Below are 63708 nucleotides of genomic sequence, written 5' to 3'. Positions count from 1 at the left end.
CCCGAATATTTATCAACATCATAGATTTCGTAAACTAAATAAGTTTTAAATTTAATTAAATTTGGCTTGAAGGAAAAAGCGGATAACCAAATACAATTGTGTCTCTGTGCCGTATAATAAAATGTTTTTGACTCTTTGACTTTGACATCTTCAATTAATACGCACTTTTTTTTTTACCTGACCTTTGAAGAAAAGTGTGACGACTTTCTCTCTACCTTATAACAAAACAAAGAACAGATTGATGCTAAGCAATTGTATCTAGCATGACGATCGAATATAACTATAATAAAGGTAAATGAAAATTAGTTAATTTGTACCGACTTACAAATCACTCTTCAGTTCTTACGGCGGTTTTTCGAGAGCAGCAGTGGGGCCCTCTGCTTTTTTTTGTACCGATGCACTTGTTGGTACTAGTTAACATTGAAGTACATACGCATGCAAGATCTCAGTCATTCAACCATTATGACCAGTGCGATACAACAGTAACTAGCTACAAATTCAGTAAATCAGATGACACCTGAACAGCAGTCATGCAGGTAGCCATTGAGGATAAATGACTTCAGAAGATTGATAGACGACTAATCATATAAAGAAATAGTAGAGAAGGAAGAGTACAGACACTCAACAGAGATACATTAAATAGTCTAAGTGGGTATCGCGTTTGTGATAACTCTCAGCAAGAATTTCATTTGCTTGCCTATGGCCAATGTTCCTGGAGAGCTAGGATTTGTGGAACTTACTTCATTTACACTGATGACGTTCGTCACTCACCATACTGTGTCGATGACAATTGATGATGAGTACAGAGGCAGAGACTTCGCAAACGTTTTTTTTTTTTGTTATAGAAACTTCAACGCTCGTCGATCTCCGTTGGAGAACTTGTGATATCCGTGACTGTTATGCTGCTTTTATGTATCTCGCAGGAAGGATCGTTGCCTCTCGCCACCGTTGGCTATCGTATGGAAAGTTTCTGAGCTGAACAACAATAAAAAAAAAATGAAGTTTGTGATGAAAATTTGAAGCATTGCCTCACCCATTCTCCCCATGTACCCGGCTCGCTATATGGTATTGTCAGATCCTAAGTAAGCCTCCCCCAACGACTTCATGATGGCGCATTAGCTAAACGCCGCTGGGACAAGCAAGTTTCAGTGACATTGAAATAAATTACACCTGTAAGCGTTGCAGTGCGTTGTGTATGCTCTAGTACTTTGATAAATTTCATCAGAGAAAACCTATTCTGACTCGTTTAACAGTATCTGTTTCTAATTGGATATTATTTTAATGGGTTCAGAGTGTGTAATTAAGGATCTCTTATACATGACTTGCCCTCGTTTACTCCCATAACAGATTAATCAAATATAAAATTTTTTCAACCGCGTTTGCTAACATATGCTCAGACTCGATTCAGCCTACAAAATAACTAGGCGAACGCTTTATCATTCTTTTTTTTAATGAAAACGTAGATGTAGACCAGTATGATTCAGGCTGACATCAAGGCTACTTTGAATCATAAATCCATATAATAGCTTTAGCAAATGCACAGACATCCTACATGTATCAGTTATATACTACTTTGGGGCAAATTAAATCATATTTTGTTTTGTTATATTGCATTTTTTATGATGGCGGATAGTATAAATATTGGAACTGGACTTGAGCGGTAACAGCTGTGGTTCAACTTCGAAAATCAGGGTACAAAACGAAACTGAACGTGTCAGGCTTCTTCTGAAGAATACAACAGCTATCATGGTCACCTACCAGGCGGACTTTGCCACACAAAAAGGACGCACCTGCTTCTCTCAATGCGGCATTTTCCTTCTTAACCTAATTAAAATGTGCGTAACTACCTGTTAGAATATATAATCGATATTGCCTGTCTCTATCAAATTTGTACGTTCTAACTGCGCTAATTCGTTCATTCGGAACCTCGAATGAAAAAAACCGGCACAGACGACGTTGCAATACAATGGAGGTGGACACTTTTGTCGATGGGTTAAAAGTAACTTGAAAAAGCCCCTAGTTCTCAGGGTAAGTGAAATATCCAGAATTTATTTATATCTATTTATTTTATTATCAATAGATGGTAATAGTTCAGCTATCAAGTTAGTTTAACTAATATTTAACTTAATGTTAAAAGGCAATGAAAAACTTTTAGATATGTAAGACAGTAATTGCTTATATTAACATACTACATCGGACTGATTGGTGCCGGAAGGACAGTAAACTATAGACCCAAGTCGCAGTTTAATTTGAGTAGACATGTATCAAATGAAATCATTGTGACGTTAGAATAATAGCCATGACTATTATCTAACTAGTAAAGCGGTGCGCTGATGTGAAACGATGTTCGGCCTTTCCGCAAAGGTCAAGAAACCAGCTAGGGTTTTTAATTGTAATCTCACAAAGTTTAGCTTTCCATTAACAGGAAATCGTCCGCCGATGGCCCGTAGAGGGCTCTACTCCTGAGAAAACTGATAGCTAATTAAAAATTCCTCTTTTTTTTGCGTTTCCAGTATTAGAGGAAGGGAACGGAACTTGAATCATATTAATGATGCTTCGTACTTTTGAAAATAAAAAGTTTAGATTCAGTTGGAACGGAGATGGAAGCTTATGAATACAGACTCAATTAGTTCCGATTGGAACTTGCGTTTTAGTTTAGTCGATATTGTCCTGAATAAGGATAAAAATAGAAAGAACAAAGTCTAAACTATATTGTTTACTAAATAATCGCCCCTCAATTTGGAATCAGTGAATACCGTACTGATACAACCCGTAAGCTATGCCTTAAGAACTAGCAGACTCTGCGATTCCTATAACGGTAGATATGAAAGTTCTTGTACGACCCTTGATCCGTATATTATTGGTAATGCTTTCATCATGGCAAAACTAAGTTCCCTTGCCGTGACCGTGTGTTAACAGCTATGCGATAGCGGGGGTATCGTCATATATCCTGTAAAGCAACATCGCTAAAGCAGAAGCTCATTTAGGTAAATTATAGATAACACAACTATTGATTGCCGTAGTAGAAGGTAGAAAGCCGTATGAATGAATAAAAAATCGACTTAGAGCACCCATTCAGTCCAAGCCGGCTTTATAACCAACTCCGAAGAATTATATTTTTGGCCGTTTTAACTGCCATATATTTAGTACGTTAGGGTATCACGATGTGAACGGGTTTAAAGAAAGCATTTTAAAAAGACATATTCGGACGCTTCTATTTGGACCATAGTTGAAGGAAATATCGACGTAACTAGCAGTTACATGAAATAGTTTTTAAGCAAATATACAATAGTACCTGATCGTGAATACTGCTGCAGACTAGTGGAAAAGACAGTTACTCGCCCGAGAAGCCTGATGCAGACTGGATGAGAAATTGGATCAAACAAATCAGATTATGATTATAATTACTAATTACCAATTTATTTCATCGGTATTTTTTTTCTGTTTTACTGTAATTCTTCTTCTGACAGAAGAAAGAAAGTTGAGTGTCCATTAAACATTGAATCATTAACGTGCCTTTGATTAAATCTGCCGACAAAAAACATCTCCAGCGCCTCATCAAACGTTCCAATATGATCGAAATCAATGGGGAAGCCTTGTCACAGGATATTTAATAGAAGCTAGGACTACTTTGCTGGGATACAACAGTTGAAATACGTTAAAGTTGTTTTCTGTGAATTAACTGTGCGATTGGATGAGCACCAAAGCAACGAGAGGACGAGCTTCTTACTCCAAATGGCTTTGTTTTTTTCACTATAATCTCCTTAATAACTTCGGTCTGAACAAAACCCCTCAGACTTTCGTAAATCACCTCGTACGATGCTTAATAAATTTGGTATTATGGAATATTATTTAAAAACTGATTCACTGAGAAATATACTCAACCGCTATGCGTTCCGAATTGAATTCGTTACCAAACAATAATATTAAACAAGGAGTTAATATATTAATGTCGTACTTGCCAGCGGTAGGCGATGGATGTTTAAATGTTGCCTGAAGTTTTTAACGTTGATACTCTTTTCTATGTTTTTCCAACTTGAAGCTAGGGGAGTAGACCTTCCGGTGCCTCGTTATATCCATCCATTTCGTTCTACTTTTACTCGGACTCTGCAGTGTTTATGCAGCTCTCTGACCTTTTTTGTTTGGCCTTTTTTGTTGAGAATTTTGGACGTCTTATACAAGCGACAAAAAAACAAACGGAAGACATTTTATCGGAGCTGTTTTCTTTTGGAAATTATCTACCAATTCACAAAGCAACCTTACAAGACAATGGGAGTCTACATTGTTTTTATATTTCAATATAAAATAATACGCTACATTGCACGTAACATATCCATTTTTAAATAACATTGTTTTGTAAGTATTCTATCTCAGCGTTCTAATTTCTATTTAACGATAGTCCTCTCGATATTGTTTAAGCTGGGTTTGTTAGAATCCTATAGATTCGTTAGCATAAAAAATTATTCCAGAATCGGCCATGTTTCTGACACCAAAGGGGATTAGCATTGTTTTTCATACTTTTCTGCGTGGAAAAATGCTTGTGCTTCATTGTACTGTTTATCAAGATAGTTGTGCTCCTAACTGCCATATTCCACCCTTGAACTTGACATCATCGCTATCTTCTTGACGTTATTGAACATGAGGATGATCTATAAGTCTATCGTTAGTGTCGTCACTAAACGCTTGATGAAAGCTGAATGATACTATCGACTAACAACACATGTATACAAGTTCTTAAACATGATTCATTGTATGAACTCTCAACTAAACAAAAGAAAATTTGCTATATTAAGAAACTATGTGGAGGTCACATTGCCGTTCAGTCATTGCACACAAATCGGTTGAAACGCTCTTAAAGATTCAAGTCTGTTTCAGAAACGTTTGCGCCTAATTAAACAAACATTCGATAGTATCTGTCTATAGATGCTACACTCATAGAACGTGTAAACAAACAATGTATCTCTGTCGGACATCTTTTCTGTAATTTGTTCAGCTGTGAAATACATAGGCGCAGAATTTTTTCTATTCTTCTTAATGACAAACTGCCTGTAGGCGCGATCACTTTTTCCCGCCTTCTTTACTGTAGTCAATGTACAAGAGCCCCTTTTGAGAACCAGACGCCCCTTTCGGGTTTAGACAGTGCCTGGATAAAACGCAAAGTTTTATCCAAGCACTGTCTATTAAAAGTTGTGGATCCGTATGTTAGTGGCAGGTCTAAAACAGTTACAATAGCGAAACCCGTTTCCCTCCCTGCTTTTCTCGTAAAGCGTTTGCAGTGTCATTTCCGACAAGATTCGCGAATGCCAGGAGCAGTTGTTAGGCTCATCGTATTTGTCGAATTTTAGGCCCGAACTATTTATCGTTCGGCGCATGCTTGCATAGGTCCTAGAATAAAAAAAAAAAAGCTGGCAACATGTATGTTTCAAATATCGTTTCACTGGTCCATGTCGTCTAACAGTGAATATACTCTTCTAGCCGCGCATGCGAACCGCTGAACATCACATGAGTAAGGTTCACCTAGCTAACATCCACATGATTAGAAACAAAAGACATGGATAGTCTCGAAGGCAGTGGTCGGTGCTCTAAAATAAAAGGAACGTTTGAAAGGATGTGCTGGTTAGAAGAACCGGGGGGCAGTAGCAGTGGGTACTGAAAATTTCGATCCTGCCAAACGCTAAGAACATTCTTGCATGACATATAATTTATTGGAACGTTAGAGTTAATAGTTTATGCTTATTAACTCGATTATTTATATCAATTTTAGATAAGTAAAGAAAATTTGCTATATTAAGAAACTATGTGGAGATCACGTTAAAGTTGCGGTTTCTCAAATCTCTTAACGATTCAAATCAGGTCGAACATTCTGCTGTGTTTGCGACTAATGGCCCTTTAAAGCGTATGTATGATAGATATACAGGACCTTAGTCTTATTTAAATAAAATCTTTTCTGTATAAGAAAAATATACACCGATTCGAGTAGTGCTCTTATATATATATATATATATATATATAATTTAGAAACAAGGACATCAGTTTTAACAGAAAATAAGGTCCATTTCAGGGGACCGCTTTGCGTATATCTAAATGTGTTTCAAACGAGAAAATTTCCTACCTAGATCAAAGGCAAATTTCATATGATCCTAAATCGAGGTAACTTATTATTCATAGGATATATTCCATGTTTTGTTTAAATACCTAAATATGTTTTTCAATTTACTGATCACCGCGCTCTAGCTAGTTTTCTTTTGTTCTCGAACAAAAGGTGGATTGAAAGTTTTTTGGCGTTTCAGTACAGACTCACGGATAAACAATCATTGTATACTTTACAGGTAGAAGTAAAAGTTACGTATAGATAAAAGAGACAAGGAAATCGTATTAATCTCTATATTCCGGACCAGATTAGAGCCCGCAATGTTTCGGAGCTGAACAGGTGGTGGGGTGACTGGCGCGTACTCCAGCCCGATAGGGTAGTGCACACAAATTATCTATACGATCTGTATGTACTTTGCATAGACAAAGTAGCGTTCGCGAGATTTTTCTCTAAATACACCTATCTATAACGGCAATATATCTAAATAAATTTAGATATACTGCCGTTAACAAATAACGATCACACAATAGATAGAAATGATAGAGCGTCCACGATCTCCCGCTGTGGCGTATTCGAATAACTAAGCAGATAAAGCTATTTCCAATCAGGCTATCGCTTTGGTCCGTATCTCCTTCGTCCAAAAAATCCAATAAGGTAGATAAGCTTTGCTAGAAACGATAGTCCGTAGTAGAAAAAAAGGTTTTCGAACTAATTATTTGGAATGTACCGAGCAAATGAATGCTCCGAATGTTTACATTTGCTTTAATATAATAATAATAATAAAAATAAAGCATTTCATGTTGCTGAGGGCATAAATGTGGGCGTTTTCTTGAGCCGAAAAAAACTGGGATTGTGATTACCTTATCTCACTGATCGGAATCGTAGCCGCTGAATGCAATCCGATAAAACGACTTGGCGTAATCGTGAATTTTTTTTCGGCTTAATTTCTTTGGGTATATGATATTATAATCATGACGATGTTGAAATACTCACCCGTATGGTTCTCACTCGTCAGATGATCCGCTGGCGACTTATTCATTTCAGGTAGACCAGCAAAGATACGAGTACGCTCAAGTAACAACCTTTACCGACAGAACATACAGTTCACTTATGTATAAAATACATCTATATAAATATGAGGTAGAAATTTGATTAATGAGTCAGTGGGTAAAATTGAATTTGCGTTGTAAGCGGCAAAAGATACGGGATGAAGTTGCAGCCGTGGGATGCAATTTGTGAACAGATAGATCACTATAGTGAACAAAGGCAAACAGACTTAGCGAGAAAAACGTTACGGTGACTCAAGTGGCGAATTTGTTGCTTATTAGGATTACTTCGTCGATTAGGATAGCTTTGAAATGCTTTTGACAAAAAATACACAGCCATAAATAGATCATCTATACTAACCATTAGAGATAAACAGAAACAAGCTCAAATACGGATACAGGTATTTCATACAATTAACAGTTGAGCTCATAGTGAGAATTTGTGAACGGCTACTTGTGACAAAAATAAGATTGATATCTCTAGAATAAGATACTTCGGTGATTTGTTGTTTTTATACAGAACTTCCTGTTGCTACTGTAAAGTTCTCATGACCCGAATCGCAAGTTATATTCTTTGATCCTTGTATCTTTAGTTGGTCGCGCCATCTTCATTGCAGGGTCCGGGAGAACTCTTAACGGCATTAGCAGTTGGCGATGATGGCAAGCGGACATCTTGTCTATTCTCTCGCTAACAATCTATAAAAGTCCGAGGAAACGCCGTGCATTATTGTCGACTGACGGATACATCAGCTATCGCAATTTATATTTCCACTCTTCATTCTCTGTGAGACGGTGCTTATTGCGTATAGGGAATTCTGAGTTTTACTCTGTTTAGTACAGTCGTTGTCGTCATCGTCCGTTAATATATTGGAGCCTATCTTTCCAAATGGTAAGTTAGTGGCCTGTGTCAATGTTGTGCCGCGTGACAAAACAAACCGATATGTAACTATGCTGATGTTCGGTAAACGGGCAGTAAGGCGTTGCCCACCTCTGTAGGGATATGAAAAAACATATGTTTCTATGCAGTGTACCAATGTAGCTTCATGTATTCTTGCCAACGGTGTTTCGACAATCCCAGAATTAACCTCGCACACTCGGTCCGCAAATGGGACCTGCATTAATTGATTGAAGCTTCGCCTTTTCTGTTCGTCTCCAAAATGCTTCTAAGCTGAGACTTAAAAGACTCGGTAGAAGCCAGGAGTAGTTTGCCACATTGTGCTCGGCTCGATGTATGCAACGTTATTCTGGTGCTATGCATTGCATACTTACGTAAAACTATCTATTGTTTCCAATAACGTTTAAAGCTTTAATTATTTTTCGAGAGATACGAAATGGGGGAATTACTTCGCATCTTTATAGTCATCTCAACCGTTTCACTCTACCTAATTCCTTCAGTAATGTTAAATATCTGTTTTATCTCATTTATGGTCATATATCGAAAGTATATCGTCAACCGTATAGGCCATAAATCGTATGGATATTTTACTTCGCAGATAACGGCGTTTGCTTGTGTACCAAACGCATATATGTTGTTTAAAGCAAGCCCCATTAAAAAACATAAAGCAGAATGTTTGATGATACTAACATGGCGCTACGCGTACCGCTCCACGACTATAAAGGCGATTGCATCTTATAGCCAAACAGAACAGGATATTCGTCCAAGGACGCTAAGGCGAACTTCAGAATCTGCATCAGCCCTAATTAATGCACGCATTAATTATGATTATCCATGTTCGTATAGTTACGAATTTTTTTAAGTGCCCTTTTTATGCCCTTGTGGGCGGGGAAGCAGGGAAATTGTATCCTTTCTATGAAATTAACCTAGTTCTTACCTTAATAAACATTGTTAAGAAAGCTGCTATATAATACAGTATGTAATCATTCTGCGCACAAGTGCACATGCTGTTTTTAGCTTTATGTTGAGCTTTCGCCATGAAGCGTTTCGTGATATGTTGTTGGAAGCAAAACTTTATTATAGGAAAATGTGTTTACCGCATTGAACTTTCTGCCATGATACTGAGTACGCGGGCATTTTGACCTTGTCAAGAAATCAGCCGCTATGACGAGAGCATTTACGGTCCTCAGGGACGTTAGCCCGTGTCTAGTTTCGTTAGCAGATACTTAAGCTCAGAGAAAACTCACTGGAAATTTCACAATCGCGTAGGATACAAAATTGGTAAGGTTATCTAGTATACTACGATATAATAGGATCAATTAATTAAACGCTTATTGAGTGCGTAGTTATCCTGTAGCTAAACATATTTCACGACATCTCCAGAATTAAAGTTATCACATTTTTCAGATCAATCACTGCTAGCTTAATGTTGTTTCAACCAAGCACGCTGCGATTATATAAGTAGCCATTTAGACGAATATATACCTCGTCCAAAACGTGAAGAAAATTCCGAACCGATGATCAAGTCTCGGATTGCTGATACTAAAATGCATCGGATGATTGCCATGTCCACAGAATCCGTCGTTCGCCGCCGTCTTTATTGCTACGTATTGCCTTATGTTGACGAGGGTGACATGGGGCCAACGTCGCCAATCCCCATTCAACCGTTTCGGAGCTCGCCTCCAAGGCGACAGTAGCAGGGGCCGGCACGAAAATTTTTCTCCGATTCCAGTTCGAAAAGACTACGACTCGCTGGAGCCGTTTGATTTTGCCTATGCGTCCAATGACGACGAAGGTTCACATTCACACAACCAACACGGAGACACCAATGGACGCGTCAATGGTGAATATGAAATTCAACTAGAGGATGGACGCTCCCGGGTAGTCAGGTGAGCATTTGCCACTATTTATTTAGTACGAATTTCAAACATGAAGGACTCTGAATACGATAAATGAATAACTTCACAGGTATATCTGTTGCTTCTATCTGAAGAAGATATGTTACAGTTGACTATCTAGTTTGTATGTTCCTAAATCTAAACATTAAGACTTATCTTAAGCTATACAATAGTGCGGTCGGGGGACGAAGGCACTGTTTTCTTACCGCTGGCTTGACAGACGTCCAGTTACTTTAAGGTCTTGGCTTTGACTTCCAGGTAATCATGGTCATTGCGTTTAGCTTTTTACTAGTTTTACAGTTGGATGAAATCCATGATTTATTTCTAGTGCCGCGCACTGAAAGCTGTTAAAGGTGATGAAAAGCTCTAACTAACTATACGACATGCAGTAATAGTACATAGGTCATAGGTCACGAATAGCTGATCGTAGGAATCGTATATGCTTTTGAAGTACTGAATACAAGCATCGCTAACAAGGACCCCTCTGTCATTTTCTGCGTACTCCAGTACGCAGACCATGTAATGCGGTATTCAATAACGGGATCGAAACATTTTTTAAGTATTTGCTCGACGTCACAATCTCAAACTGACTAAAAACTAAAGGTGACCAAGCTTTCCATGTCGCTTTTCTCTACAGATGTTGAAAATTTCCTTGAACAAGCTTCGTCACTGATTGCCGAAATTACATAACTCCGCAATGTCTTCAGCAGAATATTAAAAAGCTGCAAATCACTTATTTGTTTATGTACGTGTCGTATCCTAGTAATCAGTCTGTTCGTTCTAATATCTAATACGAGAATCAAACGTCGTGAACGTACTGCGCTTTCAATGTTGTCGTCTATCCTCTATCGCAACAGGTACTATGCCGATAATTCGGGCTTTTACGCAGACGTTGTAACTAATGAATTAGGCACTGAAAGTCAAGATCCCGCGGACGTGACGATTCGGTCATCGGCGCCTACCGGGCCCGAAGCCGCCGTAGCCACAAGGCGGAGTTCTCGGCCGCGCAGACCACATTTCCAAGGAGGATTCAGACAGAACCACAGACGTTTCCCATAGAATTCGTCGTGTAGAATATTAACGAAAACCCATCACTTGAATTGAATTGAAAAAATAACGTACATATTTCGTTTATGTTTGAATAAAAAAAAAAATACAAGAAATCTGTAGTCGATCCTTTAATATTTGTTCGATAAAATAAACAGATGTATTTTTACCAATACTACATTTCATAGGCCTGCAGCGTAAATGTGGTACTGGCGGGTGCCAGTGTTCATTGAAGCAGTGAATTTTCAAGCTGCGCTAATGGATGCTATTAAGAGTCTTCGTACAGAAAATCCTAAGATTATATTTCGCCATTTTTGAAGTTTATATAATTTTTCATCCCTTCTGATGTCTCTAACAAACTGACAAGTTGTCTGAAGAAAATTGATCAAAGAGAAATCGATACAAAGCTAGGATTCTCCGGGAAAAAAGTGCCTAGATCATGTTTTCCCATTTTTTGTTTTATATTGTAACGATGCCTTACCACGATGATTTAAACGATGCGGCATTTTTTAAAGTCGACCTTGACCTATAATATAGGTCTCTTGCTAGTTCTAACCTAAAGGACGCTAAGTAACTCCATTTTTAATTTTTCGCATAAACAACCAATGAGAAGTATTAAGATCGATCGTAGCTAAAATCTACTTTGACAATGAAAACTCGAATAGCTTGAGGCTTGATGAACTTGAGACTCACCTATTTGTGATGCAATATGCAGCACAACGTTTGGATAAGTTAGTGCCATGTCACAAGATATCACCACTGTAAATGATTGCCAAACACGTGCCTACATATTCACGTAGGAACCCACGGCACGCCTTATAAACAGCTGAAAATCTCGATAACGTAACAGTCTCGTAAAACGCTAATGTGTACAACATGAGCTATGCGAGGGGTACAGTGGCGCCTGTAATACTATTATACCACAAGCTCTGAGAAACAGGTTGTTTCCAACTGCCGGGGGAGCTTCAATTGGTTTTTGCCTATTTCCAATCACAGACCTTCAGATACTAATGTGGTCAAACTACGCGGCAGCTGAAATTACTTATTAGCTAATGTCACACGACTTTATAGACTGAATAATAGTAACCTAAATAACTCATTATCTTTTGCTATCTTAATTAGGCAAGCATGGGAAACCTTTATACTGTAATCTGACCTGTATAGTGATCTGACCTGTGCCATATTGTATGAAAATATTTCGTCATAGTTATTTTGCAATAGCGGACACCATGTGGAAAACCTTTTAGCGAACTCGTGTTCGATAAAAGCAGCCGCAGGCGACTTACGTGTCAGTAGATCCTGACAAGATTCCTAAAACCCATACGACCCACCCCAAGAAAGATCATATGGAAAGTAATAATATTCGGTGAAATTTGCTCCGCGACTATAATAATAAAGCGACTAATCAAAATGATTCCAAGTCAATTTCTCGGAGGAAAATGTTCATAATCTCGCCCCTATAGGCCCTATAAAAGGCTATAAAAGCCCCTATAGGCCCTAATGTAAAGCAGCGATATCGGAGAGGAGACTTTCACTCTGGCCGTTCTTTTTGTTCCAGGACGTGCCACAATATACACTAACCAAAACGCACAAACTTACTTCCTCTGATTTCGCTAAGTGCTTAAACCTAGTATTATGACGACTGAGCTAAGTAGTAAAGAAAAGTGCTGGTACTATTCACGACATGTTTACAAAAGACGTATCTAGATAAAATGCGTCGGTCCATTACACACAGACTTTAACTATCGCAAACATCTGTTGTGTACAGTGAGAAATCGAATAGAAAAAGTCTGCGCGACTACTAGCATAGTTGAACGAAGCATAGATCGGAGTATCGCTAGTTTTACAGTCCTCGGTTTCTAGCTGACTAGGCTTAATCCACTAATAGGAGTCAGACTATCCAAATAGCTTTTGCTTGGTAATTGCCGTGAAGAATAGTGATCGCAGCCACAGTTCCTAGAGAAGGTAAAATAAAGGCAAGCGTTGGCGAAGCGAGAATCACAACTGTCTACAAGTAGGATTTTTCTGGGCCGCGTATGTGCCTTTAAAGGACGTGTGGGTTAAGCTGCTCGCGACATAGCTGATTTGCTTTGGGCTTCTACATATGGTCATATTAAACATGATGTTCTGGCTGAAGTATAAACCATTCATTCAGTAATAGACTCTTCGGACAAAGAAAATAGTCACAGAAAGCATAAGAATTATACCTAAATCCATAACGACAAAGTTTATCATAAAGCAAAAAGGGCTGAAAACGTAAGAATATGGCTCATATCGACGTTAAGTGAATGTGCATGCCAAATTATCTTCGGTTATTACTTCGATAAATGCTAATGGGAGCCTGAAATAAGTGACAGTATCCGAAAAAATCCTTGCACAAAAGGACACAATTCACCTGCGCTTCTACCTGAATGCAATACACCTTATCAATGTTATAGGAACTGGTAATCAAACCTATTTGTTACGACAACTTTAGTGAAATTAATGAATATCAATATTATGATATATATGCGTACATTTACGCAATGTTGCACTAAATAGTTTTCCTTATATATCATATCTTACATCTGGTCGCTTTCACTACATTATTCCCATTTGAAAGATAGTATGAACAAACACCATCCGATTTACGTATTCGAAGCGAAACAAGAGTTAGTATATCTGAATATTATCGATAATATTAGGCGATGGAATATAGCACTTTGAGAGAATGGTTAAGTTATATTGTTGCCTTGTAGACTGACATCACCAGGGCAAGCTTATTCCGCCGAGTGTGGAACTTACGGCGTTTAGATTCGTTTCCGCCAAAATCGCTACCTACAAATCTTAAATATCATTATGTATTTCCGAACGAAATTTAGACATAGACCTCCTGACATTACTTCAACCAGACGTCTCGATAGAATCAAGTTAACCTGTCGTGAACAAAATGAACTCGATTGGCAGATCTGGCATCACACATGTTACGCGGCATTAAAGAGAATCTACTAGATTGACCGATAAAAGATTTAATATGAAGGCCTGTGATTAACTGCATTCAAAGCCTATAAATTAATTAATAGCTGTAATTTAAGGCTATGTTTATTAAGTCACAAGGAGAACAAACTTCTTCTAAGTTGTTTCACAGTTCTGTCAGGTCTTCACCTGCTATCTCCAGGTTCCTTCTCAATTCCCTTTAAGTACCAGTTTGGATGATGCCGACGACGACGTCTATATTTTCCATTGTCCAGATCGTTCCTGAGTTTTAATGTGAAAAAAATACATTCGGCTAGGGCCAACTTCTCTGTTCTTTAAGGGACCTTCTCTAGATAGAATTCTAGGCAGCCCTAGGTCCCACAACATTACCTAAATCAGTCGACGTTTAATTTAATACAACAGCCCTAGAGAACAACAACCTATGCTAAACGGTTAGTTACAGATACAGGTTAAACCTAGCGTTTACCCGCACCGATTTTAGGCGCTGTCCGCCCTCTTAACCATGCTAGTCTTATAATATACAGAGGTTGCGGAAGTATCCCGATTTGCTTGTCACCAACTAAATCGCTAAATGTCATTGACAACGCGGTGATAGTAAGAAAGCTCAAAGCACCAGTTGGAATCGATCTGACGCGTCGTCTCCATTCGGTAGCCCTGCCAGTATCTCTTATGGCCGGGATAATTCAAAATCAGCCATCGATACCAATTACCTGTCCAACTTGTGCGTTCTTCGCCAGTCTCGCCGGTACTGCTCTTATCGTTGCAGACAAAGCAGCTGATACAGGTCTCGCGCTGTCTACGCTTCCTCGAGTGCAACCAAAATTAGTCGCAGACAATGTGGTTTACAAAGTAGACGCTGCTACTGCTGTCAAAGAACTTACTGTGAAAAAGCAACCCATACAAGGGTCAGTGCAAATACCTAAGGAAGTAAACGCCAACACGGTTGAAAGCCTACCGTTAAGACTCGAAGCAGGAACGGCACCATCCGTCGAAGTTCCTGGTTTATCACGGAACACTGTTACTACTTCCGACGAACGGACAAAGGCCAAGCAAGCGTCATCAAGTAAACCGTCGTATGTTATTTCAGCGCATGGCCTTGTGTACTATTACTATTACATATTTTTATAATAGCGCAATAGTCATTAGACTTATTGGTTTTTGTACCTAGCAGCCTTTTCAGTATTGAGGACCGTGGACATTTGTTATTTCTGTAAGGCTAAAGCAGAGGATAACACCCCTTCTGTTATTTACTTCCCTCTGATAGGGAGGTAGTCTGGGAATAATGACATGTCAAGTTACACCTAATCTTCTCGATTAAGGTTGATGAAGAGCGAAAAGTAGTGAAGATATGCGCACGAGTTCTCGTTTAATCGTAGTAAAACATAAATTCCGCAGAACACCTCTTACATACTCCCAAACGAAATAAGTTTATTTGGTCAAAATATATGTCACTATGTAAAATAGTATATTTGTACCAGATAAACTGAGGGCACGTATGTTTATACATATATACTCTGTCTATGTATTTTTTTCTCTCTCGTTTCAAGTTCTCTAGAAAAGACACCGCAAGCAGCTAAGGCGATTCCTACGCCAACGGCAGCCCCCAAGTCTAATACTGAAGAATGGGCAGACTTCAGGGAAAGCGCCCAATCGAACTACCTACCTGAAGTCGAAGAGATTTGTGGTATAACGAAGGAATTTATGAAGCGCCTCGACGATTTCGATCTGTCGAGTGAAATTTTAATTCCCGAAGGCCTCACGGATTTTATCACCCGGGAAGACGATGACCTAGCAATCTAAGGCAAATGTTTATACAGGAAGTCCCACTACAGAGTGGGAGCTTTCGTTCGGCGGGGACCCGCTACTTTGTCCATGTCCAGAGTGCTACGCCAGCCACGAAGAAGTCTTCACTTGCTGCTGCCTTCGATGAATTTTAGTTCAGCGCCTTACCGGAAGCTGATGGCATCAAAATGAATACCCAAATAGCGAAAACAACTTTCGAATCCGTGAAGTACGGCTCGAACAATCCTGCGTCGAAGCAGTTCTGTTTCAAAGCGTATCATTTCGATCGATATTAGCCTATTATTTTTCTATAAGTTATATGAGACAGCCGGTCAATAAACTAAATAAACTCTTTCAAAATGTCGTTTGAATGTTTTATACATATATACTCTGATTTGACAATTTGCCTAGTTAACGATTGCTGGGCAACAAGTGCAGAAAACTTAACCCGAAAAACTTGCCACTGACAGGCCTCATTGAACAGCTAGAGCAGCTATAATAAGGATAGTGTATGGTGCAGTAACAGAGTTGTTTTATCAAATTCGAACAATACATAGAGTACAGAAAAATGCAGCAATTCATAGTTTTTGTTCTACTACGGATAAACGGTGATTTTATCTCAACTATAAACACGCTGTCTTCTACAAAAAATAGCGAAACAATTAACGTCGAATAGCAGTAAGGGCTCGTAGTCCTTCAAATCGCTAAGGCATGCTTTTATATTTGTGGCGGTTTGTTGGTCGGACCTGATGGTATTAACGACAAAAATCATCGTCACAATCCCGTTCGATCGTTGTCGTAAGAGAAACGTAGCGTATTACCTGTACACCACATAGCCTGGTCACCGTAGTAATTAAAAACAATATTTTCTAGTTAAAACTCAATATCAAAGGAAGCTTATGTTTTACTCTGCCAAACACTGGGCGTTAGTTAACAATAAGTTACTAGAAAAAAGCGATACATTCCGCCGCACGGTAGGGTGATTGATCAATTAATTACACGCCACAATATTATACGTAAACAAATGTATTGGGGGCAAAAATTGTCCGTCCTGTGTAAATTAAGTCATTTAGTTAATTAGGTTTAGAAGTTTCCACGCCACTAGAGAACGCAGAGATAGCTTTATAAATGGTTTTTTCATTGTTGCAACTACCGCAGGACTCTATATGAGCAACGTCCCCTCTATGTACGTTCATTCAGCAACATACCGAAGCCCGCCAAGATAATATTTACTATTCGATAGGCTTCACTATCCAGAACGTCTTCTGAATATCAGCTGCGCTTAATACTAGCATCTGGTTGGTTATCTTTCTCCAACAAGCGCCTATCCGTCGTCCGGGTTGAGTCGGTAAGCGATCAGTAATCAATTCTTTACGTATATACTTATACCTACAGACCGTTTGCAACGATCAATATTTTACTTCGTTTGTTCAGATACGCTTTTAGTTCATCCCAAACGTGTCGACGGTGAGACGACCGTTTGTCCTTGCGTGAGCTTCCAGCTAACAGAACAGCTCGTACCAACAAGAAAGATGACCAAATCTCCCTAATCCATAGACGCGATGCTGGCTGAATGACATCACAATAGCTCAGTCGTTGGTTAGTTGAGTAAAATCGTCGGGCTGACTTGCGCTCAACTCGTACTTCTATTAATTCTAAACGCCATCATCGGAATATGCGCTTCTTCGCTTGTACACGCTCGCAATATAGACCTGTTTGTTTGGGAAAGATTGTATTGTCTCTTTACTTGGGCGAATAACGAAGATTCCCGGATAATGGCGACAAATACGAAATGATTGAATGCGATGTAATTGTGAGTTACTTAATATAGCGAGAAAAAAAAACATATCTGTGACGCTTCGTTCACAAACTGTGGTTCCCACGTAAATATTGTTGCCCGGTTAAAACGATCGAAACACTGAGCAAGCACCTACGGATCTACAACAGGTACTGTTGCAATGGTACGGGACCGTACGAAGTATTTATTCCACTTAAGTATGGAAGAAGCTGTTGATGTATGTAGCGTAACAGGTTTTGCTGATTAACATCTACAAACGATAGTTTTGTCTGGGGCATCATATAGTTTTTATGTTGCTTCCTCGTCTGCGAGGACAAAACCAGTTGACTAGTGACGTCTGTAGTTGACTAGAGATAAAATTTTAGTAATAAAAATTGGATCAGCTACATAACTACTTCTTAAACAATATACGAAAGCATGGGTTGATTGTAAACAAAGAGCTGCGTGACACAGGTCCCAAATAAACTAGATGCAAATATTTTCATTGAAGAGGTGCTCCGATTGCTGCCTATCTATCTATCAATTCAATGTCGGAAGGCAAGAAGGCCCTACGGTTGACGAAGTAGGCCAAACAGTTACATGAACCTGGACGTAGGTCGACAATTGGTAGTGTGCATTCATGGAGGCCGAATCTGACTTATACTCTCGATAGTAGTGTAGTGTACTGTCGTTTCTCTACAACCTAGGTGGGAAAACTCTATACACGAACAGTACGACATAGCTTCCCAGAGCAGGTACTCTAGTAAATAGAGATGTCTATAGGTCAGCAAGCGGGTTATGGAAAAACATCTTCGTAAACGAACTTTGTATACTGTTACATCGAGATTTCTGACTTCATTCTAGAGAATGGATTGAAATACAGCAAGGCGTATGAACAACTGTGCAGACGTACTAGTTATAGGAAAATCAGTGGTTCACTCTAAGAGCACTTCTTCGTGACATTTTACTTCGTCATTTAAAACTTGTTCGATGAATCTGTTTGCCTGCGTAGGTCACGATTCTCCCACATCTTTTGTACAATACCGAAAGACAAGACACACAATTCTGTTTGTTCGGTATCGTGTCTCAAACGGTTACACGATCCACGCGTACAAATAATAGCTTAACGCTTATGCGTAATTCAGGCTCTTTTTTTCTGCAATACAGGAAAGTTTATTGCTTTTTCGGAAACAAAACTTCGACGCGTTTAGGCGTCAGTCCTTTGTTTTTTTTCTGGATAGGTTAAAAGTTTATGGGGCAATGAATTGCACGAAAATAGTTTCATGTAATCATTATTCTCTGTGTATGGTTAGATACTAGGCTCGTTCATACCGAAGAGTAAGATCAAAATACCAATTAGAAACAGTTACGCAACGCGTAACCTGTGTTTTGCAAGGTAGCCATCCTCACTCCAATCCGGCGCTTTCGTGATTCGAAAGCCCAAACGTCTGTCAAAGCGTAGCAAAGGTTGATAGTATTGTGTGACGCTTTTCGCAAGGACCATTGCTGATTGCGTATGTATGTATGTATGTATGTCATTCGACACTTAATGGCCAGCTAAAAAATGACCGAAGTACAACGCGATTCCTTTTTATCATTTTTTTTTAAAGGAAGAACATGATTGTAAAATCGATATATTGTATATACGAATGCTAAATTATCTATACAAATCAACGCTATTGTACACTAACAGCGTAGTCTTTCGGACCCTTCGTTCCTGCTTCCATGAGAAGGCACGAGCATATACACGTTGATAGCTTTAGCTCTGGCCGGCTACTTAATCTATCCGATTTTGTTCACTCTAACCTTATTTTATTTTTTCAGGATGCTCGCGACTCGGCGGGTGAAGAGGTCGCGGCAGCAGATGACGCAACTTCATCATCCTCAGAGGATCAGATAGCTATGACAGTGACAGCCATACCCCCGTCGGCAAGTGGGTCTGCGGAGTCCTTAACGACGCCCACAACAACTGTTGTTGAAACTCCGATGTCAACAACAGACTCGAGGCCCGCGTCAATGAAAGCATCCGTTGCGACCGTGTTGTCAAACCCACTGTTGTCGGCTACACCGGAAACAAAACTTTCGGAAGTGCCCATCCCTTCGTAGGTGTCGTTGTTTTCATAATTATGTACTAATTTTTTAGCATATTTAATCGCTCTATGCTGTTATAACGTTTCTTCGAAAAAGTAAAATAGTTGTTATTTGTGCATTTGTATACCTAGCATGATACTATACGGATATAATCAGGTGGAAGGAAACATGTTAGAATTATGACCGATAACAGCTTTGTTCAAAAGTAAGTTTTGACTGTGTATGCTAGACTTTCTCTCTATATTGTCTAGGTGCGAGTGACTGCGCGTCCCAGATATAAGGTGCGCCATATTGCTACATACGTTAACATTAACTAAATAGATTTCATTGCTGCATTACAATAAAGCGATACATCCGAGGTGACTTCTACTGAAGGCTTCAGTGACGCATGGCAAGATAACCTTCGGTTCAGAAGGTCAAAATTTCAATTTGGACAAAAACGCAAACCGGTACGTGTATTGCTGCGCGATTTGTCCTCCCCCGTACAATACGTACATTTGTTTAAAGACAATTACCATATATCAAATGACGACATTTATCGCTTTATGAAAAAATGTTTCCATCGCTGTAGCTGGTCCCTTCCAGCACGAACCGGAACCGCACCGTGTGTTTACGGCCGGTTTCGGTATTAGAACTCCCCCGTTTACTGGTATATCGTCACTTCACCGTCACGGAGATCGTTCTGTCTGTTAAACCGTTTGCTATTGGCCGTTGCTAATTTCCGCGCTTGGCAGTTGCGTCTGCAGAGAATGAAAGGACAATTTCCTAGAATGGTTTTTTTTTGTAGGCATCGCAGAAATTGCGTCGAGAAGAGCTTGTGGCATCCGAAACAGAGTCCGAAACATCGATGTTTGTACGCGAAACACAAATGGCATATAAGAGAGAAAAGAACGAGGTCAAACAAGAATCAGACAAATTGACCGACAGGTCAATAGTGGCAACAACGGTAAACGGAGCAATCGAGACTGTTGCAGAAGCGTGCGTTTTTTTTTCGTTTTAATTATATTAGGTAGTTGGTTACCGCATATCTCTTTGGTTTAGGCGTCGGACTCTTTCTATTAGAAAGATTACTTTGTTACTACTAATTATCTGTCCTGATCGTTATCTGTATTATAATATTCATTTAGATTGAATAATTTTAAGAAATTCTGTGTGCAGTCTTTACAATTGTTCTATTGTATTTAACTCCGTTAAGATACAAATGGGACAAATTTGTATGGCAGGCAAAAAAATCGCAGTATAAATTTAATGTGAGAACGATTCCTATTTAGCTGCGTTACCTGTTTGGTTTTTTCTTCCGTCAAAATTATAATGGGTTACGCTGAATTGGGTGACGGGAGTATTTTTCACTTCCTGGCTATCCTTCCTACTAAAGCACGGCTTCGCTATTGCATCGAGGGTCCAGCTCATTAGAACGAATAGTTGAACTGGGTCTCGTTTGACTTCAAGGTTTTTTCAACATTCTCACAACGATTTCAGACTAGTTGTACCGTGTTGTGAGACGTTAAAACTTATAATTAACATGTGCAGTTATTTCGCCGCCACTGCTGTAGACAAATACCTGAGGAGGACTCTGAAGAATCGGCGCATGAAGAGATGTGGCACGAAAACGTACAAAAAGATTCACCCCCTCCAGCTAAATATACAAACGTGCCGATCGCAATACATCGGCCGGCAGTACATCGGGACGATGTCCCGCGCAGTACAAAGGTTCCACCTGTTCGTCAGAACATAACGAAGAACCCACGGGGCACAGCTTCGGAAGCACAGCTTCAGCGGCTGGTTGATGAAATTGCCAAACTTAAAGAAGAGATTTTGAGACGTCAGGTAAGCGAGAGCTTTACTTGTTATTGTTTATTAACGCGCTTTGTTACACACTCTATTTTGAAGGATGCGTGTTTTGTGGCCACTTGACAACAAGAGTATTTACATTTATTTTGATTTAAAAACTCGATTAAGTAATCGAGGAATTTTAGTAGAAATTATAAAGTGCATAAAGTTCACTTTATAACGCATTGAATTATTCTGTTCAAATTCGGTTCGTACTTTATGGATGGCCAATGTTTGTAACTTGGACGCTTAGCAACTAATTAATAACTTAGCAACTAGCCGTCAACTTTGCTGCTATTCTCGTAACTAATAGTTACGAACAAATTACGAGCGAACTCCTCCGGCATCTCAAAGTGGTCGTGGGAATGTATAGACGGAAACGCATCGGCTCAGCCGAAGCCTAAGCTTATACTTTTGTTGTAGCCAACTGTCAATTAAAATGGAGAACAAAATGCCATTTTAGTTAACCCGGATTATGAGCCAAGAAGACGCATACCGTAACCGTACTCGCCAATCGGAAGTAATACATTTCTCTTATGTTTACATAGGCTTGTTAGATTGTTTGTTAACATTAGATCAGCTGTGTAAATTTATCAGTGTCAATTGCAAGCGTTTAGAGTTTTCCAACCTGCCGTGATTGCTTCTGGACTACTTGGTTTTCATCCACAAAATCTCCTACTTTAAAACTGAACTCACTCGTCGAAAGCTATAAATGCTAAAATCGACCATCCAGTCATTGAACAAAATCTTCCAGAACATTGTTTCGATCAGATCACTTTCTCTAGAAAGAATAACATCTGCCGACAAAATGTCAGGCTCGTATGCAAGGGCCATCTCTGTTTCTATAAACCTGTCGCGTAATTATGTTAGATTATGTGAGAAATCTCGGTCAAGCGATACACAACACAGACCCTCCAACACTCCCTTCGTGCTCTGTTAAACAATGAATATATTGGCCTAGAAAATGGACCATGGCTATATAGCCATTACCAAATATTTGATGAATCTTACTAAACAGCATAAACTTTGACCTGTTTGTCGCAAAACTGACTTTCGTGTGACAGCAAGCCGAACCAACTGCGGTGCGTTGTTCAGGCCTAATGTGCGACTTCAAACCTAGATCAGGCCGTAAGCCAAAAAGATGAGGCACATTTTTTTGATTGATTCAACGATGTTTCACCGTGGCAAGTTACATTCTGCACCTCAAATAGCTACCCGCATACCCACGAAAATACCTACGACGAGAGCTAAATGCCAGCAAGAGATGTTCCGCTATATATATGTATATATTTGGTCTGGCAGGACAGGAAGAACCTGAAGCACTAACACATCGTAGATTACATGTGCAGCAATAAAGAGAACTACGAAGAGAAGCAGGAAATATAGCACAAGGGGGAGACTAATCTATAACAAGGTACCACTATTCCTATTGTTTCTTAGAATGATGACAGCAGAACAACAAACACAATAGTAGAATACGGCTATCCTACCCGAATCGTTGTTCTTACATTTGCGACATGTTTCAATGGTTACAGAGAGATTCCATAGCTCTATTAAGCGCCACTCCACCAGCGGGGTCCACTCCACAGCCACAGCCGCCGCCGCCGGCGCCATCGCCTCCGCCATCGCCAGCTGGGGTCGGCTTCCAGGGCTATGCCCTTCGAGAGCCGCCCGTTCAACCAGTTGCTCCTTTGCCCGCATATAACATAAATGACCAACCTCCTATTCAGGCAGTAGTAGAAGTTAAGGGGCAAATGAAGGCCGCAGAAGTAAATCGAGAGATTATAGCACAAATTGCTAAACAACAAACCGAACTTCAAATGAAAGTAGAGAAAGTAGCGCAGAAGACAATAAAGCGAGAGAAACCGTAAGTGTAAAGCTTTTGACGAATCTGTTAAGTGGTGATACTATATTATTGATTGCTAAACAAAGCATCCACAGTAAAGTGGAACAGGGCTTTCATAGACGGCTAATGTAAATACCACCATAATCGTGTGTTTAACTCATTTCAGTATAGAACGACGGTTCTGAACGTAGAACGAAAAACATTCGTCAGGTCTTACCAAGAGTTAATAGTGTTTCGAACAAGGACAAAGGAAGATGTGAATCTAATCAAAACTATAATTCAATATGCTGGCTAAATTCCCGCACTAAGCAGGCAAATACCTAGGAGTGAGGCCTGCTATTCTAAGCAGGATTCACACGTTACATTTTCACAAAAAGTTAGCGAGACAACGTTTGTTACCCAGCCGTAGTGATCTCTGTGGCTACAGGGGCAAGCAATATGGTGGCTTAAACACCTTATTTGAATGATGGTGAACCATCATTCAATTTTTATTTATTTATTTTTATTTTTAATTTATTATTTTTATTTCAATTTATTTATATATTTAATTTTTTTATATTATTATTTTTTATATAATTATTTATATTTAATTTATTATTTGAATGATGGTTTACTTTAGTCATGTGTTTGTACCTTAGAAATGTCTGGGTTTAGGCTCGTTCAAATTAGTAAACATAAACAATAATAACTGTAATGGTTATCTTATTTGGTTTTAAGGCGGTCCCACGATGAACGTCATTGGGATGAATTCAATGAGACTAAAACGCTAGCTCGACTGCCGACGGCCAAGGTGTTGAGAGGACCGCCAGATGGGGAAGATGTTGAATCGAGCGAGATTCTCATTCCTGACAGCCTTACAGACTTCACACAGGTTGATGACGAGGCTGAGCGACGGCGCAACGCTAGGGCTCCTCTCAGTGATGTGCGTATTTACTCGATCTATTATCTTCATAATGCAAATTGCAAATACGTACACGTACGAAGATCATTTAGCACAGTGCTATAGGGATGTAAACTAGAACGCGCAAGCGCTTAGCTTTTCATTACAGCTGGGTGGCATTGTTACGTTGGTAGACCTGGGTTCTATATTGTGAAGCGTTATTTTGAGAATGGGTTGCTACAAATCGTCGATTTAAGCTATCCGTCCAGCCTGAAGTCGTTGAATCTGTATGAAATACGTGCTTGTTTGCACCCAACCGTAACCCTAAAGGTAAATTCAAAAAGATCTCCCGTTTTTGAGCACTTGCATTTATTTTCATTCCAGTACGCAAACGACCCAGATCACCCTACTCGTGATCCCAAAGGAAGCGCAGCACAAGGGTACGTTGAATTGATATTCTATAAAATAACCTAAAATTTAGAATACATGGGAATATGGGTGTGGCTTTCAATTCTTGTCGGCTGTGTTACTTCCGCTAGTTCCATCTTCCAGTTTCATTCATCTGCCACTCCATCACCAATACCGAGATTAGATAACTAAGTATTAAATTAGTATTTGTACTTACTAGTCATTGTTAATAGCACTTATCTATGAACAATTAGTGGCGTGTGGTACAGTTGGTCTAAATCGAAATATCGTACATTGCCTAAGTCAGTGGATTTTGCCTATTCAAACTAATGACCAAAACAATTGATCTGGGCCCTCAGTAGAAGTTACAAAATTACGTTGACATGCGTCATGGAAATGGATTTCCGTAAAAGATTTCAGCAACAACAGTCGCGACTCGGCTCGATGTCTTTCTGTGTGTGGGGGTTTCATCAATTCATTAACCACAAGATTATTGGTTGTTTGCAAGGTATAACTTGCCTATTTTCGAATATTTCCGTTCCTACTACCAGCCATGCTAACGTTACCAGAATATAGTAGGTGACGATGTTTGCGAGCATCGTTTGCTTTAGCTAGATGCGATCCTTAATGCGCGTGAATTAGGGTACTAGGTGTGGCTTACCAGAAAGGGATGACTGCCACCAACCTCCTATATACGCGAGTCAAAGGTTTGTCTTATAATCCATATGTGCATGTCCACTATTTGCATAGAGCTTTTTAGGAACACTTGGACATGCTCCATGACAACGTGGTAAAATAGAAAGTAAGCTGGAACCACTGTGCAAAAATCACCAACTGGAACAACTATTCAAAAGACTGTACTCAACGCGGGTGCCGTACTTTCAAGGCAGTATCAAATGCGGTGTTTTGCTAGGTGACCATTGATTCTACCGCGACGATGGTGGCGTTTAAATTTAAAATTCAACTGCCGCACAAATCGTGCGAATCCGTTGGACCGAACACATTCCAAAACCCTGTCTTATATTGAAAAGCCCAATTTTCTCAGGTAGTTTTTCCTTACCTGAGTAGAAGCGCTTCAGCTTTGCAATGCAAAATGGAGACTGTCGGACCACTCTTGCGTATGACAGGAGCCGCTATTTTGGATCTTTCCAATCTCGATTAACTTGAAACGCGTTGGTTCTTGAGGAAAACATCAAGACACCTAGTAGTTTCATTGTTTCTTCACACTTCATTGTTTTTGTCATTGTCAGAAGTTTCGCGAACCAGCTTAAAACATAGAAGAAGAACTAATCTTAGGCAGGCCCTTTTGCTAATACCCTACGAATATAGACGGCTATCATTATTATTTTCACTATAATTAGCGAACACAACTAGTTCACGTAGACGTCAACCTCAAGGGTCACTTTTATGTTTAGAGCATTAGTGTTACCAGGATGACTTATCCAGAATATCTGCACATACCTGTCGGCGTAAGAAGCTAGATCTAATAATCGTTTGGTCTCCCTAGAAGGGAAACGCTTTAATAGAAAGCTAGATTTTTACTTTTCCGTGGCCTTTTCTCGACAAAATTAGTTAGTTTTACCCAAAATTTCATATGAATGTCGAACGTTGTGCGAATATCTTGGAAACGGTTAATCCTATCCAAAAAGGTCCGTAATCAAATTGCTCTCATTTAAGCAACGTGTCTGTCATTCCGATTTAATCCGTTGAGGTACCTAATTAAGAATTAATTAATTTTAATATTTAGACTGTCGAAGTTAAAAAAAAAAAAAAAAAAAAGCTGACAAAGACAACGAAGTGTGTTTACGTTCAGAAAAATCAGCCTACCTTTTCTGATAGCACCAACCGTTCTCAAGATAATCGATACGAGATCCTAAATACTGGAGCAACGTAATCTTTTGCACCCGAGTGTATCTGATATTCTGTCCGTTTCATTGTGATGCGGCTGCATTGACGATGCCCAGAATCATGGTGTTACAGCATACTAAAGGGAACGCTCAGGTCCATTTGCTAAGTGCCATACGCCTCCGTGCTAGTGTTGATAGCAGCCTTCTAAAGGCTCAGGATTTACCGACAGACTTTAAGCCACCTGGTAGACTTCGTTGGTATCGCGCTGTTTCTTCAAAGACTCAAAATGCAAGGTTTGTTGACCGACTCGGCGTTTTAAAAACTGGAGGATAACAAGGAATAACCCTAATTCCCTACAAGGTACAAAGGTAACTTCGAAAGAAGGAATCAGACTATAAAAACAGCTGTAGATAAGATTAGGCTTCTTACTGTCACCTTTTGATGCGTATCAATAATCTGTCGACCAATCGTCATCGTATTTAGTTATGTTCATCTTTGGGGTGTAGCTAAATGTAGGTAATAATAGCAGAGAATAAATTGCTGAAATTGTGTGAACAATTCACGGATTAGACGGCGGGAAAAGCTAAAACAATTAAATAACTACAGAGAACTAGAATCGCTATTTAGAATTAGTCGTTTGAGGAAATCCGAAAAAACAATCCGGCCTCGTTCTCTATAATTCGCGCAGACCTTTCAGCATTAACGGTAAATATGTTTCAGAAAATGCTTGCTGTCTTAATAATCCTGAAATTAAACCAAAGACCTACCGACGAGTCATCTGGCACTCGGACAGTGAAAGAAAGAAAAAAAACTCTGATATACGTCCGTCGCGGATACGTTCCATTTGTCGCAGTTTACTATTCACCGTGTCACAGCGCTAGAAAGCATCGTCGATAACGGAAAATCTCAGGTCAGAAACAGTAGACCGTGTCATGAGGCGCTTGTTAAACGCCAACAGTGGTGAGTTCATGCGTTATTAAGCGATCTGGTTGTGTCCAGTGTATTCACCCATTGAAAAGAGAAACCTAGTTCTACATGTAGCTTTTATCGAACGTACCCGTACTGTTGGAACTCTTAACCATCACGTAACTAAATACTTCAATACAATACCTAATCCAATTCGCTGGAGACCTAATTCTTCCGATTCTTTGGATTGTCGTTCTAAATCTGTCGAACTAGTTTCAGTTGACAAGTATCCGCCGCATTCAGAATCGCCTACAGTTCTGCCACCCACGCGGAAATCGACAAAATTGTGCAAAGAAGGACAAAATTTCACGACGTTTTGTCGCACTGTCTTAGATACGAAAAGTAAATGAAAAATAAATAAGGTTGTTTCAAAATGTTCACTATAGCCTTCTCTTTTGTAATTTTCAAGTGGCATCTCGACTCGGCAGTTATTATTAGTATTTCTCATAAATCTTCCCACCCTACGATTGATGTTGTGGAGGGTAGTAAATCAGTCGTATATTGCGTCGGCTGTAGCAGTTCTGGATTAGGCTAAGTTCATTGGCACAAAATTTCATCTGAATATGGAGGGTTAGTTAGCATCTAACAATCATAAAAGCTATTTCAAAAGCACAGTGCTGGAACATTGCAGGGCAAGATACGAATCTGACATTGAATCGTATGTAAAACGCTGTCGAACATGTTCTGTCGGAGCTTTTTAATTTAGTTTAAGGCACGACTTCGGTCTGTTTTCGTCTGTCTGAAAAATACATTTGGTATTATGCCGCACAAATACCTGGAGGAATTATCGCAAGCACCAATGGGTTTGTGCTCAAACACGGTCGATCAGGCTTGTGTAGTTAGGTAGGGATGCTGTGCAACGTTTCTAGGCAACGTAGCCGTGCACCCGGAGCGCTCAGACTGCGATGTAGGTAATAGCTATAACCTGAATCGGAATAGTTTTGCTGACGCAGACCTTTGGTCTCTGACATGCTGTTGCCACTCCTTATTTATTCGACGAAAAAGATTATCTAACATCAGCTTTAGCCTAGATTCTGTTAGCCGTGTTCTTAGCGGTACAGCTCACGACGACTTAACAGCACAAAAGCTGTAAAAGGCTACCTAACGTAATTTTACTAAAATCTATATATGTAATGAACCCGCCTGACTGCATATGTAAACAACCGTATCAATAAAAAAAACCTACGTGAACATGCGTAAAACAACGATTAGTGTGTGCAGAATCTTAGGTGTTCTATCTGCGTGTGCCTTTGTCCTATTTCCCTTTTTCTTTACGTAGGCCATAAAACAAAATTCCCGAATACAGCGACTCTGTTGATCCTCTAGACGTAGAATTAAAAACGTAATAATATAATCTAATTTATGTCAATGTAGTTAAATTATTCGGTAAGCCTTATTTGGACAAGAAGAAGGGCATAGCTGAAAACGATATTCACGCGAGTGTATTTCAGAAGGTAACGAAGTTTATGTACAAAGCAATTGAGCTATGTTTCGGAATTGTCTGAACCTCGGCTTTACCTAATGTGGCTTTGGGGGCATTGAGTAATCTCCGGTTAACTTTGACGAACATAGCCTAATTGGTAGTGTTAGATGATGCCTACGTAGCTTCTTTTCTGCTTTTCATTAATCAGTTTGATAACTCCTGCAGTACACACCTTTCATTTCCATTCTGCTTGGCAGCAGTACAAAGTGTTCTGTTGGGTATTTAATTCTTTCGATACAGAAATTTATATCGTACACAGGACTTCACAAATGTGTGTTCATGGCAATGTTATGCGTTAATTTTTTTTTAACATGCGGTTACAATATGTAGAATATCTACATTCGAATTAGATTTGAAGACAAATATGGAATGCTGCTCTGCTTTATTATCTTTGCCGGCGTAACGACGTGACGAGTCTTAGACCGCTAAAACGTCACTATCGATCCCAGAGCCTTACATTTATTGTAGGGTTTTGTATCGCTAATGATCTACTTAGCCAAACGGCAGTTGGATTTTAAGGGGCTTTTGGGCTAGCTATTTTTCAAATTATAGTTAACAACGAAATCTAGTGCGTCTTCCAGACCAGTGCGTGAACTGGATTGAATAGGGAAACTGATCCTAATTGGTCTATGTGAGTCAGAAAGGGGCTTGCTAGTTTGAATTTGAATGGATAACCTCAAAGTGCGACCTTCAACGCTTTGAAATTGGTGAAATAGAGGTTACAACTGAATGCATAGGTCCACAGTAGCCTAAACATTTCTCATTAATGAGTTCTTCCTATTCGACAAAGTTTTACTCGTACGCCTCTGCCGAACATTCCCTACAGGTTTCAACTTTAAGAATAACGCAAGTGAAATATAGCTATTCTTTTGGATGCGAAGAATAGGCAAATTTCTCCTCAACGATTACGCTTTTCTATTCAATGAAGCAATGGGCATCTCAATATCAAACGAGGCACAAAGGACAGGTCGCGGTGCTTTGTAAAGACGGCGAAGTCAATTGGATATGTAACCAATGTTACATATCCAATTGACCGGGGGCCGATTTTTCTGCTCGGTCATATCTCCTGGTGTCTTGAATGCTAAGCATGGGGCACGTAATAATTTTTCAATCTTCAAAAGTACCTTTTCCCTCGCCAGTGGTAGACACCCTCCCCAAATGCAAAAAGCTTTGAATGATGGATGATGATGATAAGATCTGGCGGTACAGTTGTTCTCTAAACCTAACCTTTTTCGATCCACAGTAATTTTGGTGCCCAATATAAGTGTAGGTTTGTCTAGTTCCCTAACTTCTAAATAAGTTGGCGCTTCATATACTTATATAATATATGTATATATATGCGATTGAAGGGCTCTTTATTGAATTGCGGAATTAACGTTCTTAATGGTAAACTAATGCTAATACTAACTAAGTTGTGCTTGAAAGAACAGGTTCAATGATTTGACACCTAGAATTCAAGGAATGCGCTTCAAAACAATGTGATATGTGCCATAATCACAGTGTTATGACAACTTTTTTATTTTACATCATAAGGCTATACCTCAACAGTTAAATTCAGCAGAAGCTAAGTTTTTCTTGTGATTGTAATTGCTTAAACATCACACTGTTTGGACAAGGAATTACCGCCTGGTGACTCAATTCAATCGGGTAAGCTCTTCATGCTACCAGTTTTCTTTGTTGTTTGAGAAAAATTGGAAAGAAATGTTAAGATATACATTTTGTACTAGTTCCGTTTTCACATTGCTAGAATTCAAATACCCGCCTACGAGCGGGTAGTAATTGCATTTTAAAAGCGTGGCTTTTATATAGTTTTCGTTACCACTGTTCTTTTAGGAAACAGCAGTTTACGTATGTAATCTTTCTTTGTACTGATTACAAACAGTAATATCCAGTTATATTTCTAAGGAAGATTTCTTGAATTTAAAAATGTAGTTTTTTCAGGTGCACCTATCGTAAGCAACAGGTGCTGAAGTCCCTCACTGCTTCAAATCTTATAAGCCTTGCATAAACCCTTCCTGTCAGTACAAAAGCTCTACAGGCAAGCGCAACAGCCTCATCACTAATGTCTCCCCCAGCACCAGCCAAGGCCCCGTCCTTTGCAGCTGCTCCGCCTTCAAACAAAAACCCTGTGTCAACTTCCCCATTGCCTACTCAACCTGAAAAAGAGTCTTCCGCACATGCAAAGCTATCGGATGTTCCCACTGATGGATCAGTGATCCCAAGAGCTGTTTTAAGCGGTCCGAAACCTGCTGTGGCTCCTGAAACACCGTCTCCCGAATCAGCAAACGAACAACAAGCAGCTGCAGGGCTCAAGGCCGTTGTAAGCCCAGCAGTGTGTTTGGCGAGGACAGTCGAACTTCTGGCAACACCAGTGCAGACTTCAGCTCATTCGTTAGCGGTCTTTTCAAACACCACAGTGAACTCCAACGCTGTCTCAGCATCTCCACGGCCCTTAATGACTGAACATACGCATCCACCTCTGGTGGTGACGCTAACCGCCACACAATCAGTTTCAGCGTCCCCTACGCCGTCAGAAATACCCGCATGTATATTGTCAGCATTCGACAGGGCGCAGATTCTCTCCCAAAGATCATCGCCGCAATCCGAACGGTCCTCTCTGGCATCCTTAGAGGAAGCTTCTGTGCCGAGTGGAATACTGTCACCGAACTTAACGGTATCGCTCAAAGCACCTGATCAGGTTTCGCCAGCAAAAAAGTCGGCAGAGCCCGTGCAATCTGCAGAGGTACACATTTCTGTACCGCTTGGATCAGGACAAGTTACGCAAGAGCGTGGAAAAATACCAGTAGCACCACCGGTGCAATCGGAGGCATTTGAAGGAAGCTCACCGAATTCCGCAAGGACTCTGCCGAGTCCGGGAACTCCATCCCCAATCTTGGATCCAGCGGCGCTACTGATGGCGGACCCTGCAGCACTAACATCGGTCCCTTTAAAGGAGGGGTTTATCAGCTTGAAAGATTTGACGACCCCCGAAAACGTGCCACCAGCCCTCGAAAAGCTAGTGGCAGTGCCTGAAAAAGTTGTATCCGTTTCTAAGGGCGTAAAGCCGGCATACACAACGACAGCACCAGTTTCTAAAATAAGACCGGCATCCCTTGCAAAAGGTTTCGTGCCACCACCATCGGTTTCTGGAGAAACTGTATCAGCCCCTGCACAGTCGTCCCACAACGCTAAAAGTCCGGAACCGGTTTCCGTAAAAGACTTGCTAGTTTCTTCAAAACCTGTATCGGCTCCACCGATACCACCTGGTGGTTTGGCTCAAGCAAAGTTACCACAAGTTCCCGTGCCGGCACAATCGAACTCCACAAGTTCGGCATCAAACTTAAAAGGGCCATCAGACACTCCAAAACTCCCATCAGATATAGATCTCTCATTACTTGACTCGTCAACGTCCAAAAAAATGCCGCTTCCGCTTTTTACTCCGTTAGGAGTCTTAGGGTCGGAAAATCTGTCGCTGGAACCCGCATCGGATCCTGTGAAAGCAAAAGCGGCATTACCACAAATACAACGGCGTCTAAAATTCGTTCAGCCAGACGTAGCAGAAGCTGATTCCGATAAAAATGAGCCGCCTGACCCTGTAGTTCCTTCTCCAAAATTGCGCGTCCGGAAAGGTAGGGGACGGCCTGGTGATGGCAAAGCGCGAAATTTACATACCAAGGCACGAGACGTCCAGACGAAAAATCGAATTGCGCAAAAACAAGCTCGATTTTTTCAAAACAAAGCTAAGGGACTACGGACTAAAGGTCGACCCGTCCAGACGAAAGCTCGACTTCGTCAAGTCAGGACTCGAGCCTTGCAAACAAAAGGCCGAGGTCTTCAGGGTAAGGCTCGCGAAGTGCCATTGAAAGCGCATCCTTCGCCGAGTCCACAAAAAGCACAACCGTCATCCTCAGACGACGCGTCAGAAGCAACAGAAGCTCCGGATGTTACACCAGAAATTACACCGAGTCCTGTGGTGTCTCCTCCGGTTTCTCCAGAGATTCCACCGACAGCTCTGCAGGAATGTCAAAAAGACATGGCAAATGTATCTGCGCAAAGTCCACCAGAGTTCTCAAAAACCTTGCCAGCGATTCCAGAAGCTTCTCAAATCTCCAAAGCTACTGAGATCCGTAGCCCAGAATTGTCACAGTTGCGCAGCACTTCTGAGACATCCGAAATACCTCAAGCGGCTTTGGGAGCGTTTTCAAATGTCAATCGCGCACCTTCAGCAGCTTTAAAAGTGCCTCAAAATATTTCACAGGGGCCTGTCGAAGGCTCACCTGCAAAAGTACCGCCGGAAGACCCACGGCTGTCTCCAGTTCCGGTTTCTGGAAGCGCCTCCCGAGCATCAGAGGAAAATCCAGAATCAAAATCTGGTTCGTCGGTGTGAACTGGCGTCAAGAAATCCACAACAAAGTCAATCAATGAAAACTTCTATTGGTGTATCACAAAGTTGCTGCAGAGGATTCACAGCGTGTCTAAGAAGGCAATTCGACCAATGATTATCGCGTCGACTACAGGCTAAATAGCGCATAGTAGAATGTTGGTTACACGAGGAATAACGAATTATTATTAATGACAAGATGGTTTTGTGGCAGAAAGTAGTCACATCTATAAACTCATTTTCAATATGACAAAGAGTTGGACCTAAGAACACCCGAGTCGTTACCCGCTATACTGAGCACATTTTTCATGCAATCTCGTGTGAACATCGTTAACATTGGCATGAACGTTCTTGCCAACCTCAGATTGACACAGACGACTTGGACGCGCTTTCCAAAAGAGGACACAACGATAATAATGTATAAGTTAAGGCATGGTGCTTTATTTACGCTGCTAGACGTGCACGCGTTTCCTCATAAACGTACAAAACACCAGCCATCTACTAGAGGCCCGTGTTTTTACGACGCGTACAGAGCGCTACACACAAACGCAGACAAGTACTTGCTCAACGTAGGAAAATTTCGGTCGCCTAAGGGCATCTAAATGATTGGTGGATATTATTAAGAGAAAGAGAATGTCAAAGGCATGTAAATGAGCGGCTTAAGAGGGACCATGTGCATAATGGATGCGCTGACCAAGTTCAGTGTCTAATCAAGAAGGACAGAGACATGGACTTACCGACCTAATTACCATCTTTGGAGGCCACTCGAATATGTGCTCACATACAACCGATGTCACCGGTAAGGCTCATTGTGTGAGCCTACTTTACACGTAAACTTGGTACAATCACGTCAAAAATGACGACTTTCATATTTAGCACTAACAAGAAAAGTGGCCATCGAAGGTTAGCAAGCCAAGAGCTGCTTTCCATTGAAGACAACACGGATACGAATCTTGTAATCCCCACTATTTGAAGACAACGCGCCACTTCAGCGAAGCCAGCGGGAGTTGGGACACACGCACCATGAGCATCCTCTTTGCTAATTACAATTGCTGTATTGCTAACATGACAATATTAATATTTCTTGACGGCGATCACTTCCTATATTATTATTGTTATTATTAGTATCTTCTTCTTATTAGTAATCTTCCTGGATACAGGCTAGGTGAAATTGAATAAAAAATGCCGGTCGTCATAAATGCAGCCATTCTTTTCGGATGGTAGATGAGTATATTGATCTGTAGCGGTATCTCAGCCCTGAAACGCTAGCGCTTAGAGCCTGCTCATTCGAACCACCTTGATGCGGCACTAAGAAGATTTGGCACAAGTGTTTTTTTTTTACGAAAGAAGGCAGCTTGCTTGCTATGGAGAAAATTTCTTGAAACCTATTGAAATTAAACATGCAAATCATGCACTCTATGGTCAGGTCGTTGATGTTTCCGCAGACAACTGCAAGAAACGTTATGCTTATGGAGGGTTTTCCGATGCGTTTCATTAGCAGCGCTAAGTACTGACCTTTTGCATTATGAGAAATAATTATAAAATTAAAAACACAATTACAAAACGTTATTTCTGCTCAGTTATCACTAGGTTTGACGTCGCGTTGAACTGCACTAGGTAAAGACGGCTTCGGGTAATATGAGTGCATAGCGTAATGTTACGCTGTACTACAGAAAAGATACAAATAGTACGAAAATTATCCGAAATCAACGCTATAAACACGAAAATTGTTTTGCAAAATTTATTAATTCCGACGACCATTATGGTCCTGGTTGAAACTTTGTTTGGAGATGATTACTTACTGTATTATTAAATAAAGAGTCGCGTTCCATCGTGATGACTGCTTGTTCCGAAGAACCTTGTCGAAGGACCTAGATAAGCCAAACATAAACAAGATCTACTCAGTCCATAGACACTCATGAAACGGTGATGCATGCACCCGTCTTAACGGACTTTTCGAGCACAGGCTTCCTATACCGGAAAAAACGCGGCTCTGTGTAGTAGAAGTGGGCATAGATTGTGAAAATTAAGCACGATATTGACAGAAGATACTTGTGGCTGACAAATGAGCAGTATACACTTTTTTTTTTTTTAAGAACGAGTATTTAATTAGCGATGTACGAACGGTTATTAAACGGCGTAACGGCGGGCTGAACATTGCGAAAAAGCACAATAGATCATCACAATCGTCCATTAATTAGTTAGGAACTTTATCGAATATGCGTCATGAGATAATGATCTCATGACGCATAGTGGCCACTTCTCCCGTTGCAACAGCACGCCCATGTTTAAAAAACACAGCAGCTGTGTGACATGACTTCTTAACGTAAAAGTGCACACCTTCACAACTATTCAAGTGAATTCGGAAAAAAGACAAACTCACAATTAACGACAGGAACATTCGAGAGCTGAGAGCCTGCGTAAGCCGAAAATTATTGGTTATAGGACCCTGGCAGGCGAAACCAAACCATCTATCAGTCATATAATGAAGGTCTGATGTCTAATTATTATTATTTTTTTTTTTTGTACTAAACATAACTTCACTTACTCGGCAGCTCTTCCTCTATCCACTAAAGCAGATTTTTTTTATAAACCATTTAAAGCTACAGATGAGAGAATGCCTTAGTGCTGAGCGATATTTCTCTAAATCACAAGTAGACTGTTCAGGTTTATTTAAATAAAATATTCAGCTATAATAACTTTGTGCGCTGAAGGTGATACTTGTAAGATCGATAATAGGCGTTCCGCAACTAAAACTAAACATAATTTATTTAAGTATTGAGGTTTTTATAAATGCAGAATCTCTTTAAGAAGCGCACAAATAGAAACGCCCGACGTTTTATTGTTTGTGGTGATAAGGGCATTTATCTTATTTTATTATTATTAAATTGACAGAAGAAGAAATAAGCGATTTTTGATGACCACCTGCGCCGAACTGACGTGGCGAACACAAACCACCGGACGACCTCATTACAAGGAGGGGTAGTCAAGCAGCCTGTGACAGATGTAAATCTCATTATAAGATTTTTTTTAGAATGATAGCTTTCTGCGCTGATAATTAATATATCATTAGTAACAGGTATATTGGACCTGTGGACGAAGTCAGTCTTTCTATCATTACATATACTTGGGCCATCTTTCATAACGAAAGAAGACATAACATGCTCACCAAAATGCTTCTGAAACACAACAGGGATCATTAATCTATGTTCTTTGTCGTTGTTTTTCTTGTGCTGCTTTGTAGATCATGAACAGCCGTACTTGGCTCTCAGATCAGACGGAAATGAGCGCGATCATGCGGATTATAACACTGCATTCATCACAGACATTGCACACGGACAAATTCCGTAATGCAATAGGCCATCCAATAAGAGGTGCACCATGCCAAAAAAATCCATAGAAAATCTGTGTAGCAGAATTGCAATTTGGGAAAGTCAGGCGAGGAAAACATTCTATTATACTACAGCTTAGAGTGTTGTCTATATTGAATCCATTAAGCAGTATCCATTACACGGAAAAGATAGCGCATTATTGGACTCGATGTACCAAACAGAATTTGGTATTAAAGGAATACTTTGCCAGATGGGTAGGCCAGCCAGTGAGTCAGTTATTTGGCACAGATCAATGTTGGATTAACTTTTAACTCGAAAGTAATAACAATATTCTTCTGTTGCCGGCTAAAATATCTCTAATCGATGCAAGTAGCTTGGATAAGGGTGCACTAATGATAGTATAGATTTAAGTCGCCGGGGGGTAGAGATTCAAGGACTATTCCACTGTTCAAGTTTGTCATTGGTGCACGTTCACTAATCTTGTCCACCTGATGAATAAGATCTCTGCACGCGATGTTGGACTGATCTATAAAGAAAGATAATATGGAATTAAGGCGCCAATTTTTTCTGTAAATAGTCTCGTTTATCGATGTACGAAAGATATATGAGATGGCGAGAAAAACGACCAATGGCGATCCCTTAACAAGGTGATGCAGAACACTCCAGAGTCTCCTGAGTACTATCTGTTTGTACTCCACTATATATATATATATAGTTACCGAAAATCAAGATGTCTCGAGGAGCTTATCATGAAACGCAATAAATACACATATAGACCCTACGATTCAGTAATGTTTAATAAATTTCTTTTAAAATAACACATTCTAGAGTTGAATCACACCTGAAAAATTATGCTTAGAACGACGACTCCACGGGGGTCCTTAACTGATTGCTCAAACGTCATATATGGCTCTGCTATGTGAAGCACATGCAATTTAAAACAAATTACGGTTAATCCGATTTTCAAAAATTTCTCCACAACTTAAACGAATAAAATTATAAACTTAGCAGCTCGCAGTAAAACAAGTGCGGTTGGTTTTTCTTTTCTACACGTTTGAAATAGACGCATAATTTTGGGCTGATAGAAAATTATGGCCACCCCGATATCACAGGTTCAACACAACAGCACACTTCCCGATATCGACGCCAAATTATCATCATAGACATTGCACTCGTTCGATAAAATCAAATTGGGAGGTGGCGTTGGTGACTACCCCAGCAGATATGATAATGGCTTGTAAAGGAGAACGATGCTTAATATTATGGCTTTCAACAAACCTCGAGTGGTCTGGCTCGACCATCGACGAGATGCTCTGATCGCACCGTTGAAGCAGTACCCCAATGAAAATAAAACGCTGTAAAGAAACATATTCTCTCACCGTTCGCGCTCCTTCTTTGATCGTTATTTTCGGTTCTATTGTTTTGCTCCGGTAGAACAAAAACGGGCGCGTCAGCGGAATCTGGACGAAACCAAACTTTAAAGGCATCTATTTAATTCTAAAAATATAATTTTTTACTGTCTTACCGATTCCAAATCGAACTGCTTAAAAAAAGTCTAAAGCGAGACCTAGCTTATCGTATTTGTGAACAATACTTCTACTTGTGTGTGCTACAACAACAGCTTGACATTTGTTACCTCGGCTGTGGCGTTTTAAGCCATCTTCAGGATCAGTGGCTCTGCGGTCGGACTCTGCCTTTAAGATTCCGGCTCGATTATGATGAGCACTCGCCGTGTGAAGGTTGAGACAATATATTCTAGGAGTATAAGCGCTAACTCATAGAATAGTATATAGCGCAATATAAAACACAGCAGAGGAATGTCTGGATTCTAGTAATCCACCCCACAGAGAATAGAATTAGAGACAAATATTGGCGTGTTATAGACGTGGGTGGATAACAATTAAAAGTAGCGCCTCTTCAAATATGCCATGTAATAATGGGGCAATGAACAATCTAAGGGAAACAAAAAAAATTGTTCATTTTGTCGCCTGTTCCTCCTATAATCCTGAATGACTCAAGTGCTGTAAACCTAAAACACTTCATGAATACGGTAGACCCCATTTCGAGACACGAGATGGCTATCGTATTTACTGAATTTGATTGCTGAGTATAATGTTTCCCGATGTTTAGCTTTGTTTTTAATTTGATTTTAACTTTGAAAACTACTTTTGAGCTCGCTCTTACCAAAGAGGTTATAGCGCCGTTCAAGCATGCTACCCTCGATTTATTGTCAGCGGTCTGTACTGGTAGTGTATCATACACAAACATAGAGGAGAAAACATATTTAAACCTAAAAATCACATACGTGCTCCTGTCCCGAGCTTAGTTATACACGTCTGAGAGACCAACACAAATTTATAATCAACATCGAGAAACAGATAACGAATTTTGGCATTCGTATCAAACTCCCATAAAATATTTCGTGTAAGTTTGTAAAACTGTATGTCCAATTCGCTGGATGGCCATACGTTATACCTGAATTTTCGTTTAGAATTTCTTGGCTAAGTTCTTACAAACGTATATGCAAATAGATGAATTTCAATTATAAAAAATATTAAAGGTTGTTTTAGGTAAATTTGATTTACTAAATCACCCATTCTCTCTCTCGATAGGTAGTAAGATCCGGAACGGAACGGAACGGAACGTGCACAGAGGACTAGTGACTTAAGCGATTGTTCTTAAGCAGTCCGAAATCTTCTACTAATTACTTCCAGAAAACCGGATCCTATTTTCGCTTCGTTAATTGCCAGTGCAACGAACTCGATTTAACGGCGCGAACGGAAGGAAGCACAATGCATACATACCCCGAAGCTAGGGGTCTACATGGGGCATCCTAAATTAATGTATCCTAAGATCCTCTGAAACAAAGTATAGTTACTCCCGCGATCAATGAAGCTTTTCAGCTTCACATCGAAACGTCAGAGGGACAGAAGTCAGCCAGAGGTGCCGATAGTAAAAAATGGAACACTTGACCGGAAATAACGAAAATCTAATGTACAATTATGTTATCAAAATTTAAAACTTTGATATGCTTTACAGAATAAAACATTAAAATAAACGATGTTGTTTATCAGTTCATTATTTTGTTTCGATAACGCATATAGATTACATAGCAATGTTGGTTTGTATGCGATTGGACATTTTATAGTGTAACAAGGGAAAAAAAACATACTTTAAACCCCATGATGTTTCAGCGTTAGTGTACATGTGTGCCATTCTTCATGTGCAGGTGCTCTTCTTTTATCAAAAAGAATTCCCTTAGAAACAAAACTGATTTGACATACAGTGCGCCACGAAGACAAATTTAAGCGATTTTGTTTGAAGGGCGCCAAAACAGCCTTATGAATAATGAAACGATATTTGTAGTAATTATTAATTTAACAGAAATGAGCTCAACGAAGACATCCGTTCTACGTACAGCGCATATGAAAACGTAAAATTACAATAAATATTAGGGTATCGCTAGTTTTGTCCTAAAATTAAAAAAAAAAAGCTGTCTACAAAGCATGCTTAAGAGAACGCCAACCCATGATTAAGCTCACGAAAAACAGCTGAATTTACACAATAGATTGCCATGATTTTATTTAGATATGTATTTGGAGGAAAGAGGACATGGGAAGGTGTCACACGGAGAATTACTTTCAAGTGATGATCTTATTTAGCTATCAGATTTGTATAACATTTGAACACTGAAAATTTTGCTCTATAATGGAACCTGGTTTATTCGATGAATAGATGAAAGATAATCGACTACTGAAATTAGCAGTGATTGAATGTTCTCGTAACATACCTGTATTAATCGTTGTATCAAGACTAGATACTGCGATAAGTGTGTGATAACAGGTAAATAACCAGGGTCTGGGCTATACAAATGAAGCCACGAAGGGCGGTTTCCATAACGTCACATGAAATGACTTGGTCGTAGCGTTGTACCACGTTCCAATATGTGATTAGTCACCACAAGCGTCCATGTGAGTTCAAGATAAAAAAATTTTTTTAAGCTTTTTGATTTTCAAAAAGGTACAAAGTTTAAGAGGCTATAATTTATTGATGCTCAATGTTTATATATGTCGGATAACGAACGTGCTTATCTATGTGAGCACCTGAAGCAAGCGCCTTGTGCACTCGGGAATGATATTAATTGGGGATTGTCTGTTTCCCCTGCACATGGTGCACCCAAGTGACGGCCAAAAAGGGGGCCCGTTCTTTTGTTTATAACCCCAATTTAGCATCTGTTGACGAGGTGGTGAAGATCTCCGCATTGTAGTTGAGGCAGATACGCTGACTTCACTATGACTTTCACTCGTTCTTATCGTTTCGATGACTTTTGTAGTGACTATAAAGTTAATTTCATATAGAATCGCAGTTATCAAGTCGATAATACAGTGAGTGCGCACTAGGTAGCATAAAGGGCGATCGAACCTATTAATGGCATATCAAATAATTCTTCGAAAAAAAAAAACACAAGATGCACTCGCTGTAAACCAAAGAGAGTATTTTAGCATTTAACTTTACTGTAATGGGATTAAGCTGAACCTATGCATTCGGCATAGTTGTTACACGGTGATAGATTACCTACCAAAACAGCTGTTGCTGATTCCAAAGTTGGAGGTTTACCATAGGACGACTCACTCGCTTGGCCGCATGTTCCCCGTACAACGTAGACACCGAAAAGAACGAGAGCCATTAGAGGGTTCTGCACGTGTGGTACATAAAGATACATCATCCCTTCATGGGACTTCAGGAAGAATCAATTCTTGCACCATAAAGTAGGGCCAACCCTAATTAAGTTTTAGTAAGTCCAATTATACTACTAGTCCTGAGAAGAAGTCGATTTCAGGCATATTAGAACCTCGCCTACCAGATCTCACTTATTTGATGAGATAAGCCAGTTTGGCCGCCATTAATGATCGGCCATGGTTGACACTCCAGGCGTCCAGTTGTACTCGGAACCGAACTTCCGTGTAGGTCCGAAACACAGGTCTTCGATCCCTTTTTACACGACTTTTTGAACCATTCTCGATTGTAGTTCTGCAAAGCTTGAGCCCAAAATTTGAGAAAGCTGCTGTGACTCCCAGCCTATGGACAATTCTAAAACCGAGCAGAGGCACAGTATTATGGAATTATAAGTAACTCGTAATGTAGATTACGGCGCGCCTGGAATCACTATCTTCAGTAGTAGATCTCCTGGACAAATGACAACAGGTACACTTCAGTTCTTAGTTATTCCAAACAAACTATTAAAAGTTCCAAACACATTTTCAATGACCATTTTAACAGCTGATAAATGAATGCTTTGGCATTCGTCATATGCAACAGGAATACAATCATGCAGAATACTACCAGATGCTATATCGGCCCCGAACTGGGCATGGAAATCTGAAGCGAGGCACCGTAAAAGCGTGCGCGGAGCTAGTCACTCCTTACGTCATGTTTTCTGGTGGATCAGGGGTAGGGCAAGAGATTCAGTGCACCATGGAAAAGTTACCGCTGTGGCTGTTCCTAATAAGTTTTAATATTTCACGAATGATGTTAGCAACTACAAACTCAAATTAAATGGATGAGGAAATGATTTATTTGTATGTATTGTGTGCATATTTATCTATCAAAGTTTTATGTATTGATCAGTTCAATTAATTGTTGTCTTTTTTCGTTTTGCAATTATTTGTAAGTACTAAATTATGTGTATCCAGGATATGTTAATTAGACCGTACGGACCAAATAATTGTATCAATTGTCTAGGTACTTTGACAATATCTTTTTGGCCAAAACTTACTTAGCAGTTTATCGGTGTTTACACTTTACAACACGAATACGTACGTATAAAATAAAATGAAAAAAAAAAACCGTTAATAAGTGTTGAATATCAAAAAAAGACCATGTCTTTTAACAACTTGTCAAAATCAATTGTAACAGAAGGTGCATACTAAAGCCATTAACTAAAAGCCTTGCATTTTGTTGTTTTCTAAGGGGCAAACCCTCTATTGCTAAATCATAATAAATGAACGTGTGTGTGTGCAGCGAATTGATCCGAAAACTTTCTGTGTAAAAATAATTACGTCACACTTTATATTAAAATCGCGCATTTTAAACTGGGACTATAGCTTCATTTGTGTACAATTAAATTTGAATTCAGTCTTCATTAACCATTCGATTGGCTGTTGTTGAATTATTGAGGGTAAATTATGAAGGACACGCCGCCAGCCGGGAAAAACATAATCCTAGAATGACACGAAGCTTAGTTGAAAAATTTTCCTCAGAACACACCATTCCATATACAGAATGATATATTGAGTCCTAAAGAAAAGTACGAACTAACCCGATGAGATAATTCCAGTTAACGAAATCTAGGGCATCGCTTTCGTCATGGTTTCAATCATCGGGTACCAGCTTTTAACGTGCGTTTGACTGAAACAGCAATAAATATAGCTTGCAGCCATTTCGGTTATTTGTATAAATAAAATGACTCGGTCATGATAGTGCCACCTCATAACATTAACAATCTTATAAACAAATTTTGAATTTTTTTCTCCAGGCTTGACAATCGAGGACTAGGGACCGGCATGAATTAAATTGAAATGACCGCTTCAAAAACTAAGGCGGTACTGGTCAAACGACACGATACATAAAAACTAACTTTGAACGGGGGGGGGGGGGGGGGCTCATATTAGTGCCATGTCCAAATTGGAGAGAATGATTGAAGGTTTACACGATATTTATGAAGGCGCGAAGCAAAAATGTCACCAATCGCGCATACATTTGCCTTGGTAACTGAAACGCTTTTGAGGCTGAACGCAAATGCACAGTAGGAATACGTGGGATTTTACGTGTACGTTTCGTTTAGCCTCACAGGTAACGGCCGCTGCAGATCGCTAAAGTCTAAGTGGTGATGTTTGCCTAGAAGTAGCGTCACGTCGCGATATGCCACCTAGTATTAACGCTTGGCCATTCTAAAAATTAACGACCGCTCGTAATGGATTTGCGATCTTCTCTGTAAATTGGCAAAAGGTTCTGTCGCTTCTTAAAGAAACTTGTCCCTTCTATTTCATCTTACTTACTATTTACTTCTGGTATAGCGTTCGAAAGTTCTTCCTTCGATAGCCACTTCCACAATAGCATCTTTGACATATACAGTAGGTCATACAATGCGCCGGATGTTCCACTCATGCCGGGTCATAGTACGTACGTCATGGATCAGCCGGAAATTGTATTCTGTGTTCGGACAATGGCCGATAACACTCTGAACGGCCAAGCCAAGGCTCTCCAGGTGAAAGGCACCTTGTGTAAGTGGCACTTGCTTGTGTAACACGCCATCTATCCTGTACGTACGTGACGTACATAAGCTCAACCCTGCTTGGCGTTTCTCCAGTGGACAGAATTATTGCCGAGAAATTCATACATTTTGAATATTTGCATTTATTTTACATGAACTGTGGAAATAAACTTTCGATACGCAGAAGGATCGCATTTTAATCATGAGTACACAACACTTTTCCATTTGTAGTGGATGCGATTACTTAAACAATAATCGCTCGGACGAGAGGCCTAATTTACTAAGCTACAATAATGTATAAAAATGTAATAGGCTGAGTAATAACGTTTTCTAACGGTATTATTCTGGAAATGCAATTTCATCTTGAAAAACTTCTCAAAAAAGATCCGAAATAATGTCAGGTCATCATGCACCATAAAAACGCGATGCCACACATGACAAGCATGCTCAAAGCTGCTATCCAGGACTTTGATGGGGTTTTCTTGCACCGTACACATCATCCGCACCCCGTGACAAATTTTCGTCTTCTCTGTTTACTAAGCAATTACTTTTGTTGCCTTACCTTCGACACGGATCGAAATCTCAAGAAGTGATTGAAAAATTTCTTTGAGACGGAGCTCGCCAGTTTTTTGCGAGATCAGATACACCATTTGGTAAAAAGATACGAGAAAATCGTAAACGATGTAGCGGAATACATACGATGATAAGTTGCCGGCATAGGAATTAAAATGTGGTATCCTCTATTCAGTAAAAAAGAGTTGGATCTTTGCTTAATTGTTGGCTGCAATACTTTCGAGCATAGCCAGTTCGAGGTCTCATCGGTTGCTAGCGTAACCACAGACACCTGTTCTTTCAGCTCTGCCTTTTCATTTAAAGCTACACCCAAGTATGTGGCAGCGAAAACCAGAAATTAAAAAAATGTATTATTTTCACTAGTCAAACTATAACCAAGGCAGCCTATTTGGCTTCCAAAAAAGCATCAATATTAGCACTGCAAATATTAGAAGCTAGCAGTTTCTGGATGATATTAATTGCAAGCATGTAGAATTGAAAGTAGGTCCTGCCGTTCATTAAATCCGTGGATAAGGACGAGGTCATCTGCACACTGTGGTCTATTTGCTCGAGACGAAAGAGAGACTCGATTATACTATACGTATCGCATTTTACTAGAGAGTAGGGTCAGACCCTTTTTATAATGGACAACTTACCTTTACCGACCTACATTTCCCTTATTGCCGGCTAAATAAATGCACGGCAACATTCATAGGCACAAGATATAATACGGTAAGTTCGAAAAAAGGAAGAAGCTGGCTGTTTCTCGGGCGATTTTGCAACGATTTCAAGTTGCGTGGCTCTCGAATATAATGCTGCCTGAAAGCTTCCACTTGAGCACGGAACGCCGTAGAATGAGACCAAGAAAGAATTGCATCCTTGAATATCAGATGAAACGATAAACTATTCGTTTTTGAGTAATAGTAGGATCTTTGTGACCGCTGCGAACTATGTATGCCGAACTCAACGATGCGCTAATGATTTCTGCTCATTCAGCGTAGGACAACGACCCCTTCACGGATGTTTTCTCGTCGCAGCGTAGACTGCGTTTATGGCGGCTAGTGGGGAAAATCAGAAAAACCCTGTAATGTTGAGATAATGGTCTCGAAAGCCATTTTTAGCACATCGGGGGAACGAGACTTGTTTTCACGGTGTAGGCAGGCTGCTATGCAACTATGCTACAGAAGTTATATGAAATAGCGTAGTGGGCAAAATGTCAGCTGTTCTATATTTAGTGGAAAAATACGTTTCTAGAGGTGAAACATTCGAGAATATAATTGATTACGCTCTCTTTGAATTAGTAAAAAACGTAAACTCGTAACTGGCAACTTTTCGTCCTATTTTGTTCTACAATATGCTTAATAGTGTTATCCGGGTACCGGGACAGAAAAAAAAACATTACTGCTATGTTCTTGTTTCAGGCACGAATCTAATATCTTTAATAAAAAAAAAAAAAAAATACATCCAGTGCTTGACTTATCTGCATATCAATCTAATTTAACGATGCATATTTGGGTATACGACTCATCGAGCGTCTAATTCCCAATGGGAGCACTTATCTCTAACCTATCATAGGATATGTTGGACCTCTGAGTGCCATCGACCAGATGGTAGCATTTAACTATTGCTGTCTACATAATACGAATCATGGTTTTTAAGAAAGTTAACTCCCTGAATAATCTATGATAAACTCGCACAACTGGAACACAGAATCACTTTCATTTTTGCCGTGTCAACGACTGATGCGAGCGATTTATTGGAATAATAGATAGCAAGGGTAGCTTCAAAAAAGCTTGTCATTAATTCAGTATTACTTCACTTGCACCAATTTCACCATAGAATCATCATTTTTTCTTAACCTCTTGTGGCTATTAGATCATATATAGAATACTCATTTCCGCCTAGAAAGAAAATAAAACACAAGCATATTACGCCGTGTATTATTCTCGTTTATTTCTATACGGGACCTTGATCGCCGCCAAAATGTCTTCCTCAATCCACAATGGAGGATTTTGCTCAAAGCAAATTGGCAAAAAACAGTGGAACACCGTGTACTTACTTCACAGTATGTATATTCTAAAGTTATATTAAGAAGGAATTTCGAGGCACTTTACCGAATTAACAGATTCCCTTAGCGGTTTGATATACGGGGCCAAAAGGACCATAGAATCCAAACGTCTTCATATCCGCCACCGTGTTTGAATGAATTTAATATGGGGACAATTTCTTCTCTGTGTCAAACAAAGTCCAGTGATATTTCTATATGCCGCCGTATACATCAACAAACTAAACGAACCCACTTGTTACACTTTTTAGGTTAATTTAATTTACCAAACCTAACTAGACTATAATAAAACACGTAATATAACCTTTGAAAAAGTGATGATACCAACACAGTATCGTCGTAATCTACACTGCTTTGTGCTTTCCAGCCAAATAGCTACGGACTGATTTGCAACACCACGATGGAAGGCTTCTTATCAGCTGTGGCCAGCTTTTTTGCATATCGGTTCTCATGCGTGTTCTTAGATTATTCAACGATTCAAATTGTACCGGTGATCGACGTACGTTCGAGTTAGTATTACTAAATAGCATCGCTACCGGGCTGAGATTGACGTTTAATCATCCTATCAAAGACACAATGGCAAATGATAAACGGGTACCCGATTTAAAGCCAGTTTCGCTTAGTTCAGCAAACATCGCAAGGAAATCATATAAGATGGCCTATGAGGACGTTTCACGGCGTCATTCATCCAATATATACGCAGACTTTAGGTACTGATAAGATCACTGCTATCGAGAAAGCAATTGTGTTAAATCGCCATTAGCAGCTAGAATCGATTCAACTCCTATATGTGTTTGACCCTTTTCATCTCCAGCTATCTGCATGTCAACGAGTAACAGTGAAAGATTTATTCGTTATCTTGTTAGCATCTCGTTAAAAGCTTCCCACCTTTATCTTATAGAAAAATCAGTGAGCAAGCCTTCAATAGTAGCCTACCTAGTACCATCTCAGACTTTGGTTCTCAATGCCCTATTTTCCGTGTACTTATTTTTCTCTCTTTTTTTGACGAGGTTTAATATCTATGATCTTGCAAATGTCTGTAATATTGTAGGTGCATTACACAACATTACTTATGTAGAGGTTATGATAGAAGCATACTTCGGCGACTTACAGCAGCCTTCGACCCAGTCGTCAGAGGTACCCTTGATTAATGGAAGCAGCGTGCGATGTAAGATTTTGACACAGGATTGCATAGATTCACGGAATAAAAGTTCGAAAAAAAAAAGCGGGAAAAGGAAACACTTTGTAGACTCATCGGGAAGGGGGAAGGAGGAAAGCGCCAGAGAGCTCGGCATTCGCCCCTCAGATGAATTACACCTCGGGTATTAGGATTTATGCCATTTCAGCCGACTGAATTGAAAATCTGTTCCGGATCTTTTAAAAATGATTTCGGACACATTTGCTTCTTGTAGGAGAACTGCTGGCTAGCATCGTCTGTCACGGTTGGTTTTTCCAGTTGCCATTTGAAAATGAAAAAAACTCCTGTTCTAGCTGCTATACAACATTTGGCCAATCTGTGGACCTACTTACTGAGCGCAAATGAAACGCAAAAAGATTTGCGCTAGTTTAAAACGACAAAAAAAAAATACATACTACTAGTTTATGTGGAAGCTTTCAAATTCTCTTTATTGACGTTGCGACTGGCTTATTTGAAACTAGACTCAAGGGTTATAGTCCAGGCAGCGCTGAGGAATAATGTGAAAAGTCAAATTGGCAGATAAAGAGGGTATAGGCCTATAGGGTAACTTTATTTTAAAACACGTTTATATAACTCAACTGTACACCTCCGGTTATGCTGAAGCTCCAAAAAAATATTACTTCAGACTGAGTACAATAAAAATAGAATACTTCCGTGTTATATTAAAAATGTTAGCCTATTCCTTATACCTTATTCCGACAACAGAAATCAATCATTTGCCTATCGACCACATGGAAATGATGGTCGATATGCTTACCACAAGCCGTCTGTACCTAGGTATCGAACTTACGATTTGAAACGTTAAATTGAAGTAGCGTTAGCGTACTCTGCGTCACGAAATAGTCATTGAAAAACTCACTTATTGGCTTACAATTGAGCTTTCATCAATCAACCGGACGCGTACGGAAGAAAATAAGACTATAGCCTGAATCTAAGTAAAAAAAAAAAACTATGAATTATCTGGCTTAGTTTTTGTAAGTGCCATACGATATCACAGATGCAATACCATCCCCGAAAACTGGAATAAAGGGAACCTTCGTTATACTGCATATTAGACCCATGTAATTCAGAGTATCATTAAACTTTGGAAAGCATCGATCGAACGTAGCAGTATAAACTTTACGCTTTACTAGCCTCAAAAAACATATATCGACCTAATGATGTGACAACCAAGCATTGCTTATTAAGGCCTTATCTGTATCAATAAAGGAAGTTCCTGTACAACCTAGTGTATATCACTGAATGTAGTGAAAACAAAAGATAAGTTCATAACGAACAAATTCCTAGTCGGTGCACTGGAATCAGAGATGGGAGCAAGAAGTGTTCTGTGTGCTCTCGACATCAGTTACCTTTAGTGGCGTTCCTTTTGTTCTTTTTATGCTTTGGTAGTCTCTTGTACGCTCTAAATAACCACAGCTAACGCCAGGGTACTCGAGAGCCCTAATAGCAGTAAACCGTGTCAAGCTGGCTAAAATTAGAATTTATGTTATGTGTAGTTTCTTAATTACTAATTTTTTTCAATAAATTAAATAAATCAACACAATTCGTTAGCTACAAAAAGCAAAACATCTATAATGCTCACACTAATGATTGTGACTCTAGTTAAAACAAAAAAAAAGTATGGGAAATATTAAAGTTCATCGAATTTAGTATGTGGCACAATTTGTATTCAGCGAGACAATCTCAAAGAAGTTTACACTGCCTCATAGTGAAGATGAGCCGAATGTACTTCATATGCATTCTTATCAGATAGTGGAATTGTGGAGAGCTATCTCTGGATACATCTGACATCGTATCTCTGATCTTACGTCTCCTATTCGAATGTTCAACTGCCACCGTCGAAACATGACGAGGGCACCTTAGAACTAGGCCGAGCTCGATTAAAGTTTGTAAGAAAATAGCACTAGTCAACATGTACTGTCACTTAATTGCAGAATCGTAGAATCAGTGCATGTACCTCCGGCTAAGTTCCTAATCAAGGTGGCATCTCACCTCACCCGTTAATAGCCAAAAGCGTGAACGGGAAGCATTATATAGTATACAGTTTTTTCCAACAGGTCCATCGATACCTATATAACAATTGCGTGTATGGTATTAGTTTTTCCACTACGATTTTCACACTCCCCGCCAAACCACGTTTGTTACCTGCGACGCTCAATCTCGTTTGCATAAAAGTGTTTCTGACGCATGGGTTATTTCATTAGAATTTGCCCAAACTTCAAGATCAAGCGATGCATCAGCTTTGGTGAGCAGCGCGAACGAAGATGCTGCCCCTTCAGTGGCAATTTACCAAGCCGGCCATTGATGTTTATTTTGAACCTTCCCATCGTCGTTCTAACTTCAAAAAAACTCCGTGGACTTCTGTGACATTTTTTGTAAAGGAGAATTTTTGTAACTTTTAAGCCTTAGTGATACATTGTTAAGTTGGAGGTGGAAATCCTAGTTAACCATGTAGGTGCGTCAATGACTAGAAATAAGTGTAGTGTTGTCACGGCCTTGTAAGACCTTTTACTTTCCTTGAAAGGCGCATCTGAATCGATACGATAGGTATATTTCAAATTTCCAAACAGAGCTGATTTGTATTCCTTGAAAGACAAGTTTATCTGCACAATTGTGGAGGCAGCCGATTACAGTAGTGCACAATAAAATTTTATCATTTATATATTTAAACGCTTTTCACCTGTGCATATAATTGGTTACTGCACAGTACATGATCCGATACTCACAAATTAGTCTAGTAAAATTGATTTGAATTGAAAACAATAGTCTGCAATAGTATCTACTCAGATCCAGACGAGTTCGATACTTCATGCCCTAGATAAGAGGTTCGTAAAAAATAGCTTACAATAAACGATATATTCAGCTTGTGTAATGTGTTACTATAAACATCATCTATGTAAGGTTCTATAGGCGTAGGGATGTCAGCTGTGCATCATGCCAATGGGAAGCTCCTTACCCCTAATCGTCGCCTGGAGTAGACGTAGTCTGTCTCCCTTTAGATGTCTTTACGTGTTCTCAGGGACGCTTACTTTACGTCTGGCTGGCAGGCAAACCTCTTGAATGATACAATATGCTTGCGCCTCTCATCTGCCGAATATGGGAATATTCCGTATTTTCATATGCCGAGTGTGGGAAATTGTGAGTATCGTTCGTTGCAATATTGTTTCTTTCTTTTAGAACAGCTCAGGGTTCGAGGATACTCTAAAAAGGATCGGAGTCATTGATTTTTGTTTGAGTTCGACGAAATAATGCCATCCAGTAGACACCAAAGCAACAGAATGCTACGCGATTGACGTTCATCTGACGTAATCTAAGGTCCCGCAGCGTGAGATCGATAATCAGAATTGTGCATAGGAAGGATTGTATGAGCTGTGGTGATGCAACACTTAATGTAGCATTTAACTGTATTGGTTAAACACGATCTGAAAAATGTTTTCTACGTACAAATAAGCTCCATGGACAAGCCAACTACTAAATACTGCCATTTTGAACGTAAATAAAATATCTAATCATAAACAATGTCTCTGGACCAAAAATTACATTGTAGAAGAAACGATATATAACATAGGAGAAAATTGGCAAACTATATGGCAATGTCCGAACATGTGGCGGCCAAAACTTATAAAACGTGCACCCATAAGCAGTTAGACATTACAATAAGTTGCCAGCACTAAACTAAATGTGCTATGTCTCGATCGAACTTAGATCATTACGTGTCTCCAAGTTTAGCAGACAAATGAGCTACGTCCTGCGCTTTCACAGGGACAACGCGTTCTCTTTTTGGGTAGAGGCAAAGGTATTCCTCTAGCAGAATTTATTTAAATGACCTAAGATCTTCTACTCCGGGCGGTTACGTTTAAACCGTGTAAATATTGAAACACTGGGCATAAAATGAATATAAATTTATCGTCGAATTGATCCTACACGCGCGGCGGGAAATGGCTGGCTGTTGGCGAAGCTCTTGCTACTGATAGTGTTTAGCTTTGTGCAAAAAATTAGACCACACAGCGGTTTTGGATTTCTCTAATACTATAATATCATAATTGTATACGTGTGTATGACAAGCTAAAGTATATTAGTTTCTACTCTCAGGTTTGGTTTTGAGGTCGGCACGGATGCCAGCGGATCACGGGACTATTTTCTGATAGGTTCGACCGGGTCGACAGATGACAGAATTATATACCGATTCCTATTTCAAATGCAATATATAGAGTGCTTTCATTAACGCCTTGTAAGCTGACATTGACAAATTAAACTACTTATTTCCGAAGTGACACAGCGTAGGGGGTGTCTGACAGTCCAAATGATTCGGATACTGTCGATGCTATATCATTGAAACGTATATCAACTTTACAAACGGGAAAATTCTATTCGGCTATCACCACGCGCTGTCGAGGTGGTTCCAATTTTGAGTCCTTTTTCCTGTGGCGTTTAGCACGCTGATACAGTGACCAACCCTAAAATATTGTCGCTACATCTTGCGAAATTCATAAAGGACTCAAAGCACAAGTTTGTTCTGTTGCCCTGACACGTTCACGCGGCGAGGGGTCCTGTAATTCTGAGTTCCCAAACGCTAAGAAGCAGTTCTCGTTTCGTGGTTCGTATTCTTTGCAAACATGGTCATTTCATCAAGTTACACTGCAGACATGTTGGGCCCGACGCTGCGAAACTGTGAAGCTGTTTCAGTTGGGCCGTTCGACAGGTCCCGGATAGATCCTAAGAAAAGGTACGACTATATAAGCGATTTCGTGATCTAGCGCAAAGTTGCCGTGACTCTTTTCTAGGAAAGATTCAAGTCTATACGCATATGTGGTAATAATGATGCGGTTCTCAACGATCAATGTTTTTTTGTTCAGCATGAGATTTATCAAAAGGGACGTCGTTTATAGTACCATATACAATGCAATGTTAAAATAAATCCCAACTCCATGTCTGCGATAGCTAACGTTATAGAAAATTACCTTCTTTTTTTTCTTCTATTTACAGTAATGCTCAGATGCTCAAAACGTATGTTCAATACAAAAGACTTATTGTTATTTTGTCGATAATGTTCCTGGTTCGAAGTATTGGCCTGATCGCTATTAAATTTTTGTTTGCCCGACACTTGCTTGGCAGCTCGGCCACAAATTTTTTGCGAGCCTTAGTTTCCACGATTTCTACGCGTGTGATTGATCGACGTCGAAACAAAATTAACGCTGCTCTCGAAATATACGACAACTTTCCACATAAAGGTAAGGCTGTCCGTTCCATAGCTGGCTCCTTTTATACAGAGGCAAGCTGGTGTAGCTTTATCGTTGGCTGGCTGGACCAGTCGATCTGCGCCTATTGACGTGTATTCATTCATATACTTAAACTATATTTATTTGATTACAACTCGACCACGCTTATCCGGCGGGATGAGGAGCACCCCGCAAGCAGTATTCTCTAGGTCCAACTTCATGCTGTACACTATAGATTTTTTAATTATCTTCACAGGCACATGGCGCCCAGAGTCCTTTTTCTTCAAAACAAACTTGCAGGTGATACAATTACCGGTGTTCCTGGTAAAGTGCATGGTGCGAGTCTACGACCACAGGTCCACATAGCCGATCTTCCCCTTGTCCTTAAGCTTGTGTTGTAATAATGATACACGTAGCGATCGCGACTGATCACCTTCCACTTGCTGGCGCACGTGACGGCCGCGAACGTACGCACGTGGTCTAGCTTAAATCCCTCTGACCGAAGAATACCGGGCCACTGGGCGCTAAACAGTTTTCCCTGCGCTTGAATGACCCTGATGACACTTAGAAAACACCAAGGCTTTTCCGTTTATGAAAGCAAGGGTCGTAATTTATTCGCGCCGGAACGATTCAGCATGCTTTGCCTGAGTAAAAAACCGCTTAACTTCTAACTTCCTTGCAGTACGCTGATCATTGGTGCCCAGTAGTGGTTCGCTGCTTGATGCATCGCGAGGTCAGCATCGCTTCATAGGTTCTGATCAACAATTTATGCTGCAGCCGTCGTCGCGTCATGGTACCCAAACACTGCGAACCTAATACAATTCACACGCAACGCTCTCACTAGCAAGTGCCGTATTCATGCGGCATCTATGGTTTATGTGGCTTCATTCTGATGGCAGCGGTCCAGTCGAGCACTCTCCAGCCACTCACCCCGTGTAGCCATAGAAGTGCATTTATTCAAATATTTAAGTTATATTATTTGGTCTGGAAAAAAGTATATATATATATTTTGTTTATGACCTACTTTCCATATATAATATTATTTTTTAGTACGATTGTACAGCATGGATATTCCTCTAGGACCGAAACTCCCACTAAACTTCTAGTGCCCGTGAAGTGATCGGCGTCACTTTAACCAATTTGTCAACCAAAATGTAAATTACTGATTTTGTCATCTTCATCATCATCACCGATTCGTTTATTAGCCCATGTTCTACACAGTACAATATCTAAAAAATTCACAGTCAAAGTGATATCAAGAAAAAAAAACTATGCATAAACTTACCGAGCATTACAGACTGTGGTAGAAGAAGTAACTTATCGCCCGCGGCCTTTCAAGAAGGCATATATATGAATGATTAGCCGCTGCATTAAACCTCGCAAAAGACTGAAGTCAATCTATTTTTCGGTAAAAGAGATAACCTTAGAATTTCAAATTCAAATAGTTTTACTGCTCATAGAATGACATAGATAGCGACAATAATCGACACTGTTCTGTGATGCCTAGTACAAGGTTGATCATCAACTAGCCAGACGCAAAAAGGCCGCTGTTTGATTCACCAGCAGATGCCACGGCAAACTTCGATATCACCGACAGTGCGGCTGACGCTGCCCGCTGAAAGCAACAGAGTCACTACCTCGCAAAAGATAAGGAGAACAAGGCAGAACAGATGAGTTTAGACACTTGAGCTGTCGAACTCACATCAAGCCAGCATGGCGTTAGCTTTGTGTTGGCCATAGCGTTTTTTCAACGTAAGAGACAACAACAAGTATCTGATCAACATGAAAGCGCTGATGTTCAGTAAACTATGCCCAGCGATACAAAACCAGTAGATCCTGTTCTCTACGATCCGACTGGTTGCGCTTGCGCATTTGTCAGTCCGTGTGCCTGTCTTTTGTACTATCTGTACATAGATGCCTGTGACCCAAAGAGGGCGTAGCTCGTTTTCGAGCTGTTACTTCATTGACCTCTCTCCCAAGGAGCGATAGCTCTTCACATTTGACTGTTCTGGACGAGCTCCGACGTATACACACAGACCGAGACGGAATCGTCCACCTTGTCTAAGCTTAATGTCAATGCAAATTAGAACAAGATCATAGTTGTCAACGAACTCAATAAACGTCCAGGAAAAACTGTGGCGCGGCAGATGCAGTAATGGCGGGGGATTCGTCGTGTTCCAATGGAAGTGCCCTGTATCTTCCTAAACGCCTTCACTTAGAAAGTTCGCAGCCGTTAAAAATGTACTATGTGCAATGTAACCTTGAATCATAAGTCGTCTTATGGCCAACATATTTAACAGCATCTGTCAATCTTTATAGAAGAAAAAAGTTTGGTTCAAATTCATCAGCTAGCTACTGGGAGTCTTTTAAAGATTCAACACCTATAAACTTCAATCACACACAGAGCGACAAAAGTGGAAAAGACAGTAGGGGGACCTTATAAACGAAGTTGCCGACGATAGCAAGTTACCTTAGTATCTGAGTCCGTAGTTCTAAGCATCGATAATAATTCGGAACTACATATATTCGGTGTAATTTTAATGGGAAAACGATTTAGTGTGGTTAGAAGCCTTAATAATAAGATCATTCCGCAATTAAATTTAGATGCGCAGATATTCAAGTCGTTCAGGCATTGACTCTCACTTGTAGTGTAATTGCTCGATGACTGAATGCCATACAGAGCGTGAGTTCAGATAGGCTCCATTAAGCTACTTACGCCACCCATATATTACTAACGGTAATAGACATACAAGTTCCTGGCCTTAGAAGGTTCCATTCCAAGTGAAAAGAAAAATCGTATTTATTCATCAAGCATTATTATTTAAAATCCCCTAGATGTAGTTGGGATTACAAGCTTGCCTGTAGCATACCGCCTGTACACATATGCAGCCTATTTACTAACGCAGTTTTTCAATAAGGCTCTAATGGAACTAAGCTGAATAAAAAGGAATATCTGTAATTGTTAAGGATTAGTGCTTCGCTAGGAAAACGGTTCATGATAATCGTCGAGTGGCAAACAAAACGTTCGTCAAAGAAAAATTCCTTTTTCCATGTCGGCTATAAGCTACACAATAGAGTCGTCGGTTAGCTGCTCATTTGCGGCAGTGTTAGTATCCAGCTATTAGCAACAAATACCCAGAAAATATTTTGTTTTCAGCAAAACGAGGAATTTTTTGCCCATTTATATTTCGCTCATACTCTGCAAGAAGCCTCGTACAGTCGAACACTTTCTTATATTTCGAGATAGCAAGGAAATTCTAGTTGTGTGGAAAGACTAGCCTTCGTTCCTTCAATATTAGATAACAAATTTGAGTGTCGCGTGAAAGAATTTCTGCCAACCGAACTTGGTTAGGTAACTGATGGATTAATTGTTGATCTTCGTATATAAGTTGTTTTCTGCTTTCCAATAGAGTCGTCAGGACGGCGGTTGGCTGGACTAATGTTATTGATTTCTTCGCTGTTATGGGGCTATATCTTGATGCGTATTGCGGTCGATTTGGCGATCTTCTTTACCGAACCTGAGAGTTTTCGCACCTACGTGGAGACTGAGCTGTTGATGAGCATAGACAGTATTACGCCGACAGCAGTGCCTTTCATCTATCTAATTGCCTTTATCGATATAGTCCTTAACAGATTCGTAGCTTCGGCACCAATGCTTAACATGATCATCCTCTACGTCAGTCTAAACTTCGTACGTATACTCATGCTGATCTACACAAAAAAAAAAAAACAACTAAAAATCACGTAAAAATATTCGTGGAAAACAATAAATCAATAAATTAATCTAATCTATATACATGAAATTGGTGCAGTTTATTTCTATCTAAATATTCATATTCTGCGTATTGGATTTGATTTTCTTATTTGGATTAGTCGAGTGGGGAGCTCCATCACGAACAGTGTAAAAACGTAATTGCTTACGTTTACATTTACGTTTAATTGCGGAAGTATAAAAGCAATCAAATAGTTTGGCCGTCCTGAAATTATCTTATCATAATTCCAGACGTCAACTCGACTTCGGTGTAGGCCTCTAGCCCCTTAACACAAGATCAATGATTTCCAGAACTTCGGAAAATTTTAAATGTTTAACTGAAAGTACTTTTAAGATGCGTTACAAAGCGTTATATACTCACGTTATATAAGGCTACATACTCAAATGTTTTGTGTTCTAATTGAACTGGCTTCTAAATAGTGTTTCTTATTATAGAATCCCTATTCAACATAGCTTTGTACTTGCTTTATACTCGTTCTGTATGGCGGTCATGCTAACACTATGCGTTTCGTTGCCGGATCGCAGGTAACAAATCTAAAGTTCCGAAAGTTTGACGAAGACATCTTGTGCTGTTCGTCTCAAGAGTTTGTCGACCCATTTGTCTTACGTAATCTACGACTGAGGCATGCAGAGCTCTGTGATTTGGTTATATACCTCGATGACATTTTCTCGCCGCTGGCTATTTTTTGGCATGGATCCGTTGTTGCCGGGTATTGCTCAGAGTCCATCAATCTAATACAGGTAAGTTCCATTCAGAGACTATATAAGGAGCTTGTATTACTCATCCCTATCGCATTCTAGACACTGCGTATTATCGAGTCGAGTCATCGTAGACTAGATGACAAATTCTAGTATAAATGGAACATTTAGTGAGAAGAAGCATCTTTATCCGCGCACTGAATGAATTTAAATCTGAGCTAGTCGTTTAACATGCGATCGTTAAATCTGTACAATCTTGAAATGTTCTCTTACGACCATGCCCTACTTGCCAAAAGCGTGCCCGTTTCTGTCCAAGCATATGAGACCCTTTACTACATGATGTCGTATGTCGCTCGGGCTAAAGTCTTGCAGGTTGTATTCGCGTATTACTGCCCTGCTAGAACGTCCGGTGCCTAGATAAGTTATTCTTATTCATAAATAACTACATTATAATAAAGTAACGGTTGCACTGCACGTTACGAATCATTTCAGAAATTTTCAGGTGGACGAGGTGCGGGAATTTCGCTTCTCAGCAAAATGCATTTCCTGCTTAACTTCATATACATCATCACCAACCTCGGCCTTGTCACGATAGCAACCTCGCTAGTTTGTGAATGCAAAGATCGCTCGGAGCATGTTGTTCGTAACATGCTATTCCGGCCTCAGGCTCATCGTCGTGCGGCTGCTCACCAAGTAAGGCCATCAGCGCAGTTAACTGATTTTGTACTCAGCGTAGCGTGGCAGCTGTAACAAATTATTCCCTATATTTTGGATCGATGCATCCGTTCGATAGTATTTCAACCAACAGAGACTCTAATGTAGGTAAGCTAGGTGACACCTACTCGATAAACCGCTCGACGATTAGTGTGTCTCAATACGATTCATAGGTTTCGTAAAACATAGAAGACAAAAGATAAACCTTCTATTCTACTTCTTCCTTCTAATTCGCTTTTCTCCATATACTTACGTAATGTCGAAAGGTTACAGGGTTTGACCTGACGAAAAATCGGGCCATGCGTATCAAAGAGACGTTGCCGAGTGACCTCCTCTAAATTCGGTCGCGATAGAACGGCTATATTTTCTGAAAATTCGTCAGGCTAATAAAGTCACAAAACAAAACATCATTTAGACTAGTGGATGAAGTCACATAGGAAACTTGTCGAATCGAAACAAACAAAATAACACAGTGTACCTATTATGGCCAACAATACATGTATTTATCACTACCATTTATAAGGTATATGCGAGCGATATGTGCGTGTCATCCTGAAGACTCTTCAGTGTCAAAGACAAAACAGTGTTCTGTCTCTAAGAAATGTTATCATACCCTTTTCTAGAGCCTTTTCGTACGGTTTTAGCGCATGACAAGCCTGGTACTAACAACTGTTTCCGCTCGCGCGATGATACTGTGTTTCCGGGCCAGATGCGTCTGCTAGCTACCCAGATGGCTGTGGAAAACGTACAGATGACAGCATTCCGCTTCTACAGCCTCAACAGATCGGCGTTTATGACCGTCATGGGGGCCGCTGTAACGTATGTCAGCTTTGTTGCGCAAACGGCTCAGAAGGTCACCTCCGAGGACGAGTAGAAAGAAGGCAATGCAGATGTTCTAAGCCGGAAAATTCGTTGCCGACATTCGAATGGCCGATCAGCAGCCAGCGTCACCTGCTCAGTGAAGCCGTCAGATTATATTAGGCGTTTCTACTGGATGGTCTGTGGCCAGCCTCCGAAGAATCGATCAATCAAGGTTTATTGGCGAATCTTTAGGTAGATCTTTTAAAAACAGGTAGAGGTTAGAACGTTTCCCTGGGTTTGTAATCCGACTTTAAAAAACTAAAGACTTTAAAAATGCATGACAACGACGATTTCGTAGGACAGTGTTAGCTAGACGTGAAGATGTTTGGATTATTATTCTCGATGCTAAATATTTCTCCTATTGATACCAATGACAGAAAATGAGCTCAAGTAACGATTGCGCAACGTAAATTCATGTGAACTTTAATTGGAGACTATTGTTTATTTGCTGTCTGTTCGTAAGGCAAAAGCAGTAAGATACCTGTTACGACAACGAGATGGAAACGTCCCAAATGACTTCATCGTCAGCCATGTTATAAATATAACGCACCAGCGAACCCTTTCGTAGTTGATTCACAGACGCGACCGAAAAATATCGTTAGTTTAACCATGTTGTCCACAATTCTGGATATCATCGTGTTGTTATTAATACTACACATTTATTATGTATTACAAATCAGGTACGTCGCACCCTGTCATCTCTGCCTCACGAGAATAACACAAATACTTCAATGGCCCACGTACCCCATACACATTGTATATACAGTAATGCCACATTTTTACTTAGACTATTGTTACAGAAAAATACGTAAATATTTTACCTAATCGCAAGAGCGAATAGTAATCACTAAGCGCCCACCCTGTGCCCATTATCTGAGAGGGAATTAACCGCTGCTGTAGCCTAACCTGAAATATTACCCACAGGTAATATTCCAGGTTAGTTATGTTACGGTTTGTAAAAGATAAGCTTTATATGAGGCCAAAGAAAAATGAAAACCTTTGCCTTAAAGCAATAGCTAGAATTTTAGCAGTTAGCATGCGTTTTACGTAGGGATCCCATTTAGAAGTATAGCAAACTATATGAATTCGATTGACTGACGGACGAACTGCTCGTATTCTCTGTTCTGATAATTAAAAAATTAAATGGAAAATATTTTCAAAATACAGTTTGTCCAGACGACGATTAACTCTGTAATTCTTGCTCTAGGATTAATCTGCTCGTATCTCTAGGGTGAATGCAGGGCCAACAGAGATAGTTCCGTTACGACTCGCTTGCCAAAATGTTTTCTGTGAAAATGCTAGATTTAGCTTATCTACAAAAAATCCTATTTTTCTAAATGGATCTCTGGAGCAACGGAACGATGAACAAAAGGTAAATCCGCCTACCCAACTTCTGCTTATCGTTAGACGTACAAAGACAGTTTGAAATATGAATTTGTGTCACCAATATGGAGGTAGCGGTATGAACTATCGTTTGGTCATACTAAGCTAGTTTCCTGTGACCGTCAAAATTTTCAATGAAAGTATCATATATTAGTATCCACCTTAATTTACTTTTCTCCCTTGCGGTGACACTACGAGTGACAATCTGTCAATTGCAAAGGGACATCCAATTAACTTCTACGCAACATGTTTACATTAGAAATGAGGTTGATATATAAAACGGATCACAATTTTCAAAGTAATAATAATGTTAGAGGGACCAAATTAGAGACTGACCCAGGTTGACTAACAAATACTTTTGACTTCCATTCAGCTGTCGTGATAACTGCAACTTCCCAAAAAGCTGCTTTTCTCTATCTATCTGGCGATTCCGCAGAACAGCACGGAAGTTGAAAGGGTAACAGTTTCTTTCACAGGAAAACAAGTACAGATCGTTAATCGTACCAGTTGCAGTATAGCTGTCCAAGCTAGCGATAAGAGCATGTCTTCGCCCAGCCGATCCGAAATGCCGGACGCTGAAATGTCGGTTGCTAGGAGACCGAACGCAGGGTCAAAGCAATAGATTCAAATTCTGAAAAGGAACTGCCCAGGTTTTTATATACCCTATCCGGCTGGATTAATCGTCTTATCGAAAGTTGTCGTGAACGTATGGCTGGCTTACGATTTCTGTAGGGCGGCCACTGAATAAGTTTCAGAAGAATGAAAAGAATCCCCGTACGTTAAATAATGTACGAATGCTGTAGCTTATCAGAATTACCATGGCCGTGCTTACGCATAATCTTTCCGTGCTATAATGCCGTACAGGTTAATAGATTGTGTAGCAGGTAGAAATTTTATGCCAGTCGAAAATCGTGAATTTTGCAATGATACTTCATTTGAAGCTATCGCACTCCGTTTCACACTGTTTACATTATTTCGAAAAATAGGCGGTAAACGCATGTATTGTAAGTGGCTCGAAAAAACGCTCCCTGTCCTACAGCATTTAATTACTATAATGCCACGAATGAAATGATCGGGCGTAGCCCGTTTAAGAGTACGCTTTAAGAGTGCAAATAGAATGTTACACTTTTGACCCCGGTTTTTTCAGGTCCTCAGGTGGGCGCAAAAACATCTGTTTCATGGGTCCTAGACTGATTCATTCGTTCGCTTGTATATATAAATGTAACCGCTACTGCTGAGTACTGCCCTTCCTATACGACCTTCTATATATATCGGCACCAACGTCGTTGATTGATACGCCTATGAGAGTAACTGAAGGATTAGTTTTAATTAGCCAGACTGGGTAATTCTCAGTGGATATAGCCAAAAAAGTTAGTGTGTCTCAAGGTACTAGTCACAGTTGTGATCACACGGTATGTTCACGCGGTCGCGTCGTAATAAGAAACCCACTATACTTGAAAGTAACGCTAAGGTAATACTTTTCCCGTTTAACTACCACGCAACCATCAATAAATAATATCATTAACATATTTATTGATGGTTTTACTATATATATATATATATATATATATATCAGTAAAGAAAGTGTATTCTAAACAAGCCCATATTTTCACCGCATCTCTTGATTCTACTATACCCGTTATTTTAGCCAGGTTACCTACGGTCACTATTTACCTATTTGTGCCTAAATGGAAACTGTACAAAAGCACAAGCGTGTATTTGATACCGTGAGGTTTTGCTGCAAAAGCTATGAATTGGGTCTTCTTTTGTTTTTTAAAAACTAAAATGGAATTGTGAATAATCAATATAAAGTAAAGTATTTTGAGGAATCCCAAAAACTTCGATTCCCAGTAATAAATATGCTGCCAGTTGGTCCCAGTTTCTCATGTAGTTGACAGGTACGAAACTTCTAGTCTGCCCAAATTAAGATAATCGATGATTAATTCGTACGACAGTGACGATCCACCATTTTCAATGGACAAACTTAGTATAGCTAAATTTCATTTAACATATATGTACAAACCTTTAACATTCGTAAAAAATCTACAGTCATTCGGGTAACTTTAGTATAATCCTGATATTAGTTTTTGAACTTCGTTTGCATATTTTTATGGACAAAAATCTACCAAAACTGGCATTGGGCTTCGTAGATACTATCACAGTAGTATCACAAGTGTCGATATCGTTTTTGTTTATATACCGCTTCTACTTGGTTAAAATTATTAGCAATATTCTTGTGGCACGCCGATAACTTAAGTGCCAGATATAAAATCGTCCACGATAACGTCACCCAGTTACAGCAAACGCAAATACGGCATGAGCATAAAATGGGTTTAAAGTAAAAAGAAAAGCAAATACGTTTAACCACAGGGAGAAAAGCAACGCGCCTCCCGAGCGAAGCGTCCACGCAGAATTTTTTACAAGTATTTAACCCAGCTTCAATATAACTGATGTGATCATTGACAATAACTATTGATTTTTGGACATATTATTTGGAGTTCCGCGTAGATAGATTCGAGCACCATATTCTGTTAGACGTATGGATGTGCAAACGACACACGGTAATTCATGTTGAAACTCTCGCTAAGTTACCTCAAAAGAAAAAGCAGAAAATTATACAAAAACAAAACATGGTTCTCACCAGCTAAAGGTGAGAGGAAAACTAAATATATCGATAATATTTGTTCGCCTAAACTAGATATTCTTTTTCTAATAATTGTGCCGTCAGGAGACCTCAGAACGTACAAAAAGCGTACAAGAACCACCTCAGTCTACGATGACCTAAGGTTGTCTCCACAGCCGTGCTAATAAACTAGTATATGACAGTAGTTGAACTAAGAGCATTAATTATCTAAACACATGACCCACCATGTAATATTACGGTAGTAATAAAAAATGATGTCATCCAAATATTATGTAAAGAACAAAACGATTTTACAAGTAAACACACAAACCGAAGAAGAAGAAACGCCCAAGTGTCTATAGGCTTGTACGACGCGCTGAGATTGCATACTGTTTAGAAAATACTATTTACTGAGATACACTTACGTACCGTAGTTACTACGCACTGAATCGAGATCAATGGATGCAATTCAAAACAAGTACCTAAAGATGGCCCCAGGCATGTCAATCAACAAATTATATATCTCGTTCCGTAGCGATGTCAGGCCTACGTCAACTATGCGCATGAAGAATAGAAGCAGACGTAACTTTAAACTTGTGGATCGAACTTACACAGACCGTCAGACCTTTGCACGCGGTTACTAGAAGAAGCAGAGAGATTATGAACATCGGAACTAGTCGATTAAAATGTTATATATATATCATGACCGTAAAAGACACGTAATTATTTCCAATGTAGATTTTGTGGATAATAAGACATTAACTGATATCAT

At 39.8% G+C, this 63708-nt stretch overlaps 4 protein-coding genes and 1 long non-coding RNA gene across 10 annotated transcripts in view; 3 read left to right on the top strand and 2 right to left on the bottom strand.

The window, feature by feature from the left end:
- The window catches only part of LOC111271278 (cuticle protein 16.8), a 3091-nt gene extending 2186 nt beyond the window's left edge, over window positions 1-905 (bottom strand). Inside the window, exon 1 of the mRNA XM_022851977.2 lies at window positions 772-905. Within this exon, the coding sequence (XP_022707712.1) occupies window positions 772-774 (3 nt within the window). The 5' untranslated portion in view covers window positions 775-905. The remainder of the gene's footprint in view (window positions 1-771) is intronic.
- A 6943-nt stretch (window positions 906-7848) lies between these two features.
- On the top strand, window positions 7849-11106 carry LOC111271267 (uncharacterized). Its single transcript, XM_022851971.2, has 3 exons — window positions 7849-8026; window positions 9608-9921; window positions 10788-11106. Exons 1-3 carry the CDS (start codon window positions 8024-8026, stop codon window positions 10987-10989), a joined length of 519 nt encoding a protein of 172 aa, XP_022707706.1. The 5' UTR covers window positions 7849-8023; the 3' UTR covers window positions 10990-11106.
- A 3357-nt stretch (window positions 11107-14463) lies between these two features.
- On the top strand, window positions 14464-16095 carry LOC111271250 (uncharacterized). Its single transcript, XM_022851932.2, has 2 exons — window positions 14464-15026; window positions 15501-16095. The coding sequence occupies exons 1-2, from the start codon at window positions 14623-14625 to the stop codon at window positions 15751-15753; spliced, it is 657 nt and encodes a 218-aa protein (XP_022707667.1). The 5' UTR covers window positions 14464-14622; the 3' UTR covers window positions 15754-16095.
- Window positions 16096-16935: 840 nt separating this feature from the next.
- On the top strand, window positions 16936-27761 carry LOC111271212 (uncharacterized). Of its 6 annotated transcripts, none has more exons than XM_022851902.2 (11): window positions 16936-17083; window positions 19337-19614; window positions 19950-20052; window positions 20391-20581; window positions 21157-21430; window positions 22969-23300; window positions 23997-24201; window positions 24544-24599; window positions 26532-26783; window positions 27136-27375; window positions 27595-27761. In XM_022851902.2, exons 2-9 carry the CDS (start codon window positions 19415-19417, stop codon window positions 26746-26748), a joined length of 1578 nt encoding a protein of 525 aa, XP_022707637.1. In that variant the 5' UTR covers window positions 16936-17083; window positions 19337-19414; the 3' UTR covers window positions 26749-26783; window positions 27136-27375; window positions 27595-27761. The 6 variants fall into 6 exon arrangements, with proteins under 6 accessions (XP_022707637.1, XP_022707643.1, XP_022707628.1 ...); XM_022851908.2 differs by lacking the exon at window positions 16936-17083 and adding an exon at window positions 17472-17682; XM_022851893.2 differs by lacking the exon at window positions 16936-17083 and adding an exon at window positions 17472-17696 and having other exon boundaries at window positions 26532-26708.
- LOC111271243 (uncharacterized) lies at window positions 24136-26524 on the bottom strand. Its single transcript, XR_002686762.2, has 3 exons — window positions 26395-26524; window positions 25628-25833; window positions 24136-24225 (listed from the first exon to the last, which is right to left on the bottom strand). It is a non-coding gene; the product is annotated as an uncharacterized LOC111271243 (long non-coding RNA).
- Window positions 27762-63708: the final 35947 nt, after the last annotated feature.

This window comes from Varroa jacobsoni, unplaced genomic scaffold (assembly GCF_002532875.2).
Source record: "Varroa jacobsoni isolate VJ856 unplaced genomic scaffold, vjacob_1.0 scaffold_168, whole genome shotgun sequence".
Classification (NCBI taxonomy): Eukaryota; Metazoa; Arthropoda; class Arachnida; order Mesostigmata; family Varroidae; genus Varroa; species Varroa jacobsoni.
Note: the sequence above shows the minus strand (reverse complement) of the source record. Positions and strands in the feature narration are given on the sequence as shown.

Bases quoted from the DNA above. Each gene is read 5' to 3' on its own strand.
- LOC111271212 (XM_022851886.2), top strand. The intron at 20,582-21,156 runs GTGCGTTTTTTT...CCACTGCTGTAG, and splicing joins ATCGAGACTGTTGCAGAAGC to ACAAATACCTGAGGAGGACT. The intron at 24,600-26,531 runs GTACGTTGAATT...GACGATGCCCAG, and splicing joins AAAGGAAGCGCAGCACAAGG to AATCATGGTGTTACAGCATA.
- LOC111271250 (XM_022851932.2), top strand. From the start codon at position 14,623: ATGGCCGGGATAATTCAAAATCAGCCATCGATACCAATTACCTGTCCA. The intron at 15,027-15,500 runs GTATGTTATTTC...TCTCGTTTCAAG, and splicing joins GCGTCATCAAGTAAACCGTC to TTCTCTAGAAAAGACACCGC.
- LOC111271267 (XM_022851971.2), top strand. The intron at 9,922-10,787 runs GTGAGCATTTGC...CTATCGCAACAG, and splicing joins GGACGCTCCCGGGTAGTCAG to GTACTATGCCGATAATTCGG.